The sequence below is a fragment of the Pungitius pungitius genome, chromosome 16 (genome assembly GCF_949316345.1).
Source record: "Pungitius pungitius chromosome 16, fPunPun2.1, whole genome shotgun sequence".
NCBI classification, from domain to species: domain Eukaryota; kingdom Metazoa; phylum Chordata; class Actinopteri; order Perciformes; family Gasterosteidae; genus Pungitius; species Pungitius pungitius.
In genome coordinates this window covers 14,979,462-15,050,185 of record NC_084915.1, presented here as the reverse complement: position 1 = coordinate 15,050,185, position 70,724 = coordinate 14,979,462, and the positions used below count along the sequence as shown (strand labels likewise).

The 70,724-nt window shown below is 46.0% G+C and overlaps 3 protein-coding genes across 7 annotated transcripts in view; 1 reads left to right on the top strand and 2 right to left on the bottom strand.

Annotated features, from left to right (window-relative positions):
- The window catches only part of stk32a (serine/threonine kinase 32A), a 31,770-nt gene extending 23,667 nt beyond the window's left edge, over positions 1-8,103 (bottom strand). Inside the window, exons 1-6 of the mRNA XM_062558208.1 lie at positions 8,048-8,103; positions 7,882-7,967; positions 7,533-7,773; positions 5,892-6,312; positions 2,109-2,164; positions 1,201-1,352 (exon numbers count right to left, since the gene is read on the bottom strand). Of these exons, the coding sequence (XP_062414192.1) occupies positions 1,201-1,352; positions 2,109-2,164; positions 5,892-5,943 (260 nt within the window). The 5' untranslated portion in view covers positions 5,944-6,312; positions 7,533-7,773; positions 7,882-7,967; positions 8,048-8,103. The remainder of the gene's footprint in view (positions 1-1,200; positions 1,353-2,108; positions 2,165-5,891; positions 6,313-7,532; positions 7,774-7,881; positions 7,968-8,047) is intronic.
- A 2,602-nt stretch (positions 8,104-10,705) lies between these two features.
- On the top strand, positions 10,706-37,799 carry stk10 (serine/threonine kinase 10). 2 transcript variants are annotated; one of them, XM_037468530.2, is made up of 20 exons: positions 10,706-11,152; positions 17,336-17,500; positions 21,547-21,595; positions 22,119-22,268; positions 23,521-23,593; positions 24,673-24,867; positions 25,168-25,249; positions 28,453-28,587; positions 30,184-30,516; positions 30,603-31,040; positions 32,803-32,927; positions 33,670-33,793; positions 34,105-34,284; positions 34,452-34,544; positions 34,783-34,912; positions 35,275-35,399; positions 35,504-35,692; positions 35,790-35,915; positions 36,061-36,174; positions 36,283-37,799. In XM_037468530.2, the coding sequence occupies exons 1-20, from the start codon at positions 10,994-10,996 to the stop codon at positions 36,421-36,423; spliced, it is 3,126 nt and encodes a 1,041-aa protein (XP_037324427.2). In that variant the 5' UTR covers positions 10,706-10,993; the 3' UTR covers positions 36,424-37,799. The 2 variants fall into 2 exon arrangements, with proteins under 2 accessions (XP_037324427.2, XP_037324428.2); XM_037468531.2 differs by having other exon boundaries at positions 10,707-11,152; positions 30,184-30,504.
- A 351-nt stretch (positions 37,800-38,150) lies between these two features.
- On the bottom strand, positions 38,151-62,784 carry sh3pxd2b (SH3 and PX domains 2B). Of its 4 annotated transcripts, XM_037468532.2 has the most exons (15): positions 62,334-62,784; positions 60,293-60,373; positions 55,595-55,670; positions 51,471-51,547; positions 48,807-48,898; positions 45,741-45,766; positions 45,321-45,356; positions 44,237-44,368; positions 44,059-44,160; positions 43,211-43,294; positions 41,998-42,115; positions 41,634-41,839; positions 41,501-41,547; positions 41,274-41,399; positions 38,151-41,151 (listed from the first exon to the last, which is right to left on the bottom strand). In XM_037468532.2, exons 1-15 carry the CDS (start codon positions 62,403-62,405, stop codon positions 39,610-39,612), a joined length of 2,817 nt encoding a protein of 938 aa, XP_037324429.2. In that variant the 5' UTR covers positions 62,406-62,784; the 3' UTR covers positions 38,151-39,609. The 4 variants fall into 4 exon arrangements, with proteins under 4 accessions (XP_037324429.2, XP_037324431.2, XP_037324430.2 ...); XM_037468534.2 differs by lacking the exon at positions 43,211-43,294 and having other exon boundaries at positions 62,334-62,783; XM_037468533.2 differs by lacking the exon at positions 45,321-45,356 and having other exon boundaries at positions 62,334-62,782.
- Positions 62,785-70,724: the final 7,940 nt, after the last annotated feature.

Genomic DNA, 70,724 nt, shown 5'->3' with positions numbered 1-70,724 from the left:
TGAGGCTGTGCGGCTCACGTCTCACTGTCCATCGTCCCCTACTGAAACCTCTCTCTGCTGTCTCCTCTCCTCTCCTCTCCTCTCCTCTACTCTCCTCTCCTCTCCTCTCCTCTCTTCCTCCCTTCCTTCCTTCGCCCCGCCCTCCTTCGAGCGTGCATTTGGTCTCCTCTCATTCATTCCCACGGTGGAAGGGTTTAGTTTTGTTCCCCTCTAATTGCTAATTAAAAGATAGCTGCTGCTGATTTTTTTTTTTTTTTTTTTTTCTCAGAGTGGTAGCGTTTTCAAAAAAGATGTGGAGAGAGTTGCAGTACAGGGGAGGAGAGGATGGAAAAGTGGGGGCCGTGGACGTGGACGAAGGGTGGAGAGCAGCTGGTCCCACACGTCCCTCTTTTAGTGTCCCATTTAATCGCTCACATTTCCAGCGTTTTTAAAGGCAGAAGCCAAACTTCAAAAGGGCAAGAAGCAAACTTGCTAATCAAGAAGAGAAATGATGAATAATACTGAAATACCAATAAATATTTCATTTTAAAAAGTTGGATCACATGACTTTGGGAGCTATTCTTTGTCATTCCGCTGACATTCCCTCCTCTCCGCCTTTCAGCGAGGCAGAAAGAAGACCAGGGAGGCTTCCTCTCAAAACGATGCAGAGTGGTAGTGCTTATCAAGAATTAATGAAGAGTTTCAGATGGGAAACCTAACAAGCCACACTCATCCCGGGCATCTCACACAAAAAAAACGACTCCCGCTGCTCAATAAGCTCGGGATTTCAAAAACCATGATGAATGGGTTGCCGAAAGTACCTGATGAGTCATCTTAGATTAGCACTCGCAGTTTGATCTGAGAAGTGGAGTATTGAGGGAGAGACTCCAATCGACCCCCCCCCCCCCCCCCCGGATGTGCCGAGGCGAGCGAGGAGGCTCGAGCCCATGAAAGTTGAATTTGGATCAGTGAGCAAACTACGTTTTCCTTTTAGCAACTTCGAGGGGCGAGATGACGATGACGCATTCCACGCGAGCTTTCTTCAACGGCTGGTGGGTCTGTGTGCGTTCGTAGATGTAACGGACAGGGGTCGTGAAAATCTGATTGGCTGTGTTTTCAAGTAGCTGAAATCACAGTGTTTGCCTTTTCACAGGAAAGCCTTAAAGAGCTAAGTGACACACAGACACTTTGGAACCACGCGTCCGTTCATACAGTACTTACCAGAAGTTGACCAGGAACGGATGCTCAAGGTTCTGCATTATCTGCAGCTCCTTCAAGACGTTCCTCACTTCGTTCCGCTCCACGCACTTCAGCTTGTTCATGTACTTCATGGCGTACATCTTCTTAGTGTCCTTCTTCTGTACAATGCAGACCTGATGATGGGATTACATAATGGGTAGTTTCTTTCACTCCGGCGGACAAAATGCTCTGAATACTTTATTGGTGTTGTGTGGCTCGTGTGTCTCATTTTAAGTTGCCGCATCTTCAAGGCTGTTGAGGTTTACTCATTGCTTTCTGCAAACTCGAAACAGAAGACACATTCCTTACTGCCAACGTGCTAACATATTAAAAATGGCCACTTAATGAGAAATAAAAGATATGCATCATGAGTTATGTTGCATGAAATGTAGAAAACCTTTTAAAGATGCTTCAACTGATTTGTAAGATTTATCATGTCACCAGATTTCAAAGAGCAATAAATGATAAAATGCTGACATTGAAAAACGATGTACTTTTACAAGCTGTTACAATATAGTGGCGTGTTTTCCATTATTCCTCCATTTTCGTCTCAAGCTTTATTGCTTGTGACAAAGCAGCTATATTGCAATAACCATCCAACAAGGCTGGGGGGAAACTCTCTCTTTAATCTCCGTGATCAGGAATGTAAGCCTCGTTAAGACGTTTTAAGACATCCCAGCGATGGGAAATATACATTATATATTTCAAAGTTGCATAGAAAATGCCTTCAAGCAGCACTCTGTATTTATCAGTGGAAGGAAAAAAAATGAGATATCATGTTTTGCAGAGCATACTCAACCAGTTTATCCTTTCTGATATTGATAAATATACAGTATGCGTCACAGAGCTGTTTCCAGTAACATGGGTGAACTTTCCAAACAGAGACTTACTTTTCCAAAGCTTCCTTTCCCTATTGCCCTCAGGATCTGGAAGTTGTCGAAATTTACTGCGAAAGACAAGAGCAGGAAAACTCTATTAAGTACACAACTGAAATTTGAAACTGATATTTGCGGGTTTTCCTTTTGAAATTACAGTAAAGCTTTGTCCTCTGAAACAAGTTGATACAGCTTAACAGGATCAATGCTGGATATCTGTGGTGAAAAAATGGATTGCATGGGACGGGTGAAATACAACTCTCCCTCAGGGAGGACAGCAGGGCCACTTCTTGTTTTATTGCCCACAATAATGGAGAACAGTTACATTAAAAATGACATCGTAATATGTTATATTCCAACCAATAACCTTTTCTTTTTTTTTCTTTTTCCATGAATAGACTTATGAATGTCAAGTAGAGTTCTAACAGGTTCCCTGCGAGGTTGTCATCTCAAAGCCAGCGGAGATTTCCATGGCAACCACAGGTCACTGACATAAAGAAAAGCTCCTGCACAAAGACGTCACACTGAAAAAAAGAGCGCTTTCTAGCGCTTGTCCCAGTCTCATTCTGTTATCGAACACACACACAACGTAAAACCAGAGCTTAACTCCCTATCTCACTCCCCTCCATCTATCAGAGACATTTATCGCCGATTGGAACCAGATGGGGCATGTTTGTTTCTTGCTGCCATGACAACCGGGACAGGAGGTTTTCAATGCCTGTCCTCCTCCCTCCTCCCCCCCACCACTCGTGGATGGAACAGCTGGTGTCCACTTATCCGACCACCAGTACACACACACGGACACACACACACACACACACACACACACGGATAGACACCGACACGCGCACGTACGCTCTTCCCTCGGTCACCAGATCTAACGGATGTGACAGTTGATGTTGCGCGCTGTTAGTCGCGTATCTCCGGCGCGTTCCTCCTTTCACACTCTCACGCTGTTTACACGAACCAACTCGACCCAAAATGGCCAATGCGAGACCCTGCTTTTTTTTTTTTTAAATGAGCAATTACACTACACACGCGTAGAGTCACGGGCGATGATCACGCCAATCATACATCCAGACAAAGATGGTCCTTTTCCTGCTGAGCCATGAGATTCTACCCCGGCGATTTTTGTTTTCAGAGAGGCAGCTGTGGTTGGGAATGACAGGGCAGAGCTGTGTGATCCCCGACGCAGAGCGAGAGAGACGGAGAAAGATTGAGGCAGACACACAAAACGGGGGGGGGGGGGGGGGAGGGGGGACAGGGGGACAGGGAGAAAGCGAGGCAAACAGAGCGGGGATGGGGAATGTCATATTTCACCAGCGGGATCTCTGAAATGGTTGAAGGTGCCAATCGAAACGAGCGGCACGGGACTAACTGAGCACGGGATGATTGAGAATCTGCACGGCGAGGGACGTCGACGCGTTGACTGACACTCGTTCCGTGGCTGGAACTAACGGATGAAGAAGAACCGAAAGAACCTGTCAGTTTGATTTGGACTGACACGCGCTAACCGCCGTGCATTGAAATGATCGGGCCTGTTGGAGCCTGGCGCCGCCTCTCGTCACGCTGTTCTTATAATGGACCGGGTAGGGTCGGGGGATACTGTCAAGAAGACAACTTTCTGTCTGTATGAGGCTTGTGTTCGTCTTTATTTTTCTGACTTTGCTACCCTGTAACTTGCACTCGGCCCCCCGAGCCCATTCATTCCTTCTGAAACACGGACCTGAGAAACAATGAATGCTGGGCACCTGTAGTGATGAACCCTGACTCACTCACTGTGTCTGCAATGACGATCCGCAAGTCACTTCAGAGTTGTTTAGTTGCGCTGAAAGTGGAAGATATATAAATGAGGAGCCATTAAATCATGAGTTTGGTATACTCATGTAAACACGAAATACAGCAGGCGGTTACAGAGAGCAGTTCAACCGTTTGAGTTCGAACCCTAACACCCAACCCCTAACCCTAACACCTAACCCTAACCCACATGCATAAAAGCCACCTAGCAGACCAACACGGCGTGGGAACATCAGCGCTCACGCTGTTGCTGGGATAACTGAAACAGAAGCCAGTGGGTCCGTGCGCCGCTGCGGGCAGCGCGGTCAGCGGTAGACGAGGCCTGTGCATTAACCAAAGGGTCCTGGTTGCACAAAGCAAAGGAGGAAGTCAGTGTGGCACACGCGTCACTCCACGAGGAGATGAACATGTCTTGACAGAGTTCACCTTCAAGTCAACGTATGCGGGTTTGAACGACAGAATCTGCATCTGTCTCTGCACTGACTACGTTTGACTACATTTTTTGTCGCTACTTTTGATATTTTCTTAAAATATTAATGCCTTGATAGTAGCATGGGTGAGTTTGCCCTTTTCTTTTACATTCATTTAAATTTAAAATTTAGCAATAACGCTATAAAAAGGAGTTTTTGCAGCAGGAGATTACATTGTGCCAAGAAAACAGCATTAAATAATGATGTGCATCACAATCTCTCTAAATGTCTTCTAACATTCATATTTGATGTCTAAAATATGTGCGACAGACACATTTTTTCAAACTGGCAAAGGGAAAATAGGAGTTAAGGGGCTAAATTGTTCTTCACAACCTCCCCCGCTTCATAGGTTTTTATCTTGTTTAGTCAACATTTATTAATTATCACCACTAAATGAACGCACAAAAATATCCCACCTTTGCGGCCGATATTACCTTGAAGCCACCCCTGATGCCTCCGGAGGTGAAAACTCACTTTGCATCTTTATTGCTTCTCAGAGGGGGTAAGTGCGCGACGTGTCAACATGCAGCGACCCGCTCGGCTCCTGCCAGAGAGAACGCTGCCACCACGTCCGCTTCCTAGTTCCTAAGAAGGTGTCCCTGTGCTCATTATTCCACGGCCCTGTTTAGTGAGGGGGGAGGAGGCGAGCGAGGTGCACTGTGGCGTTAACATCCAGGGTTCAGAGACGCCCCGTGATGAGCGCAGACGACTGAGGAGCGAGGTTAACCTTGAATAAGGGTTTCCTCCTCGAAAAACGGGGCTCGCCTCCGGGTGCAGAAGACAAAGACGCACACGAGGATCGCTAATGGAATATGAAGCCAGCAATGAAAAAGTGACATATTTAGATTTACAATGGAATAAAAATAAACAAATGTATCAGGTTCTCTAGGAAACAAACCAAAACTACAGTCAGGGAAGACCAAGGAGTGCCATCTCATTTCTGACTAAATCACTGACTCATGAAACACTCATTTACTTCAAGGCCTTTGGGTGCAGATAGAGTGGGATTTCTTTTTGATCATTTTTCGACACTGCTTCCGATCGATAGATTCACATCGTATTGTCTACTCAAGTCACAAAGAAAAGGAAAATCAAAGTCATAATCAGTTCTAATTATGCGTATGAATACCTCCACCATCAAAGCTAACTCACGGAGCAATGTCTTATTCTGTTCCGTGCACTCTACTATGTGTTTAATAGTGTAGATGTACGTCACTCTGGCTAAATCTGTGGCCACATAAGGGACTTTTCCATAATTACATTTGTCGAGGAAGAGTTGTGGGCGCCCAGATCAGCAGTCCATTCTATTGGATCCATTTCCTGTAAGTGCACTTCATTTTATTGGCTAATAGGAACAGCTTAACACGTTGATGAGGCTGCAGAGAAGGCAGTCAACAGTGGTAAACTACTGCAAACTACGTGTCGTTTTGTTTAATGCTCCTTGTGCCTCTCCGCTGGATTCCGGGTCAAAGAAGTAGAAGAAACAAAACACCAAGAGCAGAAGTCCCACAAGAAGAAAAAAAAGACTCACCCTCGTCCGTGTCCTCGGCGACCGCAGCCTTGCTGGACTGTCCGAGCCCCATGGCTGCTCCTCTTTAGATTCTCCTGGTCCTCCTCCTTCAGCTCAACTCAGCATCGAATGGTCTCTTCCTCTGAGACGCACTCATAGCCTGGTCAACAATAGCCCCCTCACACACACACACACACACACACACACACACATACGCAGTAGCTGGCTCGGTTTTGCTGACTTGGATGGGTCCCGTCTTCCTCTCAACTCCCCACCTTGACACAACCTCAACCACACACACGCACACGCACACAGTGTAAGTTTCCTCGTGTGTCTTCACTCCGGTTTGGACGGATGAGGGCAGACCTTCGACCGTCGTCAGGCAGGAGGCGGGCGGCTTCTGCTCTTGTGGCTGTGACCCTCCGCTGAGTGAGAGTCCAACCTGTGAGGAGGGGGGGGGGGGGGGGGGGGGGGGCGGGAACACACGACATCAGCAGCAGGAGGAGAGGAGAGAAGAGGAGGGAACGGGAGCGAGAGAGGGAGGAACAAGTGGAAAGGTATAGAGCCGGTGAGATATAAACGGCTTGTACGCAGCATCTGATGACGAATGGAAAGCCTGACGCGCTTATATTCTCGTCTTGAGATGCAAAAGGGAAAGAAAGGAGACTCCACGGGACAATGATACTGCCACTTAGTAATCTACTTTCATGAGTAGATTACTTTTTTTTTTTTTTTTTTTTACAAATAAAAGTCTCCTTATTTCCTTTCCTCCGTATACTTCCTTCATCTGTCATCTGTCATTTATCAATTATTTAATTTTTACAATTCTATTCAGAAACTGATCCCCGGGGGAGCAGCGTCTGCATGTGTGATGAATGGTATGATTGCTTTTTCTATTAAGAGCGTCGAAATGGGAGTCTCTTGATTTATAGTTTTCTGGCATTGGGTACAGTAAATGGAATCCCTCAGGCTGCCCTCTTCAGGACATTTCATGACGTGACATTTCATGAGTTACTACGTATTGTAGTAGACAAAACACCAAAAAAAAATATCAGACACTGCACAATGAAACAGGGGAAGCCTAAATATGAACTCAGAGCAAATTCACAAAGGAAAATGAAATAAATGCAGTTTGCATCTATCCCTGTGTGCCTGTCTATGCTAAGCTTTTTGTCTCCTATGATAATACAATACACTGCTATTAGGTTTGCTTTATCCTTTCAAAAAAAAAGCACAGGACAGCACATCCCATAATATCTTACAGGGGAATTGAATGGCCAAACTGAGCAGCTACGATGCGTCCTAGAAATCAATATAAAAAGTTCAAGTCATCGAGGCAACATTTAATCCGCTAGGGGGAAACCCTTTTTATGAATGTCATCCCTACAACTGCGTGATAAGGTCACCACGGCATATTTGACCCCCCCCCCCCCCCCTTCCCCCCTTCCACCCCTCCCCTCTCGGCCCCTTTTCGGGTTGAGTGAAATGTATCGAAGAACTAATGTGGGGGAGCCGCAGTGCTGAGGTAAACGCAGAGGACGTCGAGCCCCTCATGCAAACATGCGCAGAATAGAAAGTAACCCCCCCACCCCACCCCTCCTCGCACACACACACACACACACACACACAATGAATCCCTGCAGGACAGCCGTGGGCACGTACCTCTGAACGCGCCCGGTGGGTCGGGCATGGGACCGCTTCCAGGCCGGTTTGCTGCAGAGAGGTGAGGCGACACGCAGGGAGCAACAGTGCAGCTCGGAGGGATTCACTTGTTCGATGTCCGTTACGACGACGCGCCGGGACACCTGACACCCGTGCGCAAAGAACCCCGTCCCCCCCCTCCTTAAAACGGAACCTCACGGAGAGACGCGACTGGCGACGGAGCGCGGTATCCCCTCAGCTTCTGGAAGACAGATGAGACAGCGAGCAGAGACGGGGTTTTTAAAAAAAAGGAGGTGAGGGGGGGGGGGTGTGCTGCTGCTTGGCGCGTCGCACTTGGTGAGAGACTGACCTCCACGTCGGCGCGGTGGGCAGAGCGCGCGTCTGGGGGCGCACGTTTCACGGGCTGATCCGCTGTGTCGGTAGCGTTCACTAATCCTTAGGGGGGGGGGAAGAGGTCAAAAAAGTTCCATCCCCTAACGATACTGACTAGATGTTGCCTTTAAACTCAGACGTACCGCGGATGAAGTGCGTGTTCGTAGCCACAAGTTCCGCGTGAAGTCAGTTGAGCACCCTCGGGAGGGGGGTGGGGGGGGGGGTTGTCCCCTGGGATGTGGTTTCAAACCACTAGTTATTACATGGATTCAACGTTCACGCGCCGCTATTAAAACACAACAGAAAATCAGTATGTATCACTTTAAAATTGGCACAGCCTCGCAATACTCTGCTTTATTTACACCTGCGTGGAATTCCTGATGTTACCATGAGTCAGGGTTCATCATCAGCTACAGCACAGCGCCCCCTGCCGCTGACTCCACTATTGCACTTTGCCTAAGGGCCCTACAGCAGGGCAGATTGCCGACAATGGGCTCCGGGCGGGGGCCAGTCTCTTTATGGACGAGCCGAGCCTGCTGTCTCATAATAGCCCTTAAACATATGTGGAAAAAGCAATCACACGGTAATGTATCTGCAGTGAGTCTATAGGTTTTATCCCTTCAGGAATCAAGGGAATACACCTTTAATATTGGTGTTTAGTAAAATACTCGTTGTGCCTGTGAGCACAGAAGGTGTTGCATACAGTTATTACTGATCCTCTCGTAAAGAAAGCTCTCTCTCTATAATATTCTATGAATATTGTAGTAAACCGCAAATATCAGGGTACTCACATACTTGATGATACAAAGGCTACTTTAACTTTAACTAGTACTCATGCTTATAGAGTATGGTTGTATTGGACGTCCAAAATGTATAGTAATGGATAACTATCAGAAGAAGTGGGAAAGGTGGGTCAGTTATCGTCCCCTTTGCGTTATGTGTGTCAGCTCTATGATTCTATGCAAATACGCCAAGCGGCCTCCATTCTCATCGTGCATCAACTCCTGAGGCCATTCATTGTAAAACACGCGCGTCCACGATGAGGTCCGTCCCTTCCGTCCCCTGGTTAATTGCGCGGGGCCAAGGTCGAGGGGACTCTGGGAAAGGCGACATGCTTCCGGCGCTCACTGCACTTATTCTTCCTCCTTCTCCGCTCGGTCATTCCGTGACACCCCTCAGTGTGGGCCATCCATCTTCCCACGGAGGTAAGGGGAGGGGGGGGGGGGCGGCGTCAGCGGTTGTGCTCTTCTTTTAGAGGAGACGAGTGTCTTATCACACCCGGACAGCAACGGATTCAAGCTATTGAACAAAGACGCCCGAGGGTTTCGGAAGTTTTGAGTATATTCTGATGCTCAAAAAAGACAAGCGGTCTTGGTTTTACTTGATTAAGAATTTGCAAAGGAAAGCCACTATTATTGAACATAACTGGAGACTGCTCAGGAGGACGTGAGGAGATCAAATCTGGGGAATTAATGCCATCTAGTGGGGGAAAAGAAAGAAAAAAAGTGTTAATAAAGTAAGGGTCTAATGGGAATATCATGTATATTCAATATCAACTCTGCCAGGTGAATCTGGAGGCATAAAAAGCTGCATTGTTACTAGAAGCAGGACTGGTTTACCACCTACGGTTAATACTATGAAGCAAATTAAACCATGTGATACACTGCATATAACAGATCCGATGCTGCATTGCAGAAAAATGTAACAGAAAATGAAAACACGGTGTCTTACTATCTTCAAAGCAGCCCTTACACAGTACCAATATACCAAATAATGATACCGTTTCATTCATTTGAAAAATGCCCAACATTTTCCTGCTTTGATCTTAGTCAGTGTATCCAGGGAGAAAGTCTGAGGCACTGCTGCCGAACATGAAACAGAAAAGCGCAAAAGTGACGATGCTTTCAAACTGCCTGCCGGTTAATGGTCTGCTCTGTGGGTCATTCCACAGGATCAAACAGGGTTCATCGTGCAGATTATTAAAAAACGTTGGTGCTGTGTGGATTTTTTGAGCCTTCTCTGCTAAAGTCTCCTGTGGAGTTTCAGCATGACATGAACAGTGTTTACTCAGGCCACAATGTCTCCACTAAGGGTCAGGGTTCAATAATGTATTATTCCTTAGTTCAACGTGAGTCCCTTCTTACTAACTTTTACACTAATGGAGTATTTATATCAATAACAATGTATTCCTACATAAAAGGAATCGGTCTATTCACTTTCTGGAGACTTCTCTCGTGTCGTTTTCCACCTGCTCCACAGGTGGTGTTGCACTGAGCCACGCGCGCCACTAGAGGGCGCTCTGCCACCGCCCGCACACAGGTGAAGAGCGAGTTTGTGGAGCAAGAACGTGGTTTCGCACGAAAAGACAGCAACATCGCGAACACGTTGCGATTTAAAAACCACCGATCCTGGCATTCCACGACTTCCAAAACACACAAAAAAAACGACGAGCAATGACGCATCACACAAAGCCCCCCGTGTGTTGTTAAAAAAACAAAAACAAAGCAGAACTACAGACGTTACAGCGGCGCTGTACGATGCTAAAGAGCTCCAAACCGGGGGTCGTAATAAGTAAATAGCCGCGTTGTCCAGGAGCTCCAATCAAAGTCAACGAGCCTCGCTAATTGCGCAGCTGGGCGCGTCGTCGTCTGACGCGCGCGCGCGCGCGCCACACCAAACCCGGACGCCGAGTCGTTGATCGTCGCCTCGTCTTGTTCTTTAAAAAGAAACTACATTTCCATGACGGCAGTGGGAGGGATCATCGAGCACTTCGGAAGCAACAAGTCGCTGAAGGGCGGTCACTGACTGCATCGTGTCTCCGGCGGGCAGGTGGTGACGGCGCGTCGTGGATCGTGGGCCGTGGATCGTGGACGGGGATGTGCGCGCGGGACCTTCGGACCGTACAGTGACTGCTCTCAACTCGCTCCGTTCCCCCCCTTTGACTCGCTTTCACTCGCTGATACGCGGACATTAAATATTGGTGAATTTAGTTGAATTGACGCGCGTGCGTCGTGCTCTCTGTGTAGAGACTTTTGACATTTTTTTTTAAATTTTTTCTTTTTTAATTTTATGTTGCTGAATTGTAAATAATGGCATTCGCTAGATTCAGCAAAATATTCCGTCTGCCTCCCATTGATCTGAAAAAGAAGCTCAAGCAGTATGAGCACGTTCACCGGGACATCAATCCCAACGATTTGTGGGAAATCATCGGCGAGCTGGGCGACGGCGCCTTCGGAAAAGTCTACAAGGTGAGTTTGGATTTTAAAGTCACGCTGATGCACCTTTTTTATACGTCACACACGTGGATTGCCCACCTGTCGCCCGACGTCAGTAACTGCAAACCTCTCCAATAATGACGTTTAATAAAAAAAAAAAAATACCACCTGAAAAGAACCACCTGTATTTCGCATTTGTGGAGGGGTGCTCGAACTTCTGATCACGTGTGGATGCTTCGGCAGCCCAACCCCTGCAGAGGTTGTGACTAATGTGTCAATGACGTTCCACTCCAGCAGTCACCGGGCCGGTTGTCGCGGAAAGCGGTTCCTTCTGAATGAAACGTTGTTAAGAAACTCCATTGTTCACGCCGCACCATGTTGGGTGAAGGTGGTTCACATCCTCCTGCTGAGGTCCACTTCACCATCAGGTTTAATCCTCTTAACTATTGAAGTGGTTTTCCTCACTTACAATAATACGTTTTACGGTTAAAGTAAAACTGCCCCCCCTCTTGCTTTTCTTAAGTTCTGTGCAGTCGTCTCCTGCAGCGTCAGCACTTTCTGGCTCTGAGACATTCATTAATCTGGATCTGTCCTGGGAAGCAGTGCACAGGCGCTCAGTGTGTGTGCCCTGCATGGCCCGGGGAGCACAGGGAGAGTCTTTGACACAGCTGGGGCCTCAGTGGAAGAAGTGATGCCTTCTGCACCCAACAGAAAACTTAGTGTTTATGTATATGGAGAGATATATATATATATATTTCTAGAGGACTCTACCTTATTTTTGTTTTTACTGGACAACATGCAGTTGAAACGACACCCAGGGGTCTCGGTGGGACGCTGACTTGTTTGCACTGAAAATAAACCAGCCAGAGGTCTGACTATTATCCAACTGGTCCTATAATGAGTCTGTTGAGCATGTGAGGAGTCCTATGGAAAGCCTTTTGATTGGGAAGGGAGAAGGTCCGTGACGCCACCAGTATGCCATGAAAACAAAAACCCGCTTTTGAGTTTGTGTCCCACATGCTGAGCAACTGTCTGGACCCAAGGTGCTTTGGCGTGTATACATTTAAAAGTGTATCCCCCTCTCGTCCCAATGCCTCGGCTTCCTCTCCTCGAGTGTGTTGGAGGACTTTGACCTCGCACCTGCATCTGTCAGGTGTGTGTGTCGGGGGGGCAGTCACCGTGGGAGCAGACGATGGAGGGGAAACTCTCAAAAGGCCTCCATCAGGGGGATGGATCACCGACCTCACGGTGGTCTCGTCTGTGGGCGGCAGAAGTCTCGGGTGGTGGAACGCACACGTTTTTTTTTTTCAATTGTTAAAGTCAGCGATGGAGCCGGCGTGAAGAGGACGGAGGTCGTCGATGCCTCGTGACAGTAGAACTCGGCTGCTTATCAGATGGGTTGGCGGCAGGCTACACGGGAGAGAGCGAAGGATCCGTCTCGGACGGCGAGGGAGAGCGACGGTGCAGAATGAAAAGACTTGATCATTAAGGCCTCTCTTTGTTTACAACTGTCTAGTGAGAGAATAACAACTCTCGGGATGTCCATCCCTCTGTTGTCAAATACTCAATTTATCTGATAACTGTTTTCTTTTTGATAATGTTTGCATAGTTTTATCTCCTTTAATCTTAAACGTTATTCACATTTTTTTTTTTTTCAAGTCAGGGCTTCATAGAAAACCAACAAGCTGTTGTGGACATTCTCAAGTGCTCTATGTCACATCTTCACTGTCACTGGGGTGTTGTCACACAGATAAGTTGTTCATCATTGTTGACAGTTTTTCATTCCATTTAGAACATTTCACAAATTCTTGGCGCTGCCCTCGTCTTCATCACAGCCCCTCTAGTCACTCTTTCTTCTCCTGGCGGCAGGAGGCCGCCTCACTTCCTGTGCACGCCATGCATCGCAGGGGGGGGTTTTCGCTCTGTGCACGCTTGCACTTGTTGGAAGGAGCGTGTGGCTGAGGCATGAAACCGAGGAGTTGTATGGTCCCCCCCTCACCCCCCCCCCCCCCCCCCCCCTCACTAATTAATGGGACGCGTGCCGCTGAGCCCGTTGCCCTGCTGCCGCGGGGCGAAACGTTTCCATAGACACGAGCCGGTTGTAAGGTTACTGTGTGTGTGTGTGTGTGTTGAGAAAGACGGGGCACTAACACTGGGTTACAGGGCTCCTCTGTTTACTTATTACGTCTTGCATTACTCTTGTACACGGTGAGCGTCTTGTGAACACAGCGTCAACGTGGTGAAACACTGTAGTCACTGACTAGCATGGTGACAAGTGTGTTTCTCTTTTAATGGCGTCATTTTCTTTTTTGTTCAAGGCCGTCCGTTATTATCAGATTTGGCCCGTGACGTGCTGACTGGAGGAACCACTTTAAACACTATTATTTATCGCACTGGGTGCTTTCACTGAGGGAGGGAGTCACAAGTTGCAATATCCTCTTTGCAAAGGAAAGCCACAAGGTTTGTGTAAAAGGCCACCGGCTCAGTTTAGAAACGCGGCGGTGCCACGGGGACGTGTGCTGGAGTGAGTCCATCGTCCCGTTCCCCCCCCCCCCTCCCTCGGGGACTAATCTCAGGGACCAGCTGGGCCCAAAGCTACTGATAGGAGCCCCGTCCAGTGGGTGTGGCCTCTGTGACTTTGTAGATGGCACTCACCATGGCACAGAGCCTCTTCTGTTTTTTTGTTTTTTTTCGTCTTTCTATTTCATTTTGCTGTTAGTTCCTCTTTTTGTTTTTTTTTCAAGTTCACATTGAAACCCGTTGTGGGTGCCATTCATGGTTGTTTACAATCAGTGGGGCGGGGGGGGGTTGCATTTGCGTTCAGCTTTGCAAGGTGTAATCAGAAAGTGGATCTCATCCGTTGAGAGATTCCTGCTTTTTTTTTTTTAATCTCCTGATTCATGAATGTTCTCCTCTTTACAACAAGAAAGCTTAATTGAAGGGAGCCACATAAGCGTGGGAGGTTTTCTTTGAGGCTCCTTGTGACCTCATCAGGATTTCCTGCCACGCCGACCTTCACTTCACGCTTTTGAATATGGGAAGTTTTTCAAAACTTTCACATCCTGAGAAGACTCCATGCTCTGTTTTGGGGAGCAACGTTTGAACTCTGCTTGATTTTGTTCCTCTCGCGTAAAGAACGAAAGACCGAGGCCACAGACGCACATTACTTTGCGAGCTTCCTCTTGTTTTTTTGAAGCTAGTTGGCTCAAATACAAAGTTAGCGTTTGTTCAGGGGGAGTTTTTCAGCCCTGACTTCCGTCTGCAGGATTCTCACAAGCTGCAAAATTCCTCAGACTAAAGGTTGATTGGTGAAATCAAACAAACGGATTTGTTTCCGAGTTGCTGCTTCGTGTCGCGTCTCTGACGCCGTTGTTTTGGGGGCTGTTTAACACGCTTCGTGTGTTGCACCTTGTTCAAGCTAAATGAGAGATCATCACGTCCGCTGGCGTCTGCTGTCACAGGGGAGGTTTGATTGGCTGCTCACGTTCCTGTTCCACACACATTGGATGAGCCTTCAGAGGATGCCCAGGTTACAGGTTTATGACTGGGTAAAGGTCTATTATTCCCCTGACAGGACCAAAGTGTGTGTGTGTGTGTGGAAACTCTAACACTGTGCACATGCTGGAAATACACATCAGCATGTGGTATGTTCATTCAACCTGGAGGTGACTGACCTCAAGGTAAAGCTCATAGTGTGACCCGTTCCAAGAGGTCACCTGGTCCCTTCACTCTGATTAACTATTCCATACTCTTCAACCCAGTTTTAATATGTAATCTGTGTCAAAAAGGAACCAAAAGATCTTGATTGTTGTCTATTTCTGGTTATTTAGAGGCTTTAAGTTGTAACTGACTGCAGGCTTTTGGTGTGATTCTCACTCACCTGCAGTAATCGTTAATGCCTCAGTCAACACACACCACATTAAACTTGATCATCCCCAGCTTGATTGATATTGAAAAGACCTGCGTGCTAAATAACAACCACATGCCCACAAAGCTGGGGAGCGTGTGCTTTTTATGGGTTTGCTTAGTCTACAGTTGGTTTGTGTGCTCAGACGTGGGTCAGTAAACATCTGCTCTTTCTAATGTTCTTCTCGAGCATCACCTGGGGCGCTTCGCTCTCTCTTTCATGGACTTTGGCCTTCAAGCAGACTGTTTCGGATAACTACATGTGACCGTTGAGGGGACTTATGGAGGCAGGGTGGACAGATGCATTTTGTGAGGAACACAATAGATGTGCAGAGAGGAATTGTGACGTAGGCGCTCGGAGAGCTGTACTTTTTGGGCCGGCAATGCATGAAAATAAACTGGATGATAGGAAACCGGTGCACAAACTTTTTTGTTTCAATAATATTCAATTGAAATTGCATGAAAATGCAAAACATTCAGATATTGTGTCCTTCACACAAAGTAAAAATCTGCAAGTCAGCTGATAGCGAGTGATTTTAATGGAAACCAGACGCTATGTTGTTGTCCTTTTTGGAAGGCAGTTGGAGAGCAAAGCCACCCACAAGTTGAATCCACCGGTCAACGTGAGGTTTACATTTTGGTGTGACTGTGCATGCTTGGTCCTCAACCCAGAGCTTGAGTACTCGTAGAACCATTGACCGTTAGTGTGAAGATGCATCATCCCTTCCATGTTTTTGTCTGACAAACTTGTGTAGCAATTGAAATATGTGCTTGTTTTGTATACACTTGGGTACACCTAAACAAACATTCATGTTTGCGTACTACACTTGAGGACTCTCCAAGTAATGCATTCCCCGTGCCACACAAAATATGGCCTCATTAAAAAAGAAATAAGCTGTATAATGCATGAGGCTCAATTCCCTCAGTGCCCTCTTTGTCCACTCCCACAACCATCTGAAGGCCAGAGGCACATTCCTCAGCTGTGTTCCCACTGAGATGTAAAGGTGTGTGTGTGTGTGTGTGTGTGCAAAGCTGTTCAAAAAGAATTGAGAATATATTTTATATATCTATGCACTAACGCTGTAGAGGAGGTGGATCACGTCTGTTTGCAGACTAAACCGATTTATCACTGACTGGGTGTGTAAATCTGACACATGAAGAGGGAACCCTGAGGGAATCCTCTAGTCGTGTTGCGGAGAACCCCGACTAGCATGCAGGGTTACATATGAAAGTACCCGGGGGGGCGGTCACAACTCCTGCTGGAAGTAGGACCCCCAGGCAGTGAGTTTGTGGGGTGTAGGAGGGGAGCCAACAGCGCGGAGATGTTGGCGGAGGAGTGTCTGGTGTCCTGTTAACCGCACGGTGAGGCCTCCTGTCGGGGCGGACCGGCTCTGTTTGACAAACGCACACAGTCCCGACGAACCACTTGGCGGCTGCGTGTCGCTGTGTGACCCCCCCCCCGCCCCCCATTCTGTTTGCACAGATGCTTTTTTTCCCACAGCCGCTCCTCGGTCTGTGTTTTTTTCTTTTTTTTTTTTTTCTACAATCCTCCATTTCTCCCGTTTAGCTGTGGAGACGGGTTCGCATCGACGCGCCACCTCTCACCCTGATTGCTTACAAGGTGTCACAAGGGGCGAACCCCCCCCCCCCCCGCTCACCAAATCAGAGGGTTGACTGTTTGAGTCCCATGTCCCGCTAACCTGCATGTCGATGTGCCATTGGGCATGACCCTTGACCCCAGCGTGGCTCCTGTAGCTGTGATGTTAGTTGCTGATGGACCAGTGGCTCCTGTCATCAGTGGATGGATGGATGGGTGTCAATGATGTCATCTGATGTTAAAGCGCTGTGAGGCGTGATGGTCTATGAAAACAATTGCAGTTTGGATTATTTCATTTTTTTGTTGATGGCGCCGCACGGCTCACCTTTTGAACTCTGTTTTGTGCCACTCAACAATCCACCCATGTTTACTTCCCCTTCCCTTTTCATTAAAAGGAATTCAATGTCTTTGTCTTAATTTTAAACACACTGACACTTGAGCGCTTTTTGTGGTTCCGCTTTCTACCGCAGAGGCTGAAGGAGGGTGTGGAGTTTCCTTTCCTGTTGTTGTTTTTTTTTTTTTCTCTTCCTCTAAACGTTAGTAAGTCAACATCTTAATTGCTGTCTGGTGTTTCTTAACATTTGGGATTTCCTTTGGCTTCAACTGAGCTGGAGGAGTCTGGTCGGGGGAGTGACGCTCTGCTGGCTGCATTTAATGCTTTTGGTAGATTATATATTGTCATGTAGGATTTACTTTGGTTTTTGTTTCTTCAGGCCAGGAACAAGGAGACTGGAGCTCTCGCTGCGGCCAAAGTGATCGAGACAAAATGTGAGGAGGAGCTGGAGGACTACATCGTTGAGATCGACATCCTGGCCAAATGTGACCACCGCTACATCGTGAAGCTGCTCGACGCATTTTACCATGACAACAACCTGTGGGTAAGTGTCACAGACCACCAACGGTTTTTCTACTTCACCCTCCCCCCAAACGAACACTACTAAGTCTGCTGTATAAATATGCATTGCTCATATCACTGAATGGACACTGCTTGATTTCAATCTGAGAAATAAATAACTATAAAAGAAACTCTTCTTGAACGGTATGAGGCCGTATGCTGCCATGTTGGTCAAGGTCAATAACGTCCTGAAGGCACCGTATCAGCAGTTACCCCCCCCTCCCCGCTCCCCCTCCTCACAAGGAGAATCCTTTCTCATCGTGTTGAGGAGTTTCTGTGTCCGTCCACCAGGTTTTGTTTGCGTCCCTCCAGGGAAGTGGGAAAAAAAAAAAAAAAAAAAGGACCTCTTAAATGTTGGCAGGCTGCGACTCCTCGGTTTTATTTCCTCATCTCAGGGTATATTTATCCTACATAGGAAGTCTCTTGGGAATAATTAAATATGAGACAAGTGGATTGCCCCCCCCCCCCCCCGGGGCAGCATAATGCATCAGAAGCGACTCAATCCTCACCCTGATGTCACAGCAAGAATGAAGATTGATTTTCAGGTTTTGTGTTTTCTGCTCTCATGATATTTTCCTTCTCCACACTCCCTCTCTGGGTCAAGTTTTCGACTCCCTCTAATCTCCTGCTCTATCTGGCCAAGGAAAATAATGATGACCTCATGCACGACCTTGAATATCTAAGGAATTACAAGGCAGAGTAAAGACTAAAGATAGTTCAGCTGGGTTGTTCACCCTTTCTTTTTTATTATTATTAACTGATTTTAGAGTTTAGATGGAACCGTTTTTGCTTTGAGTAGTTGCCCTTATTTAGTAATGTGTACAATTTTTGTCCAGTGAACACTTCTAGTTACCACGGTAACAACAGGTTGGGTTCACTATTACAGCAAACATTTCCTTCAGCAGCTACTTTTGTCACAGATGCAACTTGTGTTTCTGGTTTACAGCTCGGCCCGTTTTTTGATAACGGATCTAATAATTACATCTATGATCAGATTTCATGCAACTCGCAGCCTCGGTAGTCCTTGACACCACAGCAGGTCACAGTAAAGGTATTGTCTAGAGGTGTCCTACAGCTCTGTGTGGCTGCTGCTCCTTCTATTGCGCAATTGCAAAAAGAAAAAAAAAATATGACAGAGCCCAAATGTTTTGAAAGTTTTAGAAGACAAACATGCCTAATTTAATGTGAAACCATATTTTGTCGGTTAAGTCATTTTTAATGTTGAGTCGTGATTTAATTTGATTTCCCCTCCCTCCCAGATAGCTGTGATCCAGAGAGAGAGGATTGCAGCAAGAGATTACAAAAATATGCTCAAAAACAGGCTCATTTTAATGAGAACCATCATAACATCACAAATTCCAGGAATGCTTAACATTACAACACGACTGTCACATTCCCAAAGCCTGACAACACCTCTCTGACCCCCCCCCCCCCCCCCCCCCCCCCCGACGCTCAGACACGCTGTGAATGTCCTCCGTCAGTCAGAGCTGGTTTTGGTCAAATCTCTCTGGGTAACCTGTCATTCATCCTGTATTTTAAGAGCAACCTACTTCTCGTTAGTTGGTGAAGAAACCTGCAGCCAAAACGCCCACATGAAGAAGTACAGAGAATAATTCTAATGAAACTGGTGCTTGTGTGATTTTTGGCGGTCAGGCCTCCCTAACCTCCGGTTGGGTGTACCGCGCAGGGGTGAGATGACGGATTCCAGTAGTGACCCGCCAGTTTTGCTTCCTCCTTCTGAAGAGGAGGAAAGAAACGGCGAGAGAAGGGCCGTTTTGTCCTCACTCGGGGGGGGGGAAGAACAGTCTGCTCTGGAGGCCCACGGCGTGAGGAAAGAGAGGCCCTTTCACTGCGGGGACACGACTGCTGACGTCGGCATATCCAAGTAACGAAGAAGGGAGACGGACAATGAACAAGAGAACGTTTACACATATTAAAAAGGATAGTTAAGCGGTCGATTTTACCCTAAATGACAAAACAACCCTCTCTGTTTTATTCTGAGATTCCTCCCCACGATTTATGCCTCTTATGGTATGTAGTGTAACAAATGTAAAGATGAAGTCATTTTCCAGAAGGTAGTGACACTGTAAAACAAATCTGTCGGACCATGGCCAATATTTGCATACAGTGGGTCCACCGGTTGCTAGGCGATATTTTGATGACATCGATGTAGAAGTCGTCTTCTTCGGCCACACCTCGTACACACAGACGCGTTAGTCACAGAGTGACTAAGACTTTGTGTCCTTATTTCATTTTCATTTCATTCCTTATTCCATACTTTCGTTTTCCAAACCGGTCACTGTTTTATGTCCTTCTCAGTCTTCTGTCCAAACAAGGTGGAAGTACAGGGCTGTGAATCGATGTCTGCAGGAGCTTTTGCGTGTTGGAGGCCGTGTCCATTTTTTGTTCAGTTTGTCGCTTTCTTTCACTGTGCGAGTTGGGCGAAGCTTGTGCTCGCATGCGTGTTTCCGCCCACAGTCGGTATGCTTCGCATGTAGCGTGACCAGTCGGGGCACATTCTTCACGGCAGCACAACACCTCATCCAGGATTGTTTGAGGCAGGGAGAGCGATAATCTGCCCACAGACACCGAGGGAAAAACAAAAAACAGTTGCTTCCGGTGGAGGGGAGGAAAAAAAAAAAGTTAAACTAGATTTTGGTATTTACACAGTACTGCAGGAACAAATGGTTCCTGTGTCTCACGTGGCCATATATTAAAGGGTCCAAAGTACCAGGTAAAAGGGTCCGGGTTATGTAAAAATGTCTTGCTGTAAAGTAAGCCATAGCAAGTGACCTATTATGTAACTGACTGGGTTTTGCACAGATGTTGATATAACATGAACAACAAAAAAACCATACTTCTGTACTGGATGAGGGGAAAAATGTAATGTCACCCTGCCTTTTGTAGGAAAATCCAAATTAAGCGAAATGAATCAGAATGTTATAATAATTTATTATTATTATTATAATAAGGAGAACACGACAATCTTTCTGTGCTTTTAAAGGAACTCAAGTTCTGTGTAAAAGAAACTGAGGGCTGATAAAGATGTAAAATGGAACATAATTTAAAACGAGTGACAAAACACAGTGAGAGCTTGTGTGTGTCCAGCTGCGTGCGCATGGCGGAATGCAGAGATCCTCCGTCATCTCCTCGGGTGTTTGCACCTTTTTTATTTGTACTTCGTAGGTGTTTGGAAGGCTTTGTCTGGACTGAAACTCCACACCCCGACCAGGATGACGCTTTGACAGTGTTGTCATTGCAAGCAGGGCTCCATATGAATGACGTCACTGTGTGGACCCACTAGGCTGGATTTCTAGTAATTTAGCATCCAGAGATGATCACCTGCCGTGCACGGGGTTGTTATGAACCGCTTTGAGGCGTGTGCGTGTCACAGAGAGGCCGGCTATGTAAGGAGAGGAAATGAAATGGTTGGAAGTTGCTGTTTGCCAACAAGACACCATTTAGGGAGTGTGTTCTCGGGAACATTTCCCTGTCTCTCTGTGATCTAGTATTTGTGTGTGTGTGTGTGTGCGCGTGCCAAACATTTCATCGCACGCTTCCTAATCCAGCTGTTCACTAAACCAAGTGTGTGTGTGTGTGTATTGTAAAACGTTGTGTTTGACTGATTTAAGAGCGACACAATAAATGGTCGTGAGTGATCGACTGCACCACCAGTTTGTATTCAGCGGTTTGTCCTCCTCATCATCAGTAAAGAGCTCTGCTCCTGGCGACGAGCTCTTCTTAACGGCCGCCATTTTTTAAAAGGTTTTCAGCAATGGGTTCTATTAAGTGCCTCAGTGCTGAATGTTACTACCCATAGTACATCAAGTGATTTAACATGTTTGAATTTGCCTTATAGTGAAAGATGTACTTGAGATGTATTCAACTAGGTCATGTGTGATAAAACCACATTAGTGTGTGTGTGAAGTGATTTGTTCTGTCTGTTTCAAATCCCTGAAAAATATGTCAGTTTTATGTGCTATTATATATTCATAAAGTTTCATTCCTTTGTCTCTTTTTATCCTCCAGATCATGATTGAGTTCTGCCCCGGAGGTGCTGTGGATGCCATCATGCTGGGTAGGCCTGTGATTTCATAAGCGCTCCACCTTCCTCCCCGGTCACGGGAGTCCAGTTCCACCCCGGTGCTCCGGCTACACCGGTCCCTTTTTAGCAGGGACTATGTTAAATGAATATGTGCTGCCTGTCCATGCTATCGTTTCAAGGCCCCCAGGTCAGCATATTCATTAAATACACGCTTGTGTACATTCTTCACCCGTCCGCCAGTGAAGGATCTACAAAGCAGTCAGACAAGGCCTCCCCCCCCACCCCACCCCCCCGGTCTGTTTGTGCTGCGTGAGCCTCATAAGCGCTTGTGCCCCCACTGCAGCTAAACAAACACGACACGGTAGAATAAAGTCTGCAGGGAAAGCTTCTCTGGTCTGGGATTACCTTTCCAGCAAAACAATCTGACAAACCTCTGGTTTTTACCCCATTTTTTTTTTTTTTTCGGGCCCAGTTCACACACTACATTCAACCTCAAGACTAAATGAAAAAAAAAATGCTGTTGTTCCCCTGCTAACGTATGTGACCCCTTTATCAGAGTTGGACCGCGGCCTGACGGAGCCACAGATCAAAGTGGTTTGTCGCCAGATGCTGGAAGCTCTGGATTACCTGCACAGCATGAAGATCATCCACAGAGACCTGAAGGCCGGTAACATCCTCCTCATGCTGGATGGAGACATCAAACTGGGTGAGGGTTTAGAATATTGTTGGTTTCTAGTTGCTTGCACACGGTGTTCCTAGAAAGATGCCTTTTGCCCCGATGGCTGCCGTTCATTGTGTCGACTTCCCGGCTTCACCAGGTGCCGCCTAGAACAAGTTTAGACACGTGCAAAGTCTGAGAAATGTGGTAACAGTCGGCAGAGAGTAACAGAAAATGTAAAAGTGCGTTTACAGAGAAACAATTTGACTGGAAGAGGAAGTATTTCCCAGGTGAACGTTACCGGTTTTCCCTGGAACTTGTTTATTTGTCTTGTTTGAGGTAAAAGGGCGGATCTCGCATTCAGCAACATGTTTGTCCTCATATGCGCGCACACACACACACACACACACACACTATAGGCCTTTTACCCCTCCTGCCTAGCACCGGAGGGAAACTGCATTCTCCAGTAGATTTCCACTACCTTGCATCCCTCAGACATCACAGTTTGAATGTTACTTAATTAAGAGCAATAAGACGTGGCGATGAATTATTTACAGTGGCCAAACTTTGTGTTGGTCCTTCCATGCAGGACGGCTTGTTTGAAAACACCTCGAGGAACTGTTCATGCTGTTTTCAATAGAACGGACAACTTGAACACATTTGTCACGAGTGCAGTTGTCGCCTGATTTAGTTCCCGACTCCCCAGTGGTGCGTTTAGGTGTGTGTGTGTCGTCATTCCAATGCTTCTTGGGATACACGCCCTGTGTGATTACTGAGGAGGAACGTCGGCTCAACCCACTGATACGGCCGGTTTTTACAGAATGTAGTTATAAAGGCTGCAGCAGTCCAAAATGGTATATTTGACCCAAAGTCCAATCTCTTTTCAATTGTAGTCTGCAGAAACCAGGACGGTCACTTAAGTAGCAGTGATCGAACGTACAAGCGTTTGTAATTGAAGCTGCCGCCTCGCGAGTGAAGGCCTCTGCCAGGCACGGAGTCCTGGGCACGGCCGCACGTAATGGGCCCGAAAACATGCAAAGGACACCCCTGTAATCTGAGGTCGGGAAATGGGGGGGGGGGGGGGGGGCGGCTTGTTTGGGGAAACTTAAATGCTGTAAATGTAATGATTGGCTTTGTGTCTCCGTGTACTGGCAGGTTTACAAGCTGCAAACTACAAAGGGAGAAAATAATGGACGTGTTTTTTGCTTTTTTTGTCCCACATAAATGAGTGAATTTCTTTCAACTTTCTCGACGCATTTATTCATTCATTCATTTATTTTTCTGGTCTTCATTCTTGTAGCGGATTTCGGCGTATCTGCAAAAAACACCAAAACGTTACAAAGAAGAGATTCTTTCATTGGAACGCCCTACTGGTAAGTAGAACACTGCTCTTAATCAGAGCACGAAGGGTAAATGGATTTAATGTTTGCTTTTTAATTAAATCCTCCCAATCAAAACTGTCCGTCTGCAATGTGCCGACGCAGCCTGAGCTGTTAGAAGTATCTTTACCGTAGAGCAAAATCCTCTAAGTGTAGTAACAAAGACCGTTCCTGTAAGAGGAAGAACCCTTGTTTCAAATGTTTAATACACTCACTGGGCGCTGCAGGATGACCTGACTGATTTTTGTAGACAAAGTTAGTGTTGCACTGATTTCCTGTTTTACAAAAAAAGCAATTTAATTTTAGAAACTGGATGTTGGCTCACAGCATGACGTAAGATGGGCGGCAAACACATTCATGGCTCGGGAAGATAATCTTCAGAAATTTTTTATTCAAAAGAACATTTTACCACATTGAACCTCAGACCTTTTTGTTCAGGCATCTCTCTAAAAACCTTGATTTCAAGACAACCAGGACAATAACGCAGATTTTCCGGTTTTAGGATTCCTGCAGCATTCTATTCAGGCCGAAACCTCAACTTTGAATTCCTTTTGAATTCTCCACAGCACGCCTTATTCCAGCGTTGTGCCCAATTATGCATCCAGTTAAACTTTGACTACAACCGATTTATCATCAATCCGGAATCTGCTCAGTAGCAGCATGGCCCTGCCAGTCGTTTTTCACAAGCTTGAACGCTATATTGCAGACAGTTGTTGTTTTTAATCATTGACTGATTACTGTAAAGTCAACAAGGAAAGGGGAGCGCCTTTTTGTTTCTCTGCACCCAAGTACATGTGAGAGCCCCCGGGGGAAGGAGCTTACTGTGCAGATTGGGGGGGAAAAGTGTGTTAGATGTCAACGTGAAATATTAAAATATTATATAAACCACAGGTGTCTTTATGATGTCAAACTCTTCACATATCTGTGGTCAGATTTCATTGTTACGTTGGGTGTGTTGATTTGGCAGAACAGATTTTTACGACGTGAGTCGATTCTGATCAGGTGGAGCGCACTTGTTATCGAGTGACGCTGACGATTCATTTTTCCACCCCGTGGTTTTTTCTCCGTGCCAGGATGGCCCCCGAGGTGGTAATGTGCGAGACGATGAAGGACGCGCCGTACGACTACAAGGCCGACGTCTGGTCCCTGGGAATCACTCTGATCGAGCTCGCCCAGATTGAGCCCCCGCACCACGAGCTCAACCCCATGCGGGTGCTGCTGAAGATCGCCAAGTCGGACCCGCCCACCCTGGAGCAGCCGCATAAATGGTGAGCATCCATTGAACCAGGAGTCTGATCCTCTGTGTCTTGTGATTTTACACACGGCGTGTTTTTTAGGAGTCTGTAGGCTCCATAGCAGCCAATTTAAAGCTACCAAAGCAGGTGCTGAAAGGCGTGAGGGGGGGGCCACTTATCATTCCTGTTGCGTGCTTTTGTTTGCGAAGAACATCTTTGCACTGAAGTGAAACGCGTGCACCAACATCACATACCCGGGGAAAAGTGTTTTGTTAGTCATTTCCTCCACTGCCCCCCATCTTGATTCAAACTTTTGTCTTGTATCCACTCAAGGTCGAAAGAGTTTAAAGATTTCCTGAAGAAAGCGTTGGACAAAAACCCAGAGACTCGTCCAACTGTGGCTCAACTCACCGAGGTAGGCCACACAACGAAACATTGTCCCCACTCGGGCCTTATCTTCCTCCAACACACAAACGGGGCCTTTTTTTAATCTATTTCAAGAGCTGAATGGAGTGATCAATGCCAGAGAAATGACTGTGTGTGTGTGTGTGTGTGTGTGTGTAGGTACAAAGTGGTGAAGGATGGCGTGAACTTTGAGCAAAGGAATGGGGAGTAAACATTCAGGACAATAACAATTATTTTTAATCCTGTTAAAACATTTCGTTTTTTTAATTTTTTTAGAGCCAATATGGGGCTGAGCACGGTGCACCAAAATATGAGGATGAATTCTAAAAGTGCAGAGCAAGAAAAACGGGAGAAAAGTAAACAGGGCGTGGATTAAAGCACAAGCGCAGTCTATTAAAATTCAGAGCCACAGTTTCCTGTCTGTGTCCCACAGCTGAGGGAATTTCAGCTATTTACATTCCCACCCTCACCCACCCTCAGCCAATAGCGCGTCTGGATTACCCCGAGCTCGCCACCTCTGGCAAATGAGAGAGGGGCACAGAAGAAAATCCTCGACCCGGGGCCCGCTGGGAGCCCTGTGTGTGTGTGTGTGTGTGTGTGTGTGTGTGTGTGTGTGTGTGGGGGGGGGGGGTCGAGGAGGGGAGAGAGACGGGCGCGGTCCGATTTTTTGGTGCCATGCTGGAGGTTTTTAGATGTTTATCATGCCTGCTGCTCCCAACGGCTGTCGCATAGCATTTCCCTGGAGACGGTTGTGCAGCGACGCCATTCAGTTTACCAGAGGTCCGTGTGACCGGCTCCGGGTCAGACCGCGTCGGCCGTTGGCGTGAATGGAAATGGAAAACGGATGTAGGAAGGGAGCATTAAAATGTGTCATAGTTATAGGGCTTAGGTGCACAAGTGTGTGTGTGTGTGTGTGTGTGTGTGCGCAAATGATGACAAAGGAAATGAAAGGTAAAACTTTATGGAAGTTTTAGCTTATCAGGCGTCTCAAAGCTGGGATCCCGTTTGTACCACTTGCCTTGTTTACGACACCGTATCAGTCACACTGGCTTGCTGCAGACCATCCGGGTGACTTGTGCTCATTACACTGAAAATGGCTCCACCTCCCACCTAGTTTCTCACGTCAAGGGTTTTCTACAGGGGTTTTGGTGATGCTTTTGTTTCCGATGACACATAAATGCATAGTTGACACCGCTTCGTACTCCTTCTTAATGTAATGACTCAAGTCTGAACAGACGGACATCATGCATATATTTTCGGTGATCGGCAATGTTTGTTTATTATTTCCAATGCACTGAAATCCTAAATACCCTTATAACTCCAGAACCTGCCTGAAAAACTTAATGTTTTGCAGTTTTCACGTACCACAGCAATCTTTTATTAGTTGGAAGTACATTGATAGTTTAATTCAAACAGGTACTGCTATTATCTAGTTTGGCACATTTTAAACATAGTCTCCAACAGACAATTTTACAGTTAAAAAAAAAATCTGTTTCTGTGTGGTCCGTGAATTATACTGGTATTTCAAGATTTGGGCAAATAAAAGTCATGTTAATTTCATTCATGTAGACCAAAATGACTACTTGTGTAACGCCAGAACTGCCCCGAAGTGCAACCGTAACCTCAAAGGAATTCTTAACCTCTGATCCCCTCTGTGAAGGCCGACCAAAATTCCCTCCCTTTCCCAAAAATGTGCTCACTCATGGTCTTAAAAACCCAAATTTGTGTGAAACCACGTACACACAGCCGGTTGTCAGCGGTTCACAGGTAATTCTGCCTTCATGCGGCCCCTTCCTCTGGTCCCCTAATGGGCCGTATTGTTCGCATTTAACCTTTTTACGCCTAGCCAAGCGTGTAAGACCCAAACTCACAGGCCTCTTTGGGGCCCAAAAAGCAACGTGAAACCTAAAAGAGAGGACACGGGCTCCACTGATCCACATCTTCATCCATAAATGCTGTGAAAATCACAGACCTGGATTTAACAGGGCAGAAATATCATATGTTTTTCGTTTGATAATCCCCGAAGAAGCTGTGTTCATCTCGAGCACGAGAGGAAAGAAGTCACTGAGACTGAAATGTCAGACGGCAATCTGAGGGCATAGAAAAAAAGGTGTGAAGATCTAAGTTTCTATTGGTGGTGGATGCTCACGGTTGACCAGCATCACTAAGCCAGACTAATGGCTGTTAAAACCGTAGGTAGTTTTTTTTTTTTTTTTTTTTTTTTCTTCTCTTTGATGCAGCTTTTTGATTCTGTTTCAGCTTTGAAGAATCGGTGTGTAAAACTATCCCTGAGAATGTTCTGAACAACACCATTTTTCTTTTGAGATATCCGAGCTCGTCAAAGAGCAGATGGCTGATGCACAGGCGGCTACTGGCTCCACTATTTGCGTTTGCCCTTCAATGTGTCCACGTTCACACTCGTCTACGCAGCATAATACCTAAACAAACGCTCTGGAGTGCAGCTGCAAGTTTTGGCAGAATTTGTTCACCTCATTTCGTTACCACCACAGGTCCAATACGGACATTTTTTTTGAATTAAGTATTTATTACTATCTGCTTGTGTGTGAGGTATTCTTAAATCTTTATAGTTTTTTTTTTCTCTCTTGTGCACATGTTCATATTTCTCTGCTACGGTGGTATAATTAGTTTGACTCGACTCATCAGACAATAAGAGGCTGCTGCTCTTTGGAGAAATTAAAATGCATGTCCTTGAGGGAAAAGCCCTCCGCGCTCAACAACCATCGATAAATGTGCAAACAACATCACAACTTAAGCACACTTCACGGTCCAGTGACACTTTTAGGCTTTTCCCTTTGTCAGCTGTTCCGTTTAAATGACACCGTGTTCTGCAGCTGAATAATTGATGATCAGCTCCACTTGACTTTTAATTAATCTTTTCATTCTCCTTCTTGCACTCAGCTTATTGGTGCCCTGTTTGCACTCCCACTGTTCAGGAAAGGGCAGCTGGGGGTTTCGCCTGCAGTGAAAGTCTCCCAAGTTGATGTCTCTGATAGTAATTACTTTTATGTTCAGTATCGGTCGACTCCAGTAGCGTTTAGTCTTCACATCCATGGAACTTGTGATTGGTCGGCTCAAGCTCAACTTGTTTACGTTTTTTTTAACAAGCTGATTTTAGTGCTGTTTTTGTTCTGAATTGCAATGAAACCAGTTGTAAGCCACCTGATAATGAATTGATCTCCCGTCCCTCCACAGCACCCCTTTGTGAAATCGGTGACGTCCAACCGCCCGCTGCGGGAGCTGGTGGCCGAGGCCAAGGCCGAGGTCATGGAGGAAATAGAGGACAATAGGGAGGAAGGCGAAGAGGACGACACCTTGGAGCTCGCTGTGGTACCAAATCTCCACCTTTTTTTTTTTTTTTTTTACCCTTCTTTTCTGTCCGTTCATTTTTCTTCCCCCCCCATCACAGGGTTTCCAAAAGGAGACATGGAAGTCCATGTGTTGAGTTTCAACACGCTTCCATTTAAAAAAAATAAAAAAAAAAATTAAAAGGGGTTTATCTGAGTATTTCTGAAACTCATTCATTCATCAAAGTTATGCATTGGCCTGCACCTTTTGCACTTCAGCCCTGCTTTTGTGCCATTTGCTAGTTCGACATCTCTCTGAACAGCCTTTTGTGGCCAACGCACGGACTTCCTGCCAAAAACAACTGAAGTTCCATTCTGCAGAAGCCTTCCACAGAAAGGCGCGCGATTAGAAAGTGACGTTTTACCTCCTGCCCTCTGCACAAACAACAGAACCGGAAACCGGAGTGCTGGCGTTCGCCCACGCGCGTTTAAAAATAGGTGCCCTGCCGTGTAGAGCAACCCCCGATTCCTCAAGGTTTCCCTCATTGTTCGGGTTTTGCTACACTGTGCAAGACGGACGTATTCGTTGCAGTTTTTCTTGCGACCCCCCCCCCCCCCCCGTGTTTGGTTAAGCAGAATATTACTGACCCGCGCTGTTGTCTGAACATTGATCTCTCCCTCTATGCATCATACGCGGCCAGACCGCTGTGTTTTGCAGGGTCGTTAGGAAGGTGGAGTGCAGCCATAAAGATGTCTGATGGGATTGTTTTTTCCCTCCGAGTGGAGCGGTATTTCCACAAGTGGAATGGCTCTGTTTGATGGCTGCGCGCATAATTCAGAAATAACTCTTCTTCTGTGGTGTTTACAATTACAGACCAAATGAGTCCCGTATTTCAATGTCTATCGCACGGCTGGAACCTTCTGTGACGGCGCAGAAACCCTATACTTTCTGGGTTGTTGATGTTTTATGGTACATTAGTCAATGACTTGGTGAATACTAGTGTTTTCTTGTTGTTTGTTATTGTGTGTTTTACTTGTCTGAATGCTGCTTCTAGGATGTGGTCTTTTTATTTGATTCTCACTGGTAGTTTAATTCTGGCTTGGATTTTCCAAATCAATTGTCAGCTGCTTTATTTTGCCACAGATGATTCTTGGTAATGGTGCCTTTTGTAAAAACAATTGATTTAGCCATGTTATTATTATTTGAAGTTATAATACTTATAGAGAGCAATCAGTACCACAGTGTGAGGAGTAGCCGTCCAAACCGGGATGACTGCGTTCCTACCAAAGCAATGGTTAATACAATCACTTTTGACATCACAAAAACTTTAAAAGTTTTTAGTTTTCACAATGATGCTCCATAGTTTTGGGCTGAATACCAGTATTCAGTATTCCTTGTAGTAGTTTGCAGACTTTATCATTTATAATATAGAGCAGAAAACCATTCTGCCACAGGAAGAGTAGTTGGTATCAGAGTCACAGCAAAGGTTTGGTCACATTACAAGTCATTTAGCCGATGCTTTTATCCAAAGCGACTTGCATTGCATTATAACCAATGCATTACATTTTTTTTTTTTTTTTGCCTGTCACATGAGCGTGTAATTAATATCTCATCTCCTTCTTCCTGATTAACCTCAAGGCCTCTGCAAAGGAACCGTGCCAGACCAGTTTGGAAGGAGACCAGAGCGGGGACGCGGCGAGCCCGACCACGGCCCCCCCGACCACCCCGGTGCCCCTCCCCAGGAAGGGGGCCGAGGCGCCAGCCGAGCTGCAGCCTGGCCCCGTGGCGGCGGGCCCCGTCCCCCTACCGCGGAACCTCCCCTCGGGGGACCCGGGGGAGCCGAATGACAAGCTGACCGACGACGTCCTTGCCGAGTCCGAGAGCGAGGCGTCAACCAAGACCTCCAACTCCGATTCGGGCATTGAGGACGGGAAGAGCACCCCCACGTCGGAGGAGAAGGTGCCCTTAGAGGTTTCGTATTTGGAAGATGAAATCGTATCGGATGTTGTGTAATCAATCGGTTTTTTTTAAATGTTTTATTTAAAATAATTCTCAAGGTTGCTGTGGGGACCCCAGAGATGGACCGGCTCCCGTCGGCTCTCCAGCGGGAGGCTTCCGAGGAAGACGTCGACATCATCATCGTGCAGTCGGCCGACCCAGAGGCGCCGCAGGTCCAGGTGGAGAAGGTGGAGGAGAAGAAGGAGGACAAAGCCGCGCCTCCCGGAGGCTTAACGACTGCGGGCGTGATTCCCGGTGAAACTCCCGCTGCTGCCGCGCCCCCCCCCGCCGCCCCCGCCCCCGTGGACCCTCCTCGGCCGGAGGCCAATGGTGGGCCAATGAAGCGCTCCCCAGAGCGGGCGTCGACGAGGGAGAACACGCTGCCTCCTTACATCACCGGAGGGATTATAAACAAGCGGTACTCTTATTCGGGCAGCGTGGCGTCGGAGAGCATGGACATGTCCGTCAACAAGGAGACCATGTCGATGTCCGCGAGGGTGAGTCCATGTGAAGCAAAAACTCTGTGTCCTCTATGAATGTTCCTTTTTTTTTTTTTTTGGTTTCTGGATTGAAATACACGGGATGACTGAATTGAGCATTTGGACTTTGGCTTGAATTTATAAAAGTGTTGCTTTTGAGGGGAAATGAACACATGTTGAAGAGTAAAAGGGCCAGCTTATTTGCCTCTGTAGGCCCCCCCCCCACCGAGGAACTGAAACTGCATTGTGTTGTGTTTCGGGGTGTGTGGGTGTTGGCCATCAGGAACACTGGACAGCCTGTCTTGCACTACACTTCACATTTAAGGAAGCTGTGGAGAAAGATACTGGTTAATGCTCTTACATACTTTGTCAATATCAATTTATTTGGCAAGTCTGGGCTGAATTAATTTTTTTTATTGTATATAAAAATAAGCGAAGGGTGAAAAACAAATCTCTCACTTTTTTGACCTACACTAATCAAAAAATGCAATTTGATTTGAATCCGTAGACTACAAAACAATCACTTGATTGTTTTGACCCAGTGAGATACGGAAGTTGAGAAGACTGGGTCCATTTGATCATTTACCCCCAAAGTCTGTCTGAGAGCAGCTGGTGTGATTGAGCACATCGGACGAGTCCATGAAGGCCGCGCTGTGGTTTTTTTTTTTTTTTTGTGAACGCTGCTATTGTCAAAGTGTCAGTTCCCAAAGAAAGAAAGAGAAAGGGGACTGGACGCTACGCGAGAGGAGCATCCTGTAGCTGTCATTGGAGGCGACGCCCTCACACGTTGTCTATTTGCTCAGCCGTGTGTGCCTGCGTCGTTTTTAGGAAGCTTTTGTGGGAGTCGACGACAGTGTGACCGAAACAAATGAATCTCATTGTTTCTGGTGCGGTGTCCTCCTCGCCCTCTGCACTATTTAACAACAAGCACAAATGATCACAACCGGTTATTAAGCGGGGCCAGTGTTTGCAGGGTAAACCCCGGTCATATCGGCTCTGTAAATATTGGCCCTGGAGGTTTAGATAGGGGACACAGGCTTTTCAGTTCTAAGATGGGTTCACGCTGTGGCTCGTGTTAAACGTGTGATGTATTCACTGGTTACGCCTGGCTCTAAACCATCAGTGAGTTTATTAGCAAAGAGACAGTGACTCGCCTGCTGTTGGCACAACAAAGATCTGAAATGGACTGATTTTGTGTTTGGTTAAATCTGAAATGGGATTTCTCAAGTGACTACAAAGTTTTTTTTGTTTTGTTTTTTTTCTCAATAAAAGTCTAAACTGTGGATGAGGTAACCCAGCGTTGTTGTGATGAGCTCAAGGAGAGGAGTCATTTTGTCATGTTTACCGGTTACTTCCTGCATGGCACTCTCCATTAAAGTGACGCAAGGAGCATCCTGCTGCTTGCGAAAGCAGAACCAGATCAACAGGAATATCGACGCTTTTTGTCGGCAGACAAAAGCACAAACGCAGCTACCTCTTCCTCTCCTAGATTAAAAAGAAACTCCTACAGCTTAATATTTGAATCGCTTTCTGTGGTGTGGGTTGATCAGGGCTTAAGTTTAGAAATGCATCTGAATGTAGTTCCCACACTTTGATCCCCAGCAAGTCTCAACACTTACAAACTGTCAACCCAACTGAGACAATAGACACCTGGCAGACACTGTTACTCAATGCAAACAAATGTTTTTCTTGTACTTAAAGTCTTAAAGATTCATCTAAAGCTCATCTTTTGTTTATTTTTTTTTGTCTAACCAATTGATTGTGTCCTTCCGTCTCTCAGGACTTCTCAAGTAAGACTCTTAAACGAACCAGGAAGTTTGTCATTGACGGCGTGGAGGTGAGCGTGACCACCTCCAAAATCATTAGGGATGATGAGAAGAAAGATGAGGAGATGAGATTCCTGAGGTATGTGCATCACTCGCTCTAAATGCTCCTTGGGTTTCTGTTTTCATTCTCTGGGGGACGACACCCATGAACTCGGTGGTCCGCTCACGTCTGTGTGTGTGTGTGATACTGTGCGCCCTGTTGGCCGGTGCTGGGTACTGCACACGCTATTTTTAGGAATCCTCAAGTCCTGGGCTTATTCCCTTAAGATTTGAGTTTACAAAAACCAAAGTGTTATAAACACTAATTTAGATGCTGGTTTCTTTGCAAACAGTCTATGAATAAAAAGTCTAGAAATGTCTCTGAAGTTACTTTTGGATGATAAGAGTTCACTGTATTCTGGGTCTAATGTTAAAGTAGAAAGATCAATACAGACGTGTAATTTGTTGCTGCATTTCTTTTGTAGAGTTACAATCTTTGTGAACACATTTACTGTCTTTAGCATTCACAAGGAGCTCAAAGTGCATACTTGTGCCACCTAGTGGTGTCAATATGACATTGCAAGTGTGACGACTACTCAAGGGGAGTGACGTGACCCTAAATAACCTTATTTTGCCTCAGAAATATAAACACTATTAACTTAAATATCATTATTACTGGAGTGTGCTTGTCGGGAAACAAATTTAACTTAAAACAGCATAGTATTAAATTAGTTTGACTATGTAGTGTCCCTTTTTTTCTATCTACATTTGCTGCTGTAAGTAGCTATCTAAAATAAATTTTGGAAGTGTATATAAGATGGTAATGTCTGTCTGTGTTTTAGACGTCAAGAGCTACGGGAGCTTCGCTACCTGCAGAAGGACGAGCAGCGTGCTCAGGCTGCTCTAAACGCCAAGCTGGAAACCCAAAGAGAACAAATGCAGAGACGCATCGACCAGGAGATGAATGTGAGTAACGGTTCATCTTTTATACACATTTTGTATTCATAGAAGGGTTTGCAGGAGGAGGGGGAGCTAGTAATACATTCTTTTGCTGGACTTTTTGGGTACTCATGGATGATGTGGTAGATTTATGGCACAAACAACATGTTTTTGACCCTTTTTACATGCTTTAACTGGTGCTAAATGGATTTATCAAATTCTATCCTTTTTGAAAACTGTATACAACTCGTTTTTCTTAAGTAGTGATTGTTTCTTTCTTTGTCATTGAAAGGCTTGGTAAGCTAACATTGTGCTTGTTTCCTCTGGGTGGGTCACAGGCCAAGAAAAAGCACTATGACACGGAGCTGGAGACCCTGGAAAAGTTCCAAAAGCAAACTATCGAGAAGATGGAAAGTGATCACCACATCAAACTAAAGGAAGAGACCAAACGCATCAAAGCCGAGCAGGAGCGCGACCTCCAGAAGTTTCAGGAGCACATAAAACAAAAGAAAAAGGAGGTACGCGGAGGAATAATTTGTGGGGAAGGGGGGGATGAAGACGGGTCAAATAATGCTTTCGGTGTTCAGCCTAATAAGACATGAAAGCAACATAACTTTTTGCTCCAGCTTGGCATACTTTGCTTGCTTCTACTTTGCTGAAATGTGTCTTCATCTCATGCATCTAGGTGAAACATTCGGTTGATAAGCTGCCCAGGAACGAGCGTAAAGAATCCCTGAAGATGAAGATGAGCGCTTTCCAAGAAACAAAGACGAAGGATGTATGTATTTCTTTGGTCATTATTGGAACTTAATGTATTTTTTTTTTTATATACATTCTTCACTAGACTGGTTTGGACATTGTTTAAGTAAAAAAAGAAATCACAAGAAGACTCATAAAACTGATCCGATCAAACAGTCCGTCTTCAGGAGTAAAATGCTGACCGCTACAGTAGTTGTGCTTTTTTTTTTCTTCTGCCCTTCATTAATTTTCTCCATCCATGTTTTTTTTAACTGTAGGAGGAGAAATTCTTGGCCGCTCAGAAGGACCACATGGACACAACGATTAATAGAATCATCTTTAACAACAAAAGAGATATTGCAGAAATGGAGAAGCAATGCCTTGAGAAGAAACAGCAGCTAATCAGAGGTACATTCACCACCGGATGAACACATGCACATGAACAGCCATTAATAAAGGAGTCTTTGATGGGTTGCATTATGCATACTTTAGAGCAGGCGTAGCTTGTCAAGTTGAGAGATGGTTAACACATTAGGTGGTACCAATAGATTTTATAATATGAATCAAATGCACATTTATTCAAATCATTTTTAGATAATATCAAATCACATTTGATTTACATTGGTGCCATAATCTCTAATGTAAATGATCATTTAATAGTTTCCCTATTTGGAGAGAACTTTAAAGGCTTTAGATTCAGCTCATATTAATCTTTAAAAAAATAAATATATTCATATGATAAATCTAAAAATGATTTCCTTCTGGATCAGAGCGCGAAGCGACCGTGTGGGACATGGAGGAGAAGAACCTTTACGAGAGACACCAGTTATTGAAGCAGCAGTTGAAAGACCAGTACTTCCTGCAGAGGCACCAGCTCCTCAAAAAACACGAGAAGGTACATTTACAAGCATCCAATGATTCCAAGCTCCTTGGGTTTTGACACGCGGTGTCAAACCTCCCGTGCAAACGCGTGACGCTCTGGTGACTCTGCGGCAACAGGAACAAGAACAGATGCAGTGCTACAACCAGCGCATGATCGAGATCCATAAAGCCCGGCAGCAGCAGGAGAAGAACCGGCTGCCGAAGATCCAGCGCGGCGAGGCGAAGACCCGCATGGCCATGTTCAAGAAGAGCCTGCGCATCAACTCAACGGGCAGCTCCTCGGAGGACCGAGAGAAGATCAAACAGGTGGGGCCAGCGACGGGGTGCTTTCGCACACGTTGGAGCAATCGGTGAACTGGTCATTAACCCCCCCCCCGCCCCTCCCCCTTTGTGTCTCTCTCAGTTTTCTGTGCAGGAGGACAAGCGGCAGAAGGCCGAGAGGCTTCATCAGCAGCAGAAGCACGAGAGCCAGATGAGAGACATGATCGGCCGGTGCGACGGTAACATCAGGGAGCTGCAGCAGTTGCAGGTGAAGCTCAAATATAAACCTTCTAGACCATGTGGTCTGTTTAAACTGTCCCAAAGCGCTGCGCTAAATGAGCACAGTGATGCCCTGCGATTGTTTTTTTTTTTTTTTTTTTTAAACGAGAACCTTTTTTTTGTCCTTTTTTTAGAATGAAAAATGTCACCTGTTGGTTGAGAATGAGACTCTGAGACTCAAGCACCTGGATGAACAACACAACCAGCTGATGAAAGAGTGGAGGGACCATCTGAAGCCCAGAAAGACGGTACTAGTTCCATGTCATGTATTCCAGCTGTGAGGCAACACGTGTGCTTGTTCAGACGATCTCATTTACATTGTGGTCCCCCCCCCCCCCCCCCCCTCGTCCCTCTAGGCCCTTGAAGATGAGCTAAACATGAAGAAAAGGGAACAGGAGGCTTTCTTTAGGTTGGATGGGAATTCTGATGGCCCCAACCCAAGTTCTCCCAACAAACTCTCCAAGTTCGTGCCCTACCAAGACTCTTCAACAACATGAAAACATCCTGTGATCAGCTTTACTCTGCTTTGCCTGCTGATGGCTGCATACCTATCCCTCCATTGGGGTGTTTTAAAGTCATTTTAGGGAATATTTATGTTTTTACTAATGCTTTTTTTTTGAAGGATTATTAGTTTACTTTTTAAAGGATTTAAAACTCATGCGCTTTGGATGACCCGAATCCGCTCCCAGTGTTTTAATTTTGCTTCCTATCGCCTATATCACACAGTGGCGTTGAGTTGAAGATGCCAAAAGTTATAGGAATGATCTATTTTTGCAGAGCAAGGAATAATGTTTGTTCATATGGGCGACATATGCACTTTTCCTTTAATTATCAGTGCCACCTTCCAAATATTATGGCCTGAAGGGCACCCAAAATTTGATAGTCACTGACCAGTTTCTTTCCACATTTGTCTGTCTTGGATCACTGACCGCTTTTGGTCCCTAAGTTGTATAGCAGCATATTGTATTTATTTTCATTGACAAAGAACAACCGCATCCAGATTGATCACTGTAAAGGCTTTGTATTGATTTGTAATGGGGGGATTAAGGGTAAATCAAGATACACATTGGTTTCTTTTTATAATTACTGATTAAATGATTTTTTTCTATGCTCATTGTTATTCATAGTGTGTTGCTATTGTGGCATTTCTTTTTGTTTTCTGTTGTAATTTTACTGTAAATTCACTCACACTGGATGGGAACCGATGAAGCCAAAGCAACATCTTTGTTCTTTTGAAGGAGGTTGAATAGGGGATTTAAGTGTAATATGTGCAGTAAGTCCACTGCCTGCAAACCAAAGTGCAATAATACATGTATGTCTTTGCTAAGCTTAAAGAGGTTTATTTTCTTAGCACTGAGAGGGGGAATTATATGAAGTTTAACTACAAAAATTGAAAACTTTTTTTTTAAAGAGTTTCTACCAATTAATATTTTGAAAGCGATGATTTAATTTTATGATTTTATAACTGAACTCTTCATATCCTGTTACAATTCAGCCTGCTGTAAAATGGCTCTAGATGTTAAATCTTAAACTGTTCAGCTGAGGAACATTTATTTTTTCTTTTTAATTGGCCTGAAGATTCAAATTGAACCAGGTCAGTAATCGGGTACAGTTTTATCTCTCTTCCTTTCGTAAGTTTTCTTATGCAGATTAGTTGTAAAGATTCTCTATTTTGTTATGTTTAATGTCTGCCTCAGTTTACATTATATTGTTTGTATGGAGGGGATGTGAGTGTGAAAACTGTAAAAGAAAGAAACCACTGGTGTACATTACTCAATAAAGGCAGATTTTCTAATATATATATATCTTGGCATTAGTATTTGTAGTAATTTGCGTTTTATAATTGAAGGACGAGGGAGCCAAGATTGAATCATCGGATGGAAGATCAACTCAACTGGCCGGATATATTCACCCAACTGGAAGCTATAGTCAAAAAACACATACAACTTTTTATAAAGCAATCCACTTAAGAGTAGACCATCTAAAATGATACAGGCAGCCATTTTTTAAAATCGTTTAAGTTGTTTGCTTTGATACAAATTTAGTGAAAACTACTATATCTTAAATTTGTTCTAAAAGGGCAAATTGTATAGTATGTAAAAACATTTAGATATTGTATGCCACAAAAAACATCTTGTAGAAAATCCTTCTATGGTGCTTCGATTAGTCAAAATCTCTGCAGGGTGGTGAAAGTCAAATATTACTTTTAAAAATGAGACCGGTGTACTGAGAAATCCAGAATTTTTTTTTATTGACTTAAGGAAAATGAGCTATGTAATGAAAAATACAGAGTAAAAAAAGTAAATACTACAATACTGAAATGACACCATCAACTCATACTTTTGCTTTACACTGTACTGAACCCTCGTGAAATAACCCTCAACAATACAAATTAGTCTTTGCAATGTGAAACATGGAATTATAATAAAGCAACTAGAAGCAGTGTGACAGCTTGCAGCCTTGTCCGATTGTTTTACAGAGCCATGGGTGCACATTTCTGACCTGTTCTGAAAAACAACCCAACCCTCTGTATTAACTCCAATTAGCAATTCCCATTAACAAAAACCAGTTTACTGTTGGCTCTTTCGTCCCCAAATCAGTACAGTGTAAACGACCCGATGGCCCATCAAAGAAAAAGTGACAACAGCAAAGATATGCTTTTCATTTCTGTACAATAAAATTAAATCATTTGCTATACCGACCATACTTGACCAGTCAAGCATGATGTAAAAGTTTTTTTTTTTTTTACAATGATCATACTTTTATGTTATTTGAGCACCAAACTTCGGTTAAGAACAATCTGTACACGTGCAATGCTGTACGTGATTGCACAAGTCACTGAAGACCGTCAACGTCTTACTCTTTCTGGGTCAGACATTTGGTACCGGTGTGCAGAAGTTCTCCGCGGGTCACATTTTTTAAAACGTAATTACTGTCTGGGTGCGATTTTAACTAGATAGCGTTCAAATACTTGGACAGAGAGCTTGTTCTCAACTTGTCAGTTTGGTTGTTCAAGCCTCATCTTTACGTCAGTGGATCATTTGTACAGAGTGTTAAAAAAAAAAAAAACACATTTAAGGAGTGAAATGCACCGTGGCATTCTTCCCCTTCCGTCCGCATGTGCAAACCTTCTCAATCTCAAATGAAACTACGGTAAAAAGGAGCACGGCGTTAATCACGCGGTCGATGAAGAAAAGCATCTCGATGGCCCTGAAACTAATGCGCATGTCTCTCGCTCCCCCCCCCCCCCCCCCCCATGTGCATGTCTTTGTCTCCCCTGCTGGATTGTAGTGTTTCGTCCTGTGATGTGGAGATGATTCCAACAAGGGCTACATCTACTGTTGCATATAGAGCACATTAGCGTATAATATATAGAGGCACCGTATCATAGAAGGCGGAGGCGAAGACGCACTTATCGCAAGACGGACACAAGCGGCGGCATATGGCAACAGAAGGAAAGCGGGTTTTTTTTTATATTTGAGATTAAAAAAAAGAAAAAATAGAAAACGTAAACAAGGTCTCGTGGTATTGCTGGTTCGGTTTAAGTCGAATATTTCTATCAAAATAAAAAAAAATTAAAAAAAATGTCACTTTAAAAGGTACCTTAAAAGAAAAGAAATTAGCTACAAAGTTGTGATATTTTGCTCATTGCGTTCATGTGGCCACACTCTGGAGAGCACGTCCTAAGCTCTCTTGTTCAGGTAATTTGAGGGGATCCAGCTCTCAACTTCCCGCCCTACGTTCTTACAGAACCACCAGCCGCTGCTGTTCTTCTCCAGCACCTCGAACACCGTGCCCACCTTGAAGCTGGACGACTGGTCGTCCCCCTCGAAATCCGCCACGGCCAAATACAGGTCGTCCTTACTGCGCTCCGGGAGCAGCGGCGGGAGCTTGGCCTTGGGCGGCCCGGGCTTCTCCCCCTTCAGCTGGGGCTTGGGAGGAACTGGGACCTTGTTGGTTCTGGGCTCTTCTCTTTCCCTGTTGGCAACAAACCCTTTGGGTTTAGGGGGAGGGGGTCTGCCGAGTTGGTTGGGCGGTGCCTTGGAGACGTCCAGGGTGTCTTTTGGAGCGACTTGAGGTTTCAACTCTGTCGGGCTCGACGGGTCGGTCTTCTTCGGGGGAGGGGGTCTCCTTGGGACCATGCTAGGGGGCCTCTGCGGGGGTTCTTTGTGGGGAGGCACCGCTGGTTTCGCCGAGGGCGGCGGCGGCGGTGGCGAGCCCTCGCGGCTGTGGCCATTGACGGGTCTCGGGGGGAGTCTTGGCTCGTCGCAGTGCTTGCCGTTGTTGAGAGTGGGGACGTGGGAGGGGGGTGCGCTCTGGGGGGCGCTGGGGTGGGGGCCCGTCGCTGCTGCCGCCGAGGTGCCGTTCTGATGGTTCGCCTCGGCGGACGCGACGCTCGGATCCGCGGGCTTCGGCGGCCTCAGCTTGCTCCGGAGGTTCGTGATGTCCAGCCTGTTCTCGGCCGGAGGGTCCGGCTTGGCGGCCGGAAGCGGTTTGGGTCGGACCACCGGCTTGGCCTTCATGAACGCCGCCGGGCCGGCGGCCTCGGGTTTCTCCTCCTGCGCTTCGGACTTTGGTTTCGGTGGTACGGGTTTCAGGTTGAACTTCTTCACCTCTTTGGCGGAGATCTTGTGGCCGCACTCCAGGCCCATTTCATTGCGGAGGAGATGAGGTTTGCTCTTGTCCTCCTTCTTGGCCTCTGGGGGTTTGTCCGGTTTGAAGGGGACCGCTTTGGGGGGGACCAGCGGCACGATGACCCCGGGAGCCGGGGGTTTGGGAGGCAACGGCTTGGAATGATCCGCCCTTGGTTTCTCCGACACCTCCGGCTCAAAGCCCTTGTTGATGGACTCCCTTCGAGGCGGAAGGGCGGGTTTCTCCTCCACTGGGGGCGCCGCTGGAGCGGGAGGTAGAGGCCCGGGGACGGAGGGAGGCCCCTTGTTGGCGCTGGACTTCCAATCTCTCAGCTTGGGCCGGGCACAGGAGTCGAGGGCTGCGCTGGGCTCATCTGGTAAAGGTTTGGACCAGCTGTCGTCTGTCCCGGACACATTTGAAGGTCCACCGTCTTCCAGTCTCAGCTTCTCCATCTCATTGGGCAGCGGGGCCAGGAAATTAGGTCGCAGGGCATTACTGGTCTTCTTGTACTTGTCAATAAAGGTGGCAGGGGCCCAGCCCTCTTTGTCATCTATCTGGATGTACCACCAACCGCCATTATTCTTCTCAACCACCTGGTAGGTGAAAAAAAGGAGACAATTTCATTCAACTTTTTAAATACAATATGTCAATTTCAACAAATATGTTTGAACTAAAATCTTTATTTGAATACAACTTTAGGAAGTGCCTGACCCACCTCAACTTTGAGTCCGGCCTGGAAGCTTATTCCATCGGGGATGGTGGTCTGGAAGTCGGCTATTGTGTAGAACTCCTCCTCGACTTGAGGCGGAATCGGCGGCTTGGGTAAGCTTGTGCCGCGCGGCTGGGGAGCGTGAGATGGGCAAAACGAACGTTAGCTCAACGAAACACCAACGGCCAGCAATTCTCCAACGTGAAACAAAGCGGGTCGCGTGGATCGCTTACAATCGTAAGGTCTCTGCGGGGAGGAGGTCTGTGTCTTGCTCCCACTTCTGTGGAGGAAAAAAAAAAAATGTATTTTCCTCTCAATAAAAAAAGCAAAAGGCATTTTTGTTAGCTATAAAAATTCACTCCCTACTTATTTCGGAAAGAAACGAGAGCCTGTTTTCTTTTTGGCTGTTCTCTCGGTTCTCCTTGGAAGCGTTGCTGTGCTGGTTCTGCTTAGAGAGCCCGTCCAGGTCATTGGCACTGGCGTGAGCAGCGGCGCCTGCTAACGGCTTCTGGCCCTGGATGTCGGCCTTCTTCAGGTAGGAGGCCGGAGCCCAGCCCTCGCGGCCCTGGTACCTGAGGGAGGAGTAAGTATATATTTTCCTCATTAGTATCCAAGATTGAATGTTTTGAACCCCATGAATGTTTAAGGAAATGCAGATTTTCCTTTTTTTTTAATGACATTTTGTTTACGGTATTTACTCTACCAGAGTTAAAGTCATTGATTGTGTCACCTGATCTTCCACCAGCCCTCCAGGTTCTTCTGAATCACCTCTACCACCATGCCCCGCTCAATGTCGATCTCATCCGGGTCCCTGGCCGCGTACGGGTAAATCACTGAATACTTCTCTTCTGGAGCCATATAAAGAAAGTACCGTTAGATAAAAGTTGTGTTGAATGTCGAGCAATGGCATGGGAGAAAGAAAAAAAAAAAACACAGTGGCACACTTAGGTTGCAAGTGCTTGAAGCATTTCAAAATCACCTTTTCTGTCATAATAAAAGGGAGAACTTAAAATGTGTGAATATATGGTTACAAGTAAAGATGGCACAGCACAAATATAAATGTTCGGGTTTGTATCCCTTTAAAGCATGGAGATATCAGACTCTTCTAAATCATAGTACAATATGTCAAGAGTCTTTCTGGAAAGTTTTACTTTGATGAAGTGAAGCTGAGCAAAGTTAAAGAGTTTTCAAAATCTGCATATTTATTTTTAGTTCCTCCTCAGAAGTGATCCTCAAACGGAAAGGGATGACTTTGTGTAACAAAGCATGTCCGAACATTTATCAAAATGCTGGAAATGTTTTCCCAAATTTTTTCATTTAATTTTCTTTAAGAATCCAGCGTTGATTGCTAGGTCCTGAAATGTGCCGAGTCTGCGCAGTCTTGGCAAAAATTGGATTTTATATTTTGGCAACTCCTTTAAATGTCGTTTGAGATGGATTTAAGAGGTTTGCAACGCTTGAGCAGCATCTTGTGGAGTGAGAGGGTACAATACACAGAGAAGAGCAACACACAAACGGGTTTTAATAGCAAACCAGGACACATCTTTTATTGTGCAGGTAACATTAATAGTCTAGTTACTTTTATTTCCTATTGTAGATATTCTATGAAATAATTTGGATACCATTACTGGTCTGGTATTTTTAGGTCTAAAAGGTCATGGAATAAAAAGTCACAATATATGGTCAAAAATCTGGTGAAAATATGAAAATATGTCTGTATAATTGGTCAAAAATTGTTATAGGTCAAAAAAAGGTCAAAATATTGTGTCAATAAATCCACCATCCATATTGCGTGCAATGACTTAAAGTCACATGCTCGGACCTCTCATCTATCAAACATTCCATGCATAAATGTGCACTGACAAACATGCAAACAGCTCTCGCACACACACACACACACACACACACAGAGAAACCAGGGAGAAGAGAGGCATGCGCTCCACCTTGCCCAAAGCCTGTGCTGAATAGATCCCCTAAAGTTCTTCGACGACCAAAGTGCCTCGGCAGTGACCAGAACCTGCGCGGCACTGCCGTCCCAGCACAGTAAGTGGGGAAGACGGGAAGTGAACGTTACATTATTCCATCACCGGGACATGGTTTTTAAATCCTAACTGGGTAGCAGTTTTGGTGGGCCTCTATGTGCCATGTGCTCTAGTGCCATTACAGCAGCCATCTCTCAACATCTACATTTATGGAATCTCCCTCGTATGTCAGGGTGAGCCATTCGTTTTATGTTCCACTTCTCACTGTACATCTTACATTACTGTATGTAATGTGTGTTAATCCATAGTGGCATTAATGGGTGCTCTATAAATGAATTGCTGCCGCCTAAGGGAAACACACACACACCAATACCCCGAAGTCAACGCTAAAGTGCTTTAAGCCTAAATGAATTGGTTGCATAAATAATTGTCTGAAGAAGTCTAGGTGAACACTTCTAACATCAAAAATACACCTGTTGTCCGTCATTAAAGAGCAACTCACCAGAAAAAGAAGCAGTTTTGGTGACATTTGATCCACACCATCTGCACTCATTTGACAACAGTTTCTGCTCTACTTCAGTTTGAATGTCTGGCATATGCTACGAGGGTCAAATGCTGCAGGCCAAAGGACACGTGTGTGTGTGTGTGTGTGTGTAGAAATTGTTGCAAGGGCCATTGCACAAAACATGCACAAAATTGCATGAAAGGACAATTTAACTTCTACCAACTTGTGATTCAGTTGGTTTGAGGGTAAATGCTTATATGGCCTCTTATATACATTTATTTTTTGACAGGTGGAAAAATCGTACCTTCTTCCCCTGGAATGGTGAAGTCATCGGGGTCATCCTGAGCCTCGAGGCAGGTGGCGGGGACCCAGCCCTGGGCGTCGTCTGAGCTAATAAACCACCACCCTAAACAACAAGGACGTCTCCGTTAAAATCCACTTTGCAGGAAATCAATGTTGAGTAGAGATCGTACAGAACTTACCAGATTCATTTTTCTCAATGACCTCCACCACCTGCCCCACGTGCAGGCTGACCTCGGAGCTCTCCGCCTTCTCGTAGTCGGTCACCGCCACGTACTGGTCGAGGAAGAGAGGGTCTGCGGAGGTGGAGTCTCCTGTCGAGGGGGACAAATCGGGAAAACACAAGCTCGTTCAGCTTTTTTTCTTTCTTTTTCTGTCCCATCCTTTGTCAGGCGGTTCCGAGGGCGAAATCTCAATAACGTAAATAGCCTCTGCTCACTTTTCCGCGAGGGTCTTTGCTGATATTTGTTAACGGGGGGTTATCAAATGAATGTCCGTGAACATGGGGTCATAAGATTCGTGAGGTTGCATCTGCGTGGCTTTCAGACGTTTACAACTTTTAAAAGGCTTTTAGAAACCCTCGATCTCAAAGACGGAAGCAAATCCGCCCTTTTAAAAAGGTGAGATTACATTCTCACTTGACTAGAGGGCAAATTTAATCAGTCTTTCCAAAACATTTAATAATGGAAACATCATTTATGCCAAAAGTAATTCCATACTTCAACAAAAATGAGAGTGAGAGGCTTATCTAGAGTATGGAGATTCACCCACAGACGAAGCGGAGGAGGAAGCGGATGTGATTGGAGAGTCGGCGTGAGGGAGACGACATGAGAGATGAACAACAAGGAGTATTTGGAGAATGGGAGTGAAAGGGGGTTAAAGTCAATCATTCCACACGGGCCGTGACGTCCACACAAAAAAAAAAAACCCCGCCACCAGTGTTAGCACGGAGGAACCCTGAGAAGCACCCAGGTTTAACACTCGAGGGCTCACCAGACAAACCGGTGGCACAGACGTGGCTCATTTCTCTGAATCACTGGCCCAAAGCCCAACACGCTTCAATACAACCAGGAAATGAGCCGCACAGGGAGCCAGTACAGAGCGGGTCCTCTACGGAACCAATGTAAACGCCCCCGAAAGCCCCCGAACCCAGACCCATCCCATCCCATCCCTGCCCGGGGTAGGGTGGGGTGGGGTAGGGAGGGGTGTCAGGACCCTAGCGACCGGGCTGGGTAGCACACACAGCACGACCAAGGGGTTTACTACCTCGCTTTAGGAAAGCAGTCGCTCTCTCCACAACCCCTAATGGAAAGGAAAACAGCTTAAGAATTGTAGGTGGGTGAAAGGAAACAGTGGAACGATGGCAGAGGTGGTTTCTATGAATGCCTCATAATGTGTCGCCTCCGGGAAAACATTTAAGTCGTTTGAGTTCAGACGGAATGAGTCTTTCTTATGAAACAAGAACATTTGGCTTGGAGGAATCCATTGATTTGGATTTGTACCTGTGTAAAAGTTTGTGACCACTAGATGGAGACAAAGTCATGTTATTTACTGTAGATATATTCGAGGATGGTTCTGTTTGTTCTCGACACTTTCAATTTAAAGACAAAACGCCACCTGGTGAGCAGTGCCAACTAGACCCATTTCCACTTCCAATACTGAAGAAAAAAAAAAGCTCTGTCTTACCTGATTTCTTCTTTCCGATGGGTTCTCTGTTAAAGAGAGGAATCATTACGTTACACAAAAGGAGATATACAATCAGTATGCATTTACTTCATTAGACTACTGATATTATCACCAGTTGTTGTTGTTTTGCACCGATGACTCTACCAAGGACTTCACTATAATCCCTTACATTATTGTTACCACTTAGAGCTGCACATATGCTATCCCCTCTGCCCCCTTCCACGTGAATAACACGCCTCTGCAGCTGATCTCTGAAATTGAGTCTGATGTTAAATTCAATAATGCGCTGTCTCTGGGTCAGACATTAGCCAGATGAATAAGCCCTCACTCCACAGCAGCAGTCCACAGCAAATTAGATATCCCCCCCCCGCCCAAAAAAAGTCGATGGTGGTCTGTGCTTTGCGTTTCACTCTCACTCACACACTCTGGCCTATTATTTGTCATCTAAATATTACTCCCCCCTTTAATCGCCTTCTTTTTTAATACCGCACACCTTCCGTGTCTACTTTAACTCCCTCCTTCGTCTTACTTCGGCAGCTGAAGCCCGTTTCCCTGCATCAACAGGAACGCTTTCAGGCCCAAAAGGCACCGTTCGATCCGCAGAGCTGTTAATTGAGACAGGCTCAAGACTCAATGGATTTAAATCCATGAGCCGGCCCATTAATGTACTATAAAAAGAAATCCCCGGTTGGACCAACGAAAGCAGCGCCGAGGACCGGTTCTCTGGGAAGAGGCCAGAGCGGGTTCATGTTACGCACCAGACGACGACCTGGATGCTTGGCCTAACGCGATCATTTCACTGCAACTAGTTTACAGTATTAAAATCCAATCTCACACTGATAGCTTTCTGTGTTACTCTGAGCCTGGTTATGATGAAATAATGATATAAAAAAACAAACTAGCTCGAGTCATGTGGCGGCCACATGATGAGAGAGAGAACATGTGGGGAGTCACGAGGACACACTTCACAGGTTCCAGTTAAAGAGGTGACGTGTTTCCAACCTTCTACTGCTGGAGACTGTGTGGTGGACATATTCACTCTGGGTTCTGGTTCTGAAACCTGGAGACCAAACCACAGTAAACACCGGTGAACTACAAGGACAGACAGAGATGGACTTGAAAGGGAAATTACATTTCTTCCTCTCATAACCCTGTTCCTCCTCCTTTTTGCTCTGCTCCTTTTTTTTAAATTCCATTGCCTCCTCCTCCTTACGACACTTCCTCAATTCTCCTTCCCCTTGTCGCCAGTTTAACCCTCGACCCCCTCTTTTACATTGAAAAGCTCCTCTTCGGTTCCTCTTCCCCTTTTTCCTCTTGCTCTTGAGGAGAAAGTCCAAGATGCTCCTCTCGGTGCAGATCTATAGGCAAGTAATCCAATTTCAATGAAGACAAACCAAGGTCTTTCCTATACCCACATGCCTCAAGCATCCCCCCTGTTAGTCTAGTAGACAGCTAGAGGATTCTTTCTGGACGTGGACACTCACTGCAGGTTACAAATAATTGTACCATTTTGTAATACCAGAACGCAAAAGTACTCTACTGAAGTAATCGCACAATCCTTAGAGAAAGGAGTTACACACTAGTAAGTATGTTGTTTGGACAGGAGAAACATGAAACCCATCCGCATAACGAGGACAATGTGGCGTCTCACATTCAATCCCCGCGACAGCAACGTGTCCTGTCAATTGTCCTTGAGAGCGACACCCCAGCTGCTCACTCAGTGTTAAATACACTCTCTATAGACATTAACTTATTACCAAGAATACCAATGAGAACATTTAGCTGAAAATGACTTTGCAAAACGATATCAGAAGAGTCAAAATCCTCTGTAAAACCACAATGTTGAGAAACTCACTATAGTATCATAACACTTGGATGAAAAAGACGCTAACTTAGTGGTACAGTGGATGGAGAGCTATTAGGAACACACACACACACACACACACACACACACACACACACACACGTCACAAATGATCACATTAATACAAACAACAATGCCTTTGAAAAGTTGTTACATTTCACGACACGTCTGCACACCCCGGGGTTTTCATTCAAATGCACCAGCAGCTATGCGGTAATCATGAATCCATAAATTTACATTTTGCATCTTAACTAAATGTCAAGGTGATGGTGTGGGGGAGCATCGGTAGAAAGAAAAGGACAAACCCACTCCCACACTACGAGACGGGAGCACGACTCCCAAAGCACAGCGTGGGGATGAGAGAGAATAAGTGTGCTCCTTCCATCAAGTGTATCCACGCTGTCAAATGAATGAATGAAGTATATTCAAAAGTGTCAGCGTGCGCGCTGAACTGAGCTGGACTTTTCAATGTGCCATTGTTCCACAGTGTTACATTTAAAAGTCATAACATCAACTATTTCATAGTAGCACAAAATCGTAAAGTGCTAATTGTCCTTATAGGGACCTTATTGGTGCAAACTGCTGATATGTGCAAATCATCAGTGCAGTATACTATGAAAATATTAAATAGCTCAACTCGGGCGCCTGGTGCCACACATCCGTACGTGATGACGGACAGGTTGCTAAACGCGTCGTCTCCTGGGGAAAAAATGTGAGCTCTTAATTGTGCTGACCCCACTGACAACACGTTAGTCAAAAACGGGGCTGCGCGTGGAAAGCGACGCGCTTGTCAAACACCGTTGCCTGGTGACGGCATGGAGCCGCCAGCGCTGGCTCCATGACCCGACGTGTGTGTGTGGGGGGGGGGTTGCGAGATTTACAGAGAGTCAGTCGACCGGCGTGTCTTCACAGAGCCACCGTGCGCCCTCGGGCTGTCTGGAGCCTCCCCGAGCTGCAGGGGCACGCCGACGTGCTAACTCAGCGTTTTTTAAATAAAGTGGGTTTCTGCAAGAATAACCAGAAATCGTGCAATAGCATGAAATCATCTCTATTATAGGGTGTGATGAATCCTCATTACCGGCAGCCCGGGACGTGGATGTCGGCAGGACGTGACGTGACGTCAGTCAGTCAGTGAACAATGACAGGTGTTTTCCCCATTGTGTGTGTGTGTGTGTGTGTGTGTGTCCACGTGCGGTACTTACTCCTTGGGTGGGTTGATGTCATCGGATCTGGTCTCAAAAAACACTCGGACTTCCTCACACTGGGAAATGTAGACTGGCAGCTGAATGAGGGCCTGCAGGCACAAAAAGATAACAGGAATCTTTGGTAATCCCATTAAGTGGCCCATAAAAGTCTCTTTGGTACACAGGAGCCGCCCAGAGGCGATATGCAGTGAAGTGTTCATTGAGATTCATAATGGACGTTCGAATGAGCGCCGTTCCTTGCCTTTGCAGGGAAATGATGCTTTGGCAGTGTGAATTGGACTCGTTTGGTTAAAACGTTTCTTAGAAAAGCACACTTATTGGACTGTGCCGCCCGTGCAGACACATGTTCCCTCTAGTTTGCCACATTGTTAATGTCCACACTGATCTGTTCCAACCAAACCACTAAAAGGGCAGCAGTGAAACAGATAATCACCTCAACAGCTTGATGCCCCAAACCCAACATCCCCAAGTCCTTTCTCTCTCTTCCAGCTCTCTCTCTTCCCCCCCCCCCCCGCTGGCAGGCAAAGCTCAACGCTGTTCATCACGCTTCCTCTTCTGGCCTTTACCTCGGGTTTTAATACTCTTAAGTGTTCGGGTTCTGTCCTTTAAGGGGACGCCTAGTCTTTGTCTAACGCACACTGATCTAACGTCGGGGCTGACGGATATGGAAGAGAAGCCAAAAAAAAAAAACAACCAAGGTGCCCTTGTCCCATGTGCCACATTTGCCTTACGGCCACAGATCCCTGCCAGCAGCTCCTTCTGAAAGGAGAAGAACCAGTGCCTTCCATTGGCAGCAGGGTCCTACGGAGCATGCTAATGGCTCAATGTGCAACGCGACCCCCCCCCAAAAGCCTCGTCCGTGCCCTGAGACTGCGGCGCCCAGCAGCTGATTTAGGAGACGTGCCGCCCACAACGCCGCCCTGTTCCTGAGGTGAACGTGCACCCCCCCCCCCGCCCCCGGCAGCCGTCCTCTTTGGATTAATTCCTCTCGTGTTGCCTGTGGCCCGTCCCCTCATTACAATTCTCCCCAGGGAGGAGGAGGAGGAGGAGGGTGGGGGTACATTACAGCAAATGGACTTTATGGGTGTTCTTTACAGCGGGTGGCATTAAGGTAATTGTATGTGTGTGTGTGTGTGTGTGTGTGTGTGTGTGTGTGTGTGTGTGTGTGTGTGTGTGTGTGTGTGTGTGTGTGTGTTCTCTCCAAGGAAAAGTAGTAAATGGAAATGAGATCTACTTTTGCCCTCCGATGTAGTTCAGCACGGTGTGACTGTGTTTTTGCACAAAGGGGGGAATCCTGTTGACAAACCAACTGAGGATGTTTATAAGGACTGAATCTGAAAAATGAGTCCGTTTGGAGCGGTTCATTTTTTCTTGTAGAAGAACAATAAAAGCAAGTGAAGGATTGTGGAAATGACTTGAGAAACTTTTTGATGTGGTTTCATCAAACTGAGACTTTCCAGTCATCGTAGCTCAGCAGTCTTTGTTTATGCACACAATCCCTGACTCCAGTTTCCCCCCCCCCCCCCCCACTCTCCCTTCTTTCTTCTCTTTGAATAAGTTTCCCGACTTGAATAAAAACACAGGACTTTACAACCAGGGAAATTCCTTATGACTCAGGATAAAGCCTCAGCTGCACAACAAAAGGGCTGACTCGGCTCTTCCACAAGAAAATCATCAAGTTTCACCTTTTCCAACATGCTGCATGTGGGGGGTGGATGAAAAAGCATCTGTGCGTACAACAAAGTTCATTCGTTTCAGTCATTTGCATCAACATCACTCCGTAATAATTGATAATAAACTCCCAAAATGAACCATTGTTAACAGGTAAATGTAATCTTTAATCTGTTCACATTAACGTCCACACCCAAAAAAAAGGTCCAACTGTACCGATTCCTCCCCCCAAACTCCTTATTTTTCCCATAAAGTGTTTAAAGATGTTGCCTACGCCAGCTGTACATTCCTCTAACCCCAGGCGACACTTGGTAGAGCTGCACAGCTCTCCCAAGCCTTAAATTATAGACTTTAATACATGTTTTACCTACGGTTTTTGAATTAAATTATTTTTTGCTAAGTAGCTGAACATCAATCATGTATTCATTAAGGTTCCTTTGGTTACATTCATGTCAGAATGAAGCAATTAGCAGCTTTATGGTTGCAAATGTGCTACAATGGAACCTGAACATGTAGTTAAATGTTTTCTTTTAAGGCCGAGTGATTCATCCCTCTGGTAAAAAGCCACGGGCTGGATGACGCAGCTTTTACATTATCTCCCTTTTAACTGGTGTTTTAGACACCACTAATTAATTATGACACACCTCTGTACTGTAAAAATGTCAGCCAGAGGGATCATGGGAGTTTACTGTACCTTCGAGGGTTATGAAGAAACACATGTAATTTGCATTTAGTTACAAAAACCCCCCTGATAAATCCATTCTGACAAACGTTGGTGTACTCTCAAATGTACTGAAGAGAAACTGCTCTCACACACACACAGTTTTCCATTTTCCTGCACATGTCTAAGTTGACCCAACGTGGGCGGGATGGTTGTTTTTCTTTGCCCGTGGGCTCCTGCGCTCGCTACCTCGGTTTTAGTACTAAAGAAGAAGATGCAAATGCTCCTCGGTGGTCAGTGTCGCTTTCACAAAGTGTCAATGCACCCACCCCGCAGTACTCGTTGATGGGCCGCAGCCTTTTCATGGCCACATCTCGGATATGGCTCCTCCTAAACAAGATCTTCCCTGTAACAAAGTAGAAAAAACAGGTTTAGAATAAAAAAAATAAATGGTATAATCTGACATCAGTGTTGCGACCAGTGATCCACAGCATACAAATAGAATATATTCTAATCATTACACTGTCAGTGCATACACTAAACAATATTAACAGGGTAACATTTCTGATTTCGGAGGAAGCGACAGTGAAAAGTTCCGAATCCTCAGGGGGACAATGAGGACGCAGTGGACTAAACATCGTTAATGAATTAGCCTGCAGACACATTACAGGCGGGTCATCAATAACACCGGCAGCACAACGAGGTGGGAAAGGAGCGAGGTGAGCGGCTGGCCTTTCCTAGTCATGAATAAATGATTTTGGGAAAGCACGTTATGTGTCCATGAGAGCTTGAATGCCCCCCCCCCCCCCCTGCTCTGCTCTGCTCTTATCTGGAGGCTGAAATAACAACAGGCACAGACATGCCGGGTCGCCAAAACAATAACAAGAAATAGGCTAGAAATAGGCCGCTTGAAACTTAATGGCGTGCTGGGGATTCGAGAGCCGGCACTTATTCTCTGCTTGTTTTAGCCAAACTGAAGTCCCCCCCCCCCCCAATAAACGAATGGAGACAGCTCTAATGTGGACACGTAAACCTGCCGGAGAGTCGGCGCCGGGTTTGGAGAAGTTACTCTATCGCCTCCTTGAAAAAAGGGTTATATGGGATTTGTTTTGAGAATATTTAAAGCATGAATCGCTGCAGGGGTCGAAGTCAAAGAACCACAGGGAATCCTGTTCAAACACCACAAACTCAAACTATAAAACGGGTAGGACTATTTGGAGATAGTTCAGTGCAGATATTATTTATCAAGTCAAAATTCCCACAATAGAGCAAACTATCCCAACATTTACTTGGATTGGCATGCGGCTCGGCACAGGCACTGATGATTGGTCTATCGTATCCTATCGACTTGCCCTTTCACACATCTTGACAATTATCGGATGCACTGCTCACAACATGATGCACACATATCAGTTACGACATTAAACCTCCACTTTTATCTACATAACGACGACATGGGCACTACAGCCCCCAGAGAGCCACCGGCATGGCTGGAGATTACTTTGTTGTTATTTCCTATTCCATTTACTGCCAAATCAGAACAGAAAATACCTTAGGACAGTGTTCTTTTTAGTTGTTTTTTGTTTATATATGCACCACGTCAGGGAGCTCCAGTAAGCTTCACTAGGTTAAGAATGCAGGCAAGTGGTAGCCGTTAGCAACCGAACAGACACGCGGTCCGGATTGCTCACAGAAAACTCAAGACATCGGAAAGTCTCCTACGGTACCTCCCTCCCTCCTCTCTCCCTCCCTCCTCCCTCCCTCTTTGTCCCACTACTTTCCTCATACCCTCAAACAGAAAGCTTTCTTGACTATTTTCCAAAGCTCTCAGGGGTCAGCAGAGAAGCACTGACTCAACACTGCACACTCTGTATGCGGGGCGGCTCGTGGTTGCGGCCGAAAAAAGAAAAAAAAAAAGAAAAGGGCTTGTTTGGGGACGAAGAAGAGGGGGAGTGGGGGGGGGGGGGGGGGGGGGCAGGGTAGACTTTACGACGGGTCTCGTAGCACGACCAAGAGGATCAAAGTACTTTGTTTTCTCTTAAGGAGAGTGAGGGAGTGAGCAGGAGAGGAGACAAGGGAACACAGACAGGGTTTGAGTTACACGCGTCACACGTAGCAGGCGCTCATTTCACAATCGCTGGACTTGCGATACAGGAATTTCTCCGCTTTATTCACCCTATTTGGACGTAGTTTGGAGGTGCTTAGGCCATTAGATAACCACTTAATACCAAGCTGCAGACTTAAAACATGAACTTTAGTTACAAAAGTCAGGACGACTATTTATTGGGTCTTGACTGCTGTGACTTGCTGTGACTATTGACTCCTTGGGCTGAGATTTAAAAAGGGGAAAATCTATTGACTTGATGTTGTAAAAATCACGGAAAAATGTCAACTTAAAATGTAAAACCTATTTGAAATTGAATTACTAGGCCGTAGCATTTGAAGCACTTTGGTTTTGAAAAACTATACGAGTGGAAACATTTGCCTTTAAACACTAGACCTGACCTCCTTATGAGAAACTCAAGACGTGACACTCGCCGTCATAAACTTGACGGCCATTTCAAGACTTCACTGCGGCGCGTCTCCAGAGACGAGAGAGATGAGCCGTAAGCAACGAGGTCGGCGCGAGAGACTGCAGAATGCGTTCTTGTGACCAACCGGTGATCGGTCCGACCGACATACCGAGCCTCCTACTGCGGCAGGCAGAGGGAGCGCCAGCCAAAAAAAAAGAGCTGGAAAAGTAGATTTTCTGAGGAAAAAAGGGATGGGGGAGTCTAAATAACACATCCATGGTCTGCTTGGTCAGAGTTCGTGAAAGTGTACAACCTTTTTTTTTAATCAATTAGAGGCCCAACAAGCCACAGACACACATTCCTTAACAACGGCAGCTTGAGATCATTTGGATCTTCTTCTTCTTCTTCTTCTTCAAAGGCTGACCTGCTGGCCCGGTCTTGCTCAAGGCTCATCGCATTCATCCCTTTCATCTAAATGTCATGTTTTTAGATTCTTTTAACCTTTTTCTTTTTTTTTAGTACTCATGTAGTTACCAAAGGGCGAGAATGCAGCAGCAGCAGCAGCAAAGCTTGTGACGTGCTCACTCTGCACTATCCACACATGCAAACAAGCCACATTGCTGATGTGGAGATACCAAAGAAGTGAAAAAAAAAGAAGAAAAAAAAGCTCAAGGCCTTGAACGAACCAAACCGTGAAAGGGAAACCGCTTCCGTGCCTTTTTAGGTTTGTCTCAGTCTGTGGGCCGGACTTCCTCTTTGTACTTTAAGGATGTTCGGTTGGTAAAATTATTCTGCAAATCAGGCAAAAGGTGCCCAGGAACAGTGCACAACCTGATCTGGGATCTGAGGTCGACTTAAATCTCAAGTCATCATACAGGCACTGAATATATGCTTCAAGTATGATTGTATGTTTAAAAAAAAAAAAAAAAAGCAAACCGTTTCAATGTATCATTCCCAGATGTATGTGCGTCTTTAACCACTTCATTTCCTTCCTCTGGGGCACTTTAATGCTTAATTTTCTTCACCGCAAATCCAAAACAAGTGAGGCCTCCACACCTTTATTTTTTATTTTTTTAAACATAAAAGCGTTTAATGCAGGTGAGAATTCATCACAGCATCCATGGTCAGTGTGCTTCAGCTCACATTGACCCCTTTATACAGAGTCCACCAAACAGGGAGCGTGTGTATTTGTGTGTGTGTGTATGGTGTGTCTATTCTCTCAATGAGTTCCAGATCTGCAATGCCAGAAAAGAAAGTCCTGTCCTGCCCCCCCCCCCGCGGGTAGGTGTGGCTGGGGTCGTTGGGTGAGGCTTTTTTCTCCCAAACTCTCCCGAAGGGATTACTGTGGAGCAGGGCCTTTAACTCTTTCAGAAAGCGAGTCGTGCACACCCAAAGCTCTCATTCCAAAGTAACTTTGTTCCCACTTGTTCGAGGGAGAGAGACACAGAAAGTAAAAAAGGAGAAACTATTGTTTTGGCCCGTCGGGTTTTACGAAAAATGATGATTCAGCCGAGACAAAAAGTGCAGCTGAGCAAAAGAAAACAGCTCATAATGAATGTGGTGAATCGGCTCCCTTTAGTTTTCGTATTCTTTTGCGCAAATGAAGGCTATTTAATGTTTCACCCAAAGGCGGCAACAAAACTGAGGTGAACGATTAAAGGGCAGACGCAAAATGATACATTTCTTCACTTCTTGATGGTTGCAACAGTTTGTTCAGGTTGAACGTAGTTTGCTCCTCTAAGTTCATTCTCAGCCTCGGAGTATGAGAAAAAAGGGGGAAATACATGTGATTTAATAGATAATCCATATGTTGTGGTTTGCTATGTGCCCGTTTTGCAGAATTTTATCATAAATACATCTGCCTCAAACCATTGAATTGACTTATTCTAGATGAATTGATTCATCTTTTAATCTTCATTTTTTCTTTACTTCACTCTTACCTGGTAGGAAAGGAATGATCCTACGCTTAGGGTCCTTCTGGCCTCCTTCCACAGGGAATTTGTCCAGCAATTCCATCTGAAAAAAAAAAAACCCACAATAAATGAAGACTCATTTGCAGACAAAGGCTTTACACTCAGGCCTAGAAGTAAACATGCCCTTTACATCACACACACACACACACACCACGGGATGGCCGAGACCGGAGAGAGGAAGGCTTCACAATTTTTTACAAATCAGCAGTTCCTACAAGGAATTCGGGCCAATAAAAGGAAGGTCTGCCAATGATTAGGAATGTCCTGAGCAGATGGTATGGTTTTCCCCCTCTTTGCTGCATGTGTTGTTGCAGCAAAAGGGGCCGTTAGCGGCGAGGCACCACTGACACAGTGAAACATTTCTGTTTCTATCATTTGCAAGGCCCGGGAAGAGCAGTGGTTACTTCGATCTGCTGATCGGCGCATCTCTTCCTTCTCTTTAAGACTGCGTCTTCCTGAGTCAATAGTTGCAGTTGGAGCTGGAGGCCGATACAACGGCGCACCGTCCCATTAGGAGATGAACGGCATTTCTGAACACGCTCTGTTCAATGTCAACCTGATAAAAACAGAGTCTGTCGAGGCCGCGCTGTCACACCAAATGTCTGAGTCCGCCGACAAATAGAGCAAATGTACCTCGACTGGAATGAAAGAGTCACTTCTGGAATATGAAGAAAATGCAAGAATGTTCTCAGGTTAAGTTTCAGATCTCTCAGTAAATGTTTAAAGAATTCATCCATAAATTGTCCTTTTATGGGCGTGGATGTTAGACGTGTTGGGTCAAGACGTTTCACCTACTTTGATTATTCACTAAGGCTCATGCTGGGATTTCTGTGATACAACATTGGCCTGATACAGCTTATCTGACAGTTTCCTTCCTGGTGTCATCACGTGGTTGCTATGGTAAGTTGTCTAGCAACATCAATGAGTGGAGCTTGCTCTTAGTCCAAACTAACGGAGACAGGAATTATATGAGGCGAGATGACGATGAGGTTATGGGATTCAATCTTCAAGAACATTCTGTTGAACTAAACAGGCCCAAACATCTTCAATCAACCCAGAAAATGTGCATGTGTCATTTAGAAGGCCTTAAGCTGGTCAAACCATAACAACAACTAGTCCACTGTGACTAGTCCAATACAGATAGGAGGAACTACAAAAAAGTAATGCAGTAATATTCTTCAATCAAACAGATGCAAACTTTGATCTCAGAAAACTTCAAAACCAACAACAGATATTTATCCATCAAAACTTAGTAGTAAACAATCCCTTGTCATCCAAGACTAACAACAAGCCACACATGGTGGAACTTAAATGACTCGTCTTTGGATAAGAATGCAAAAGCTCAGTTCATTTCCCAGTGTTACACAAAGGATGGTAAAAAGAACGAGGGCCGTATGGTGGGGCGGGGGGGGGGGGGCCTTTGGTGGCTCAGTCCACTTTATAGTCTTTAACCTTGTCGTTTCTAAAGATAAAACAGAGGTGGGGAAATACGAGGGCACTAAACTCGCGGATCTACTTGGTTCATCGGTCAGACACTTCAAAATGACACGGTACCAACCAAAGAGACAGGCAGGCACAGGCAGGGAGACAAACACAAAGGAGCCAGTGCCCCACACGCTGTAATTGTTCCCATGTGTGAGCCGGACTGAGTGCAGAGGAGACACACCCGAGTCTCTGTCTCTACGCTGTAATCAGAGACACTCAAACGAAGAAAAGGCCTCTGGAGAAAGCATAGCCGTCTCCTGAAAACACCAGTTACGTCACGCAGCCAAAATCTAAATATTCATGCTCTACAGGAGAGCAGGGTGACCGTTAAAAAAGGTGGAAAACAGACTTTCCAAGGCACTATTATGCAGTCTGTTGTTGTAAATTATAATGAATCTATCTAAATAGGAAGGACATGCGTAGACAATTAATACTATAATAGAAATACACAATGGATAAATCATCATTCAGTCTATGACCTCATCAGTTCTGTACTATATATATATATATATAATCTGTACATTGTGAAATGTAAACATTATTTCCCCAAATAATTAAGTAATATTAATTGTGACGCGTCCGTTCACGCACTTTCATTCATTGACTACAGTTGAAACGAGTCTTTCCACGTGAAAATGTCACGTCACTCCCTTTATTAATATGCCCAATAATGTGCAACCGTATTCCTGCTGATGCAGAGGCCGACTATCTCCTGAGGGGGGGGGGGGGTTTGATTTGTCTAGTCCATATCCGCTTTAACCACATCATCGGCCCTCAGATAATGGCCTAATACAGGAAACATCTGAGACAGACAGGAATGCCAGAGAGTTTCTCTTATTAAGTCCACTGTAGATTGGTGCTTCAGGTTATTTTTAACCCTTTGAAGGCAACAGAGCTGTCGGTGATCGCCAGGCAGGTTTGGGCAATTGATGGATGAGTAAAAATAACGTCTGTTTAACCTCAATAGGTCTCATTTCACACTGCTTCTGCCACACCGCGTCTAGAAGAATTAAAGGTTTTTTACTAAAAACACATGTTATGGATTGTTGTTGGTGGAACAAAAAGGACACTGCTTAAGGATGCACATTTTATTCTGAAATTGGCAGATGATCACTGCGTAAAAGAAGGAAATGAGTAGATTGTCGCCTCTTGGTGGAATGTGCACAACAGGCAGCCCATGGCTCTAAAACAGAAAAAAACTGACCCCTTTAAAAAAAAAAGGCTGTGACTTAATTACTGTGGATGGAAAATATGTGACAGCTGTGCGGCTCCAAATAAGCAAGTCAAGAAAAAAAGTATATACCCGGTTTCCAAAAGGCACGAGGATGCTGGAAGACTTAGTCTGTGAAGTGGAGTGAACACGTGTGCGGCATGGAAACTGTTAAGTGAGTGCCATGGAAAGAAGACATCACTATTTTTGGTAACAATTTAAGGGAGAAAAGCACAGGTTCTGTACCAAAATGACATTTGCACATTCTGCTCTCTTAACAAAATCACTTCGACCTCGATCATCGCCTCTTTGCAGAAGTGGACGCTCAACCCCCCCAGATGCTCCTTAGGAGGCGCTGCAGAGGACCTGTTGCGTGGGCTTCCAGGGAAAAAGCGGATGACAAGTAGCGAAAAGCTCTTGAGAAGTGACACGCAAGATGTCGGACAACCGCCCCCCCCCCCAGGGTTGAAGAGTGGAGTGGATAAACAGTCTGCGGTTAGTGTTCCACAAATATCACACACTTCCTCGGTAGAACTACGGCGTCGGGTGCTCGGCTCAGCTGTGCATGACGGGATGTGGTGAATAACACTTCCTGTCGAGCTCTGAAGCTTTTGGGGTGACCACTTTTCCTTTATTTACACCTTTCTTTGATTCATACAAACCGCTGCCGAGTCGGCAGAAAAGAGAACAGCATGAGAGAGAGTAAAAACGGACCACCAGGCGTTACCGAGATGACCGATGAGGTCATAGCACCGCCGCAGTCCGCCCCACAGTGACCAAAGTGACGGGTCGGAACGAGAGAATAGCTCAAACAAAGCCGGATTAACCTCCGCCTCACATAATTGCAAGTCAAAGCCTTAAAGTGTAACACAAGATAAGAGATTGGCTGTATTTCCATCCACTGGGTCTATCTATCCCCCCCGCCCCCCCAACCAAGCCTGTCAACACAGCAGGAAGCAGCTGCATGGGACGGAAGGGCAAAGACCAGCGGGGAACCCCCCCTGCTGAAAATATCTCCCATATGCTCATCTAGTTCAGTGCCATCGATCGGACGCCGTCGGCCTTCAGCCATTTATTCAGACACTCTTACTCTTTGTTTTCCTGGAGACAGAATTATTTGAAGGTTTCCCATTCTCCTCCTCGTTTTGGGGGGGGGAATTCTTGGAATTGTGAATATTTCACCAGGCCTTTTTAGGACTTAAAAACCCTACCAGTTAAGATCAAACCGCTCAACTACACGTCGTTGACTTTTACTTCTATTTAGTATTGAAATTGGATTTATTCTTCTCGTCCACATGAGACTCGCAGCCACAGAAGAAACATGGTGGAGCATCAGAATTCCGCCCTTCGTTGCCCCGTCCTAATCAATTAAAAAGGAATTTTATTCAATTAGGGCGGACCGCGGGCTCCGCCTGAATTGACGAGGTGCCCATCGAACGCAGCCGTCCTTCTCTGGGTTTCCTGGAGTCCGCACCCCTTCCAAGCTAAGAGGGGGGAGGGGGGGGGGCGCTCCGATCCATTACCTCCCAAAGAGGAACGGAAACTAGAAGACTAACGAGATTCCCTCATTGCGCAACGCGCGCTGCCAGCGCGAAGCTCGGGGGGGGGGGGGGACGATTCAGACGCGCGTCTGCGGCCTCGCATTCATCCGCCGCCCTTCGTCGACTCCGTTTGGGACATATTTTCCGACTGCGTGCGCACCGTTTAGTCACCGGTGTGTGTCACATGGGTGGAGCAGGGAGGACTCGGATACCAGGGGTAAGGGGAGGGCGGTGTTCAATGGAGAGAGTTCTTGCATTCACTTCCTGATCTGTGCTAGTCTTCTTCACTAGTGGAAAAGTTACAGAACGTGTGTGTCACTCCTTGCCATCACGGAGCATGCGACTGCTCAACCAGCTGCAGTATTAAAAAAAAAAAAAAGGATCCTAGTAAAGCCACAGTATCGCATTCACACACACACACATACATACCTGGAGGTCAAAGAACTTGCTGTAGCGCCTGTAAATGATTTCTGTACTTCCATCGCTCCAGGACACTTTGATGATGTAAACCTGTAATGACAAAGAGCACAAAAAAAAAAATCAGTTTAGACGTTAACCAAACTCCAATGCAGTAAACCATTTGCCGATTCAAATCCCCCGGGGGGGAAGTGGGGGGGGGGGGCATCGCCCCTGAGTCACGGTGCCAGTAAGCGGTGCTGCCAGTAAGCGGTGCTGCCAGTAAGCGGTGCTGCCAGACGGCACGCGCTTTCGGGCAGCAGCGTCAGCCGGGTCTCAGCGTCGTCATCCTCCTCCCGCCGGAAACGCAGCAGGGATTTACTATTTCCCCACTTCCCGGGTTAATTTGCGTCACTTCCTGCCGAGGAGGAAGTCATTTGCCTGACGTCTGGCTGGATGCCGTTGGCCTCCCTCCCCGACCTTCTCTGGCCTCACTCCCTCTCTCTCTCTCGGGGCAGTGAAGTCACAGAAGGCCCCGGACAGACCGACGGGGAGGCTGTGTTCATCAAATACAAATAGCTTTGTGTTAAAACCTCAACCAACGGAGGGCCATCTGCACAATAACACCAGTCACTATTTTCTTAGTTAGCCGGATAACTTTTCATTGAAACAATCATTTTGGCAATCAAATGCTTTAAAAAAAAAATAAAAATCCTTAAGTATCTTAGGAATGGGATAGAACAACTCTGACAAGGAGAGCAGCCAAAAGCTGTTTTTTGTACTATTAACTGCACCCTCCAGGGTTCTGGAAGAATCAAGGTGTGCCGCCCTGCATGCGTGCAGCGAGTACCAGAGCCACAAAACAGCGTGGGCTGCACCATGAGAGCAAACAGACAGGTGGAGAAGACACAGGACCTCAATAACTCGGTGTCCTTGACCACTAGCACTCCCAGCGGTATCGGTTCTGTTGGTCCCAGGCTTCATTTCCACACAACGTGTACACGGATCAAACACCAACACCTGCTAAGGCCTTGGCAGAGCCTCTCACCGTCGGCCTTCTGGACACGATGACATACGTGTTACTTTAAAACAGACTGGATGCACTGTGGCCAACAAAAAAAAAAAATCCCCCCACATGCGTCCCCCAGAATGAGCGACGCTCCTCTGCAGCAGAGAGAGCAATGGACCTCTTTGTCTTCTGGAAATTCTTGTCTCCCACACAACAAGTAGCAGTGGGGGATGATTGACGAAAAGCAGAAGAAAAAAAAATCCACACAATGATCATTTTCTTCTTCCAAAGTGACGCAACTAGAAATATTCTGTGTTAGTAGTATGTACAAATGCCCCATTAAAGTAACACTTAGTAACACTAAAACGTAAGATAGTTAAGGTAACCAAACTGAAGGCCACATGGCGTGTGTGTATGTGTGTGTGTGTGTCTACTGTACTTGCTGAAGCCCACCCTGAGTTCAGTGAGATGACCTCAGAAGCTCTGCTCCCTGGTTTCCAGCCTGAAGCGTGTGTGCGCTTTTTGGAGTTAAATTGGAGGCCCTGAGGCCTGACAAAGCTCAAGTGCTTAATCTGAACGCGCGGGGATTAATGTGGATGTGTTGTGGACTGTTGACGTGTTTTTTTGGATTGCAGACAGGGGGGCAGAAGGCCCACAAGGACGGCAGACTGTGGTGGAATGAGGTAAAATGCATGTATTCACACAAATGCAGGTATACTAGATTGATGACGGTCACCTGGACGTACGGAGACTCCGACGTGGCCAAAAGTCACATGAGCCACATCCATTTTGGTCGCTCCAATGACCTCATCCAAAACAAACAAAACAGACCGCAATCTCTCGCGGTGTTGTGGGGTCGAATCTCAAACAAAGAACCGATACAACGTCCGACCGGGTTTCCTCCCGTGGGCCTCAGCAGACTCGGTAAACTGTAATTTGACACTCCCTTTGTTTTTTGACTTGTCCCGGACGGGGAAGAGACACGAGTTGCACAAATAAGCCCGACGCGTCGCGCTTTTACGCAAAGCGGCGTTAGGAATCGATAAGAAAAAAAAGTCGTCTTACGTAGTGTTTGTTCGGGTTCCTCCGTTTCTGGACATCTTGCACCAGTACTTCTTGCACGGTGCGCCGCGGCATGGTGTCCTCTTCTCTTTACGCCTCCGTTAAACAGAGGGGGGAAAAAACGAATCCCCGTTTGGATTTTCACGAGCGATCGAACCCGGATTTTTGGAGAGTTTGCTTCTTTGTCATCCGCGGGGCTCGCGATCTGTGACCTCCGGGTGCAACAAATGCTGCTCTCTCTCTCTCTCTCTCTCTCTCCCTCTCTCTCTCTCCCCTTCCCCACCGAGCCTCCCCTTGGAAAGCCGCTCGGAAGACAGAAGTTAGAACAGTGCTCCTCTCCCCCCCACACCTCTTCTCGTGCCTCGTCCCGTCCCGCTGACGGTTCCAAACCGAACTCCCAGCCTATCCCAGCTCCCCCCCCCCGCCGCCGCTGCTGCTGCCAGCCGGTCCCTCCCCTTGCCCCCCGAGCCGCCGAGGCTCTCCGGATGGCTCCGTGGACCAGCCCTCCAGCGTCAGAGCGCGCCATGGTCCTCCTCAGCGCGAGGATTTAAAGCTGCACCCACGGGGGGGGGACTGGGACCCACGCGCATCCATGTCTTCAATGATCCGGAAAACACGCGCATTTAAAGAGTGACGTGACGTGGTCAGTATACTCTCGTTAGGCCATCTGTTGCATTCTGTAAGAACACAGCGCCTTTTTGTCAGGTGACCCTTGACCCCTCACTGCAACCCTCTCCCGATGAACTCCAAGGACATTCATTTCGTTGATTTGAATATATTCAATTGGATATTAATTAATCAACTATTTATATCATTTTATAAACCTCGACACAAATACAAAAATAAGTAATTTGTCATTCGAAAGTTGCCATTTTTCTCCTCCAAGTTGATAGGTTAGAGTTACTTTGCAAAGTTTTAGCTTAAACTGTGGTATTTTTTAATCAGATGCTTTCATATGATATACAAAAAAAGATCTGATGACTGTTGAAGTTTAAGATTTGACAGATTTGTTGCTAACTACCTCCATCTCTTGGTGTGTTGGACTCATTACAAGCAGCTGCTTGAAGATCATGGCAAGTAACATTTATCAAATCCTGAACCTTTTCTGTTTTCACAGACATGTTAAGATATTATGTGACTCCCAATTTAAAATGATCACATCATACATTTAAAAGTCCAATTATTTGAATGGACCTGTGAAGTTATTACATCAAAGGGGTTGTATGAGGCCATAGCTAGGAATGGATTTTTTTTTTTATAAAGATGCTAATAATACACAATTCTGTGGACCAAAGAATGATGCAAGTAGATGGCTGTCATGTAGGGAAATCTGAGACTGTCAATAGATGGATCATTGTTTGGTGTCTATATATATATATATTTTACTTTTACCACTTTAAAGGATGGTTTCTCACATTATTTTCTCACCTGCAAGCAAGACATCTCTCCTCGAGTTGCACTGAGTTTCTGTCCTTTATTCCTTTATTCCCTCGTTAAAAAGTTTCTGACAAGGAGTTTGTCCATATTTCATTTAGAGCCTAATTTAGAGAACATTTTATTCCTAAAAACATGGCAAAAAGAGATTTTTTGTATTCCTGCTCTGTTCACATTTTCAATCAAATCATTCCTCACTTACATGTATGAAGCTTTATTAAAGCTTTTATTTAAAATTAATAAAATAAAAAAATAAAACGTTTTCATCCAACCAGTTGTGTTAAGATACTGTACGTAATCGAATGGGTGAGTTTCATGGTAGCAGTTTATTCATTTATTTTTTGTAAATGATAGAGAATTGTAAAAATACATAATACACCTGTGTCAATGAAGATGTTGTCGAGCCCGCAAAGAAACGGGACATTTTAAATTCAACGTGTCAGTGTATCAATGTAGGCTCAGGCTTTACAATCTCCCTCTAGACAGCAACAAGTTAGCTTCCAACGTAGAAACAGACAACCTCAAAGTAGGCTAGTCTATGACCCAACACCTTCATTAAGAGCTCCGAGCTCCTAATGATCACCGCCTCAGCATTAATGTGGTTATCATGGCCGGGGGTAATGCGTCCCCTGTGATGTCTAATCATGCCTGTGTTTCGCCCTGAGATGAAAGGAGCTGACGGCACATGTGTTCTGATAATGCACTCCGATCAGCGGCCGAGGACTAATGATGTTTACTCATCGCTCGAGTGCCGTATCAACTCAAAACACACACTCACGGTCACACACACATACTGTACGTCGGAAAGGCATACGTATACCTGCACCTCCGCGCGGCTCGCCCGGAGCTCGCCTTTGTTCCGCGGCGCCGCCTCAGTGGGGGGGGGTCATTACTCAAAAACAGCCGTCAATGGGGTTTCCAACCAAGAGTTTCAATGGAGTATCAGCACCACGGACTCCAATCCCTATGAGTCACTCCTTCTCTTCATTCCCACCGAGCTCCTCCGCCGTAATAACCTCACGCCACCTTTGCCCTCAGGCCGTGGCCGCGTGCCCCAAACATTTACAGGAGTTTGCTGGCAGGCTCACGATGCAAGATTACAGTAACTTAGGAGCTTTTATGTTGTTTTGAACAGAAGTATGAATAGAGAACGGATCGGACCAGTGGTGTTTGTCCTCACTGGCACCGAGGATAACAGTCAGTGGGTTGGTCCACCGATTGGATCCCATCTTAATTAACAACCGTAAAATGGATTGCCATGACGTTTGTTACAGATATCCACGATGCCTAAATTACCCTGATGATTACACGGCTTTTCCTCTAAATGGTGATTAATAATCCACAGAAGTGTCTCTCTCCTGCTGCACTGACTTTCAAGTACTGTATTGACATCTCGTCGTCCTCGCCACCATTGAGAAATTTGACCTCATTATACCGATTCCCAGCACGCTCTCTCTCCGACTCACTGGACCCGCCGGAGAGCCTGAGAATGGCGCCTTGACAATACATAGTCATTACTTCCATTATCTCTGCAAGAGGAGCGACGGAGAAGATTGGAATTTCAAAGACTCGGTAAAGCGGCTGTTCCAATTGGTCATATCGCAGGGGGAGGAATTCTAATGTCTCTCCATGGATGAAGTTAGTTAGTGAGTTATCCAGAGAAAGCTATAGGAACGTTAAGGTACTTATTCATCTATTTAATCTGTGACACGCGTAACCAGGTTCATGTCGAGACGAGTCATGAAGCTGCACAGTTGAGCAGTTAAATAGACGCGGCAACAGAAAACCCCGGCTGCACTCGGGAAGCTGTCGTGTGGCATCTTGGGTAATCTTTTAAAGGCTTATATAACAATCAAATCCCCGGAGAATCCGTCGGGGCTTGTCGCATGCCCTCACCCTGTTGTTATGGTGACCACCATACGCTCCAGGCTGTAACTACAGCGGGTCTCGGCCCCCGGCAGATGAAACGGTCAGGCTGAGAGAGTCTGATGTCACACTCTTGGGTGTGAGATAATGTTACTGTCTGTACTCAAAATATCTATCTACAGCGGAGGGAGCATAATAGGGAGAAAGAAATGGTATAAAAATGTGATACGAATCATACGAAATACACCCTTCTTCGAAATGTTTTCTCAAAATGACTGGACATTAAAACTTTCATGAAGTTTGAAGTATCAGAGATGCTGTATATCTACCATACTCATCATTAATATTTCTTACAATCACATAATCCATGTAAAGATAGTGTGTAAGTGGGTTTGCAATTAAGCTGACTTAACGTGTTTGAGACAATTATTCAGATCAACTTCAAAATCCATGAAACCTTGTAATAAAAAGAAAGTGAAAGAAATTGTCTCAACTTAAACAACTGATCGCTGATCATTTCTGTGAAATAGCTTCGTCAGAGGTGGTAATCCGGTACATTTTCTTTCATTTTAACATAATCCTGTGGCTCACTGCCCGGGGGGGGGGGGGACTGTCTTACTTGTCCATACCGACGGACCGAGTCATTGTTAAGGTCATTCTATGAGTTTTCAAATGGACAGAAGACTAATTATCCGGCCCAGCCGTGAGTCTTTGATCTTCATTAGCTCCATTGACCTCAGAGGCAGAGACAGATATTTCAATCACGCCGCCCTGGCACACAAACACACGCTGGGCTCAGTGATGGAAAGAAGCTGCTTATCGCTAAAAGGCCTGAATGACAGGGAGAGAAGTTGGGCGGCAGAACGCGTGGCTTTGGCATAGAAAAGCCATTTTCCTCAGTATGAGTCCTAAAATTAGAAAAGAACCAGTGTGCCTCTTCCCTTAGCATTAGTATAGTGGCGTAGGGACTTACTGGGGTTTGCTAAGTGGTTGTTAGGTGGTTGCTAGGTTGTAGCAATATCCTTTTCCTCCAACCAAGGTGCGGAAACCTTTTGGACGTACCTTATTTATCAGCCTGCCTCTTCCCCCCAAAAGCCTTTGTGTGCATTGTGACAATGTCTCTGCAAAAGGTTGAGCGTCAACAGTCCTTCAAAGTCAGAGTTTGCCTCAAGCTTTGCATGCGGGATGCAATAATGTAATGTTGCGTTAAGCATCAAATCATGCCTTAAATGTCTCATCGGCTTGCGCCAACACACAGTCACATCAGCAATAGGCCCGAGAAGCCCCCCAAGGTCTGTGTGTTGCACGAGTTTACAGACTCCTAATAGGGCTCGGTTCATGGTAATCTCCAGGGGCCGGCAGATGTTTATACAGCATTTATTGTTTCTGTAATAGGAATCTTATTAGTGGAACACTGGAATGGCAAATAGCTGTTTGTGCACGTGCCTCGGCGTTTGTGTTAACACACTTTCCATAATTACTCCGGGCACACTGTTATATGTTATGATGCACGTTAGTAGGCAACTTACAGCAAAACTCGTAGAGCTGCAATAACACAGAACAGCAGCAGACTACTTATCCTGTGCATCGGTGCGTCCACGTTTCATAGAGGTCTTCATATCGCGTGCAAAACACAAGAGGCTAACATACCTTTTAGGGTTTTTTTACACATGCAAATCTTTCACACATTCTTGCGCACTAACTCACTTTATACAGTAGTGTATCTGTCTATTTTCAAAGTGAAGCCGACGAGTTGCCCTTTTTTCCGTGCTGAACGTTCAGATCTGGGTAAGCGGAGCTTCAAGCTCCACAGGTTGCAATGCGCGGTGCAGGGGATAGGAACACAAAGCAGCGGGTGTTGGGAACCAGCCCGCCGTGGAAGCTGCAGTCCTCGGACCAGGAAGTTCCCCCACTGTCAATATTGGTATTGGCCTTTGGAAAACATGCCCATTTACCCGCTTGAGAAGGCTCACTTCATTGACTTTTTGTTGCTCTGAAAGTTACACAGAGTTAGCTATCGACCTGTGACCCCCCAAAAAAAAGCAGCTGGAAGTAAGACTTAAACAAATATCCATCTTAAATGAGTTTTGACTGACTGAGTAACAGCAGAGGCACACATTTATTTCAATGTCTTCACAGCCCCATCATGGCTTTAATTTAGTGAATCTCAATCATACATGTTTGTTCTTTCTTAGACAGTAAATTATATTATTTTCAGCTCAAACACACATTTGTATAATTCATGTATTTGCAGCATTATTCACAACAATCAATGCAATAATATTTTCTTCATGAAGCATACATTCTTCTATGACTTTAATCCCAGTGGAACATCTAAAAGTTCATCAAGCAATCTCCTAGAAATTATATATCATCATTTGATTTCACCATTACATCACAGGTAAATTAAATTACTACCTGGATTGTGTTCATTAATGTCAGGCAGATGACTACAACGTCAGCTGCAACAAAGCCGAGCTAATTATAACACCAATTCTTTGTGCCAGTCCAAACATTTTGTTTCGCTATGATTTGCGGTTACGTTTAAGGTGCAACAACAGCCCAGTTAACGCGGAAGGACGACCGGGGACACCTTTCATGGCGCCGGTCCAAATAAACCCCATTAGTATGTGCTGTGCAGTCATGGGCGTAGGACTGTTGTGTCAAGCATCACCGCTGTGTGCCCTCACGCTGTCAACTCCAGGCGTCTCCCCCGTGACAAGTGGAAAAAGTCATTGTTCCAGAGCCTGCCATCTATTATGAGATAATTAGCTTCACAGGGCTCACACGCTGCAATGGACATCGATCAATGGTATACATTTCACCCCCTACCCCCCCCCCCCCCCCCACCACCCCCCAGTGGACGAGTGCAAAGAAGGTATACGGATGAATGCTGTCGTTGTAGGGTATGAGGCCTGCTTTGCACACTGTGTACGTTGTCAGATTCATTCAAGGTTACATTGATGCTAATCCAGTTCAAAGCCAGAGGGAAACGGCGAAGGCAATAATTCTGCTTGGTTATTTTTGGTATAACTTTGCCTAAGTGGGTTTTAGAGAGGCTGAATGTTTATCTGCAAAACAGCCGGCAAAAAACACCTCTTAAATTGGGAATCAACATGTAACCAACCACATGAGATGTGGATCTGAAAACCTAGAAATTGAGGGTTGATTAATTTCTGTTGGCTTATCTGTGCTTATCCTTTGCTTACTGTAATATGTGCATTCAAGTACATCTCATTTTTCTGATGTATTGTGGTCACTGTGGGATTGAAATGCTTTCATTCTGATTCAAACCTGGTTACTCTCTCTGAATTACAATGTACTGTGGAGGGAAATTGGCTCAACAGTGGCCAGCAGAGACGTAAGTCTTTTGCAGCCAGACAGCTTTTGATGATCAAGAATCTGGGCAAAGGATTGGACCGATGGGCCATTTGGCCTGGTGTATAAAAAGGAGAGAGGGAATGAGGGAGCGAGGAGGACCGATAAAAGACAACGAATAAGAAGGGATGGAGTGATAGCGCCCGACTGCGAGTCAGCGAAGGAAGCTGCGAGGAATTGATAAAAATAGGCGGCATAAGGAAACAAAGATGAAGTGAGGCAGACAGCCAGCTGGACACACAGAGGAGGAGAAAGAAGCAGGAGAAGCTCCTTGCATCCTAAACGCTCCCCGCCAGAGGAGAAGGCTTGTGTTCACTCCTTGAGAACCCTTCGACAAACCTGCTCTAAACTCCAGGGACAATACGGGACTGGCGTTTCCCTTCCGGGGGCGGCTTCTCCGTCACTCCGCTTCTGGCATTTTCAAGGAGAGGCTGTGGAGACGCCACAAGTGTTTCCTAGCAACAGTTTGCTGCAACCCCCACCAGCAAGCGCCACCCCCTTAAAAACTCCCGCCTTTCCCCGAGATACGAGTTGCAGCAATGCACCACAAAACCTGAAATACATTCTAATTCTCTCCCTCCCTCCCTCCCTCCCTCCCGTTCCCTTCAGCGAAGTGCCAGGCCTGCATCAAAAATGACATTCAGGCAGCGTGTCACCTGCGAGAGGGGAAAGGCGCGCGGCGAGGCTGGAAGCCGACGAGATATCGGACCCCTTCGTCCCTTTCGAAGCCCAGCGGTGCCCACTCTTTCACTTCATTTTGGCGAAGCGAGCTTCTCTGCTGCTCGGTCACACCTTACCCGCCTCCGTCCGTTTGTTCACACCTGCGGGGGTTTTCGTGGAGCAGGTGAATAGGGCGGGGGGGGGGGGGGGGTAGGTGAACTCTGCGACGCTGGCGGCAGCAGACAGGGGGCACCAAAGGCTGAATAATTTGTTATGCTAAAAGCATTTCCATGTCTGCCGAGGGCGGGGGAGGCGGAGGGGGGGGGGGGCTTCAAGGGGCGTCAGTGGATGGACTGAAGTCTGGTCACGCGTCTCCCTTCCTGCACGTCCGCGGGGAGCAAAGCAACAACATTTAGGCAGAGCGTATCCTTTAAGATGTACAAATGTCAATCCGTGTCCTTCATGCCCCCCCCCCCCCCCCCCCCTCTCTCTCTCTATCTCTCTCTCTCTCGAAGTGAAGTCCCACGAGTGCAAGTTAAAAGCCGAAAATGAACAACAAGCAGGCGACGTCAAAGGGCGACGTGACTGGAATCTTTCGGCCAATCGGCCTAAAAAAAAAAGATGAAAGAAACGCTGCACAATCCAGCACACAGGCCCCTCTTTTGTGTCATTTGACACCTGTAACATTTCCTCCATGTTGTTTTCCCGAGATTGTTTTAATAAGAGCCCAACAGAGAGCGTGTGACAAACCAATGCCTCGGTTGGTTGGCTCACATTTCCGAGGAGCCGAGCCTCTGAAACGGCAGCGGCGGACACACGTGGAGCGCGAAGATTCCACCGAGACGGAGAATGCCGGCGGCGTGTCACGGAGCGTCTTGTGCGGATCAAAGCGTGGATTCTCCAAGACCGACGGGCCGGCGCGTGAGTGGGAGAGTGAGAACGTCAAACACGGCAGATGAGAAGGGGTGGCTGACTCACGCCCTATGCTTTGAAGGGGGAAGAGAGGCGGAGGCAGGCGGCAGGAGACGAGGTGGAGCAGGGGAATAAACGAATTAA

Coding starts and splice junctions, on each gene's coding strand:
- sh3pxd2b (XM_037468532.2), bottom strand. CDS start 62,405: ATGCCGCGGCGCACCGTGCAAGAAGTACTGGTGCAAGATGTCCAGAAA. Junction 60,374..62,333: donor GGAACCCGAACAAACACTAC/GTAAGACGACTT, acceptor TTGTCATTACAG/GTTTACATCATCAAAGTGTC. Junction 41,840..41,997: donor GAGGGCTGGTGGAAGATCAG/GTGACACAATCA, acceptor CTCCTCCCTCAG/GTACCAGGGCCGCGAGGGCT.
- stk10 (XM_037468530.2), top strand. CDS start 10,994: ATGGCATTCGCTAGATTCAGCAAAATATTCCGTCTGCCTCCCATTGAT. Junction 22,269..23,520: donor GGATGGAGACATCAAACTGG/GTGAGGGTTTAG, acceptor TCATTCTTGTAG/CGGATTTCGGCGTATCTGCA. Junction 24,868..25,167: donor CTGGAGCAGCCGCATAAATG/GTGAGCATCCAT, acceptor TATCCACTCAAG/GTCGAAAGAGTTTAAAGATT.